This window comes from Arachis hypogaea, chromosome 20 (assembly GCF_003086295.3).
Source record: "Arachis hypogaea cultivar Tifrunner chromosome 20, arahy.Tifrunner.gnm2.J5K5, whole genome shotgun sequence".
Lineage (NCBI taxonomy): Eukaryota > Viridiplantae > Streptophyta > Magnoliopsida > Fabales > Fabaceae > Arachis > Arachis hypogaea.
In genome coordinates, this window is record NC_092055.1 from 39935949 (window position 1) to 40008037 (window position 72089).

At 34.9% G+C, this 72089-nt stretch overlaps 1 protein-coding gene and 1 non-coding gene across 3 annotated transcripts; one reads left to right on the forward strand and one right to left on the reverse strand.

Annotated features, from left to right (window-relative positions):
* Window positions 1-24740: 24740 nt before the first annotated feature.
* LOC112787994 (small nucleolar RNA R71) lies at window positions 24741-24848 on the reverse strand. The gene has a single exon (XR_003195376.1). It is a non-coding gene; the product is annotated as a small nucleolar RNA R71 (small nucleolar RNA).
* Window positions 24849-67513: 42665 nt separating this feature from the next.
* LOC112783852 (WUSCHEL-related homeobox 5-like) lies at window positions 67514-69263 on the forward strand. 2 transcript variants are annotated; one of them, XM_025826924.3, is made up of 2 exons: window positions 67514-67996; window positions 68737-69263. In XM_025826924.3, the coding sequence occupies exons 1-2, from the start codon at window positions 67564-67566 to the stop codon at window positions 68952-68954; spliced, it is 651 nt and encodes a 216-aa protein (XP_025682709.1). In that variant the 5' UTR covers window positions 67514-67563; the 3' UTR covers window positions 68955-69263. The 2 variants fall into 2 exon arrangements, with proteins under 2 accessions (XP_025682709.1, XP_025682710.1); XM_025826925.3 differs by having other exon boundaries at window positions 67518-67996; window positions 68740-69263.
* Window positions 69264-72089: the final 2826 nt, after the last annotated feature.

A 72089-nucleotide genomic window follows, 5' to 3' on the forward strand; every position in this document is an offset into this window, starting at 1 on the left:
TGAATTGAATTTCTTATTTATGCAAATTTAGGTATTTTAGATTTATTGCTTCTTCTATTGTTTGTGAGTTATTGATAATTGAAATTGGTTGTTTGGATTTTATATTCCTTGTTAGTTTTTTATGTTTTTATGTTGTGTCTTCCAAGTGTTTGATAAAATACTTGGAAGGGTTTTAAGTTAGGTTTTTATATTCTTGGCTTTGGTCGAGTAATTGGAGACTCTTGAGTTATTAAACTCCTTTGTTGATTGTTAATTCAAGGTTGCTGGTTGATTTGGATCCCTCTAAAGCTAGTATTTCCTTAGGAGTTGACTAGGACTTGAGGAATCAAATTGGTTAGTCCACTTGACTTTCCTCCATACTACAAAGGAAACGGGAAATAACGGCGGTTCTGGAAGTGATTGGTGGCGGTTTTAAGCCGCCGCGAAATGGAATTCCAGCGGTTTGTTAAGCGTCGCCTATTAGGGGGTGGTTATATAATTTTGCGGCGGTTCTCAGGAACCGCTGGCACAACCGCCGCAAAACCGAGAAGTAGTGTCGCAATGTTTAGCGGCGGTTTGAATTCGCCGCGATATGGACAACAGTGATCCGCGCGAAACGACCGGTGGTTTGAAACCGCCACTATTTAATGGCCACGGTTTTGTTCAAATTTAATTACCGGCGGGTTGAAAACGTTGCTGTTTAACGGCCAATACTTTTGAAAAGTAACTGGCGGCGGTTTAAAACCGCTGCTATCTCCTAACCTGAATTTTCAAATTTCTAACGGCTAGTTCGCAACCGCCACTATTTTCCGGTTGAATGGCCGCAAAAATACTGTATTGTACACTGGCAATCCACTCTGTTTTTTATTTTAATGTATATTTTTTCTTCGTTTTTTTAATCCGTCTTAATATTAGTAAGTTAAATTATTTTATATCCCGAAAAATAAATTGCAAGGTAAACGGCAATAGCAAAACCATTAATTTAATTAACATAATTATCCGAATATCAACAAAGTGTACTCCTTACTAAGAGTTGCATAATCAACAACATAAAAGTGTATATCTGAAAGAAGAAAAGGTTCCATAATCCTAAGATCTACTTTCTATTCTGTCCCTCCAATGTACTCATCCATGCGGCGACATCTGATGGCAGCTTCCTACCTTGCCCTTGAAGTAGACATATCAAAGCACTCTCCATTGCCTGCATCCTGACCTTCCCAGCTGCTACTTCATCCTCCACTGCCTGTCTTTTTGTCTTCTCGGCTGCTATTTCATCCTCTACTGCCTGTCTTTTGGTTTTCTCGGCTGTTACTTCATCCTCCACTGCCTTCCTTTTCAAATTCTTTGCTGCTAACTCTACTTGTAGTTCAAGCAGCACCCTTTGGGTCTCCTCCCTTTCAAAACCATTGCTCAGCTGATGGGAATTAATACTGAAGACTTGACTAGAAGTCGGCCCCAATCCCATGCCACTCACCCTATCCGGGTGCTCCTTTCCGAGAGCTTGAGCAAGTGAATCATTCTGAGACAACAGTTTAGAGGATTCATCACATTGCTCAATAGCCTCAATTATTTCCTACACAAATAGATAAGTAATTATAAGCATTTATTAGCTAGTCGCTAACCGCACAGACTTCCAATAAAATTTTTAAAACTAAAACATAGGAGAAACTACTTCAAATTTCTCAACACATTTCTTACTCCAATAGCCCGAGCTGCATCATGAATATAGGAGCCATTAGTTCTTTTGTGTGTTAAGAGATACAACTCTCCTCTACTAACTCTCCTCCCTTATCGTTCTGACTGTACCAATAATGATGACAAAGTGAATAAGTAGAGGAAGATATAGTTCAAAAACATTCCCAAAATTACATTACCTCTTCTTCTCTGAGCCTTGCCAAGCTTTTTAATCCACCGGTGTGGGTGTAAAGCTGCTTTGATCGATTCTCAACATTTTTTTTGCACTTCTCCTGTCATGCCATCAAATTAAGAGTTAATAGACAGTAGTTCTGACTAACTCAATGTGACATAAATGGAATTTTTCTGTTATGAAACGAAACTATATTACATGTGTCTCTTCGCTATTGCGATAGTCGAGAAACCATCTCCAATGGTCCACAGTAATTCCATCTGGGCGGTTTTCAATATCTTCTTCAAGTGAAAGTTCTGGGTCATAGCAATGATGGTATAATCTGTTCCTCGTTTTCTTCCAAGCCCTTCCTAGTATTTTGAATATTATACGCTTGATAATTCCTCTACTATCTTCTTCAAAATGGAACATTTTCTGCAACATTAAAATTAAGTTGTCAGCAGTGTTTAAATTATGAGTTTGGAATGGTACGAAAAAATAAAAATAACATTTTACCTTTACACATTCATTATAGACCTTGTCCCTGGTGCGAACCTTTTTCCAGTCCTTCTCGCAGATTGGAAATTTGGTGTAATCAAATCCTAGCAGTCCCATAACGCCGTTCCGTAGACCTGCCGCATCCCCAACTGGTTGCAGTACACTGTTAAACCTGAGTACGATCTTTCTCCCATTAGGTGGCTTCATAGCTTCCTTCACACTCAGTTTGACCTGTTTGATTGTGCCATCAGATTCTGTAAAATATATTTATTCTTAGTTAGTTACCATTGGAGCCAAGCTGCGATGAAATCATAGGAAAATAGCTGAATGAAAAATAAAATTAAATAAATTCTCTTATACCAATTGTTTTAACATCCCAAATTCTGCAGTCTTGCGTCCCTTGCGCTTCTGAGCATCCGATGCAGCAAAAAGGTTATCAACATGTTGCTCAAAAGAATCTACCTCATCTGCCTCTAGGTCTAAGTCTTCAGCGTTCGGCTCCGAGTTTTGAACATCATGGGTGCAAGCCTGTGGAGCAGGAAGTGGTTCGCTGTGGGGTAAACGAAAGGGGCGTAAAGACAAGGATGCGGGGACACCACTGCCACTGGACAGCGGAATTGGGCAGTCCGCTCTCTGCGAAGTTAAGGCCGCATCAAATCCTACTTGAGGCTGCTGACATGCTGTGTCTACACGGGCTTTCTTCGTGAAACGACCTACCCTGGGCATCTTTCCTAATTGCATTCGGATCATAACAAAGTGATAATAATTAATATACAGATAATAATATGTATTAACATGCAAAAATGACACTGACATACCCCAGTTACTATTAATTGAACTTGGGTATTTATGGCATATTAATATTAAACAATTTATAAAATGAGTCCAAAGACCACAGTTAAGGGTGATAATAGATAATTTAATATATAATATATACAAAGACATGAAGACACTTCATTTTCAATTCTCTTAGCTTGTCACTCAACAAGAAGTTGATGTCAATCTGTTTCCACTCTAAGCTACAAGCACAAGTGGACAATATATTCTTGCTTTGTAAGATCCCTCTCTCATAAATATATCATAATATATATGTGTGTAAAAATGTTGATGAAATGAATGTTAATAAATTAAAGCATACATTTGATGCACTTTTGTGGAAACTTGTTCATTGGAATGGTCTAGTTACAATTCTAGATCTCATTATATATTTCACAAAAATAACAAGGCCTATATAGACTATAGCATCATCATCATAGCACAAAATACTACAAACCAAAAAGTTAAATAAAAAAATTCATTCTATGAATTATTAATTATGTTTGAGGATATATATATATATATATATATATATATATATATAGCTATAATAAGTAATAAACTTAATATGTACTATTCAAAAATCATTAAAAAGAAAAAAAAATCTTGTCTGTCTCCCTTTACTGTAACAAACAAATTTAGTTTATCATGAGTAACAGTGGTTTTAGGAAATAGGAACATTAGAATAGTTCACCACACCTCAATCAAAGACTTGATTATTCAAAATAATTATAGCATTTTTTAATAAAATATAAAATGGGCAGTTCCTTTCTCAAAATGTCATTCATGTCTACCTTATTTTATTTGCCAATCTGAAATCATACTATTCTAATTATGGCAGCACATAACATATATTAGGAGAGTACATGAGTAAATGGATTGAGAGTACATATATAGGTTAGGAGAGTACATGAGTAAATAGATTGAGAGACTATATTAACAAAGAACTCAAAGTTGGGCCTAAAAAGGTTAACCATTGATGTATTCATAACTACACTATAATGACTCAAGTCTCACACACTATACTTGGATCTTAATTCTCATTTTTCTTTTAATATGAATTATCAACACGATAAATAATCTTTCCTAGTTTTGTCACCTTTTTAAGATACTTCAATTTTCTCCCCAACATCACCTATAACACATGCATCAATCATCAACCTAAATTGTAACCTTATCGTACTAATTTGAGCACTTTTAACCCCACATAGATCCACAAGAAGCTTCTCCAGCTAGTACACACTACATAACACATGGAAGGAACTCACTATGTACACATACTAATAACATTAAACTCATCTGATCTTAAAAATTTGATTCTAACTAAATTAAAGGAGATTACTCGCATAAAATAATTAAAATCATCTTTATATAAAATATTGATCAGTTTAATCAAATATATGAAATTATTTAACAATTTTCAGTTATCATTTCGCATAATCTAATCATAGTCTCCTAAATTCAAATCACCGAAATCCCTATAACTTCATCTTCTCACGCAACGCAACCCCTTTTTTCTTCTCTCTATTTCTTGGCTGCTTCCTGTTTTCACTTTATAGGAATTTTTCCATATTGAACCCATTTGTCTACTCCTTACTCTCCCAAGTCCCAACCTCCACTTTGACCAAGCCTCTGCCCCCTACCAATCTAGATTTTCTTAATTATATTTTTTTAAACTCAAATACACGACACAATCATGAATAATAAGATTTATAAAATTGTAGAACTAGGTAATTTATAAAAAACCCTGTCTGTCTCTCCATTAACAAATTAACTCAGCTAACCACATTAGGATCAACTTGCATGTCAACTTTAAACTCATTATTGGCTTCTTTTTCAAACACTAAACAAGCAAAAAAGCACAGGGTGTCCAGTTGTGCTTACCCGCAGGTGGATGACTGGATTGACGGTGAGAGTAGAACCACCGGGCTTCGGGCAGAGCGAGAAGGGGCTCTCGACACTGGATCATCGCAGAGACAGGCGTGGAGGAGAAGACGCAGGACGAAGAAGGCTTCTGAGTAGTTCGACAATATTAAGCAGGTTTAGTATTAGAGGAAAAATAAGGATTATGGATGTGGCGGTGTCTTCTCTGATTTTAAATTTAAGTTTTTTTTTGTAATTTTTTTATAAGTATTATTAGTTATTAATAGAAAAATTATAAAAAAAATATAAACTCAACGAATAATCACCAAATTAAAAGAAAATTTATTTTGTGAAAATTTAAGAATAATATTGGTTGTTTACAAGGAAAACTTTATAACAAAAATATATACTTAGTATAAAATTACCAACATTTTGCGTATAAGAATATCTTATTTTTATAATCATAGATGCCAAAAACAGAATAAAAAATTCAATCTCTAAAAGTTTATTTTAAAAACATATATTTATTGTTGGGTATTGTCGTTGTATTCTTAATCTACTTGAAAGTAAATGTAAATAAAAACATAAAAAAATTTCTTATTAATATCATAATGTTATTACTAATATATAGAACGTAATAATAATAATAATAATAATAATAATAATAATAATAATAATAATAATAATAATAATAATAATAATAATAATAACTCATTATTATTACGGTGATACTAATATTTTTTATCGCTATATTATAATAATACTATAACTAATTATAAATTAATGAGTGCATTAATTTGGGGTAAAATAAATTGGTAAGTTATTTGGATAAATTAAACTATTTAGACATTTTAGATTATGAATTCAGGGTGTAGTTATAGCTCTTGTTTAATCAAATTATGCCTATTAATTAATTCATGTCATTTTGCCTATGTGATAGTCATGATTATATAATGTATTTCAATAAGCAGTTTCACCACCTAGGTTTGTGCATTTATATTTGTATTACATTTATAAAGATATATGTATGACAAATCGGTAATATAGAAGTCTTGAAGTCGTACGAACCATTAATCCAATAAGTCACAATATAAATTAATTCAAGAATTACATACTAATTTGAGATTAATCTCCTCCAAATTCATAACTACTTCTTCAAATTCAATATCCAAAGAAAAAAACACAAACAGTCACATTGTTTAATTTAGTCCCAATATTTCATAAGATAAGTCAGACTAATAATAAAGCGTTGAGTCAACAGATATCATTCTCTTGTGGAGTTTTATTGAGATCAAAGGTTATGATGGAAGGTTGTTGTCCTTTAGAGACAACCTCATCAGAACTATCTGGCACAACGTCTTCTTCGAGCATTGAATTTTGAACTATCTCACCTGTCTCTTTCAGATTTTCTTGAGTCTTTTTCCGAGCCAAATCTGACGGATACACCATAAGCAACCAAGTTAATAGAATTTACAAATTTTACAAAAACCAAATCACAAAATATCTCCATGTTATAAACTGCTGGTTTGGCTTACGTTCCCAAAGTTTCCTAAGACCTATTTCTATAAGAGTGAATTCCTCCCGAGATGCAATTTCAAGTTCAACCTGCAACCTATTCTGATAGCGTGCCTGCACAAATTCAAAGATGTTTCATCTGAAAAGGTGCAGTAATTGGTAGCTAGAAGTCATCAACAACACTAACCAGAGGCACTTTTAAAATACTTCAGCTAAAATAGACTCCCATTTCTTTGAATATAACCTTCATAGCTAAGTGAGAGTGTAAAACACACTAACTTCTAATAACTACACAAAAACACAACCATCTTTCTAATATAAAATTAAAAGGTATACTAGTCCTACTAGTAAGCAGCTCACGTTAATCAAAATAAGAGCAGTAATTTAAATTGGTTTTAATAGTATTTGTTTTGAATAAAATTAGAACTAATAGAAAAATTCAGACAAAATAGTTACTAATATTCTAAAAAGTCAATGACTTACACATACACACACAACACAATTACACAACATATACCCAAACATGCTTCATTTATAATTTCTTATATTCTACATTGAATAAGGTGACAAAAGGATGAAGCTTGATTCACTTTTCAGCAAAGTTTTTATAGAAAAAAAAGGTTTCAAAGTGAGTGGCCATTTTTGTGAAACATATCAATTCTACTTGCATTGCACTCAAGTAAAAGTAATTAGGTCATTCTGGTTTCATTCTTTTTTTTCTTCCAAATTGGAGACATCAGAGATCAGACATTGACATAGACCTTTCCGTGAAGTAGAAATAAAATATACTTCTTATTAAATTTAGTTATTTAATTAATTAAAATTCATTATTCATATAGGTTAATTCTCATTCTCATTCTCATCATTGCATCGTAGTCCATTGTGTGTGAGAGAGAAAGAAAGGGTCTTCTTATCTCAATCTCAATGTAATTCAATTCTGAAGAGTGAAAAGCATAGCTCCTACTATAGTAAGTTCTATACCAAAACAACTAGAAGAAATTGTCTTCTATGCTTCAAACTCATGAGAACCTTATATTTGAATCGTATTTGACTAGAGAGCTCAAAAGCCCATTCTGCTGTTCAAATTTTTCTTGTTTTCCTTTTTTGTTTTACACTTACCAATCAGACACAATCATTTTCAGAACCAGCCAGATCAAAAAGAAATATAAATCAGGCATAGGTGTTCTATTCTACCTACAAATTACCAGGTTTAGGACAACACCTGGAATCTGAAAGAGGAATATAAGAAAGAAGAAAAGAAAAAGAATACAAGATACAATAAGGAGGAATAAAGTATGAAGCCATCCTGAATCAGGTTGATAAAATAATCTTCAAAATAAATTCTAAGCAAGATATCAAAATCATTCAAGCACACAAAGTACTAAACAGAAGAAAGGTTACAGTGAGTATCTTAGGTACACCAGATCATTTCTAAAACAGGATAAAAAAAAAAGAAAGAGCAAATTACCGTGTTTGCACTTCAATAATTATCTATCGAAGTAAATTTACTACTATAACTTCTACATCAGCAAGTAAATTATAAAATGAAATCTGTATCTTTTCTAAAGCTTGATGCCAAGTGCTAGGTCAGCTATTGTAAAACTTGATGCCCAGTCCTAAATTACATCCATATCCTATTCTTGGTTTTCAACTCTCTTCTTCCAAACAATCTCCTTACTAAGTAAAAAGAAAAAAAAAAGAGCAGATGATGAGCGGATAATTTATACACTTTTTGGCATTATTTTTAGTATGTTTTTAGTATATTTTAGTTAGTTTTTATTATGTTTTTATTAGTTTTTAAATAAAAATCACTCTTCTCGACTTTACTATGAGTTTGTGTGTTTTTTTGTGATTTCATATATTTTCTGGCTGAAATTGAGGGACCTGAGCAAAAATCTGATTCAGAGGCTGAAAAAGGACTGCAGATGCTGTTGGATTCTGACCTCCCTACACTCGAAGTGGATTTTCTGGAGCTACCAAAGCCCAATTGGCAAACTCTCAATTGAGTTGGAAAGTAGACATCCTGAGCTTTCCAGAAATATATAATAGTTCATACTTTGCTTGAGATTTGATGGCCCAAACAGGCAGTCCAAGTCAGCTTAAGAATTTTGGCGTTTAACTCCAGAACTGGCACAAAAGCTGGAGTTAAACGCCCAAACTGGCACAAAAGCTGGAGTTAAACGCCCAAACTGGCACAAAAGCTGGCGTTTAACTCCAAGAAAAGTTTCTACACATAGGAGCTTCAATGCTCAGTCCAAGCACACACCAAGTGGGCCCGGAAGAAGATTTATGCATTAATTACTCATTTCTGTAACCCTAGGCTACTAGTTTTCTATAAATAGGACCTTTTGCTATTGTATTTTCATCTTTGGATTATCTTTTGATCCTTTGATCACGTTTTGGAGGCTAGCCTCTCGGCCATGCCTAGACCTTATTCTTATGTATTTTCAACGGTGGAGTTTCTACACACCATAGATTAAGGTGTGGAGCTCTGCTGTTCTTCATAAATTAATACAAGTACTATTATTTTTCTATTCAACTCAAGTCTATTTATTCTCCAAGATATTCATTCTCACCCAAGAACATGATAAATGTGATGATTATGTGACACTCATCACCATTCTCACCTATAAACGTGTGCCTGACAACCACTTCCATTCTACATGCAAACAAGCTTGAATGTGTATCTCTTGGGTTTCTAATCTAAGATTGGAACCATCTGGTATAGGCTAGAATTATTGGCGACCATTCCTGAGATCCGGAACATCTAAACCTTGTTTGTAGTATTCTGAGTAGGATCTGGGAAGGGATGACTGTGACGAGCTTCAAACTCACGAGTGTTGGGCGTGTGACAGACGCAAAAGGATCAATGGATCCTATTCCAACATGATTGAGAACCAACAGATGATTAGCCGTGCGGTGACAGCGTGCGTAGAACATTTTCACTGAGAGGACGGAAAGTAGCCATTAACAACACTGATGCCCAACATAAAGCTTGCCATGGAAAGGAGTATGAATGATTGGAAGAAGGCAATAGGAAAACAGAGGTTCAAGAGGAACAAAGCATCTTCAAACGCTTATCTGAAATTCCTACCAATGAATTACATAAGTATCTCTATCTTTACTTTATGTTTTATTTATCTTTTAATTATCAATCCTCCATAACCATTTGAATCCGCCTGACTGAGATTTACAAGATGACCATAGCTTGCTTCAAGCCGACAGTCTTCGTGGGATCGACCCTTACTCACGTAAGTTATTACCCAGTGCACTTGCTGGTTAGTTGTGCGGAATTATGACAAAGTGTGATTCACGTTTGAGAGCTCCAAGTCTTTGGCACCATTGTTGATGATCACAATTTCGTGCACCAAGTTTTTGGCGCCGTTACCAAGGATTGTTCGAGTTTGAACAACTGACGGTTCATCTTGTTGCTTAGATTAGGTAATTTTACTTTCGAAAATTTTTTTTTCTATTTTGTTCTTCATAGTTTTTAAGAATGAATTCTAGAGTTTCATGATGATTTGTTGAAGTCTGGCTGGCTGTGAAGCCATGTCTAATCTTTTGGACCGAGGTTTCAACTTATCATCACAACAGCTTGTTAATTTCTATCAATTTTGCTGTTGTGAGCAGTGATCTGCTAAAGCTTGGCTGGCCATTGGCCATGTCTAGTGTTTTGGACCGGAGCTTTCACTGAAAGCTTGGATGGCTAGTAAGCCATGTCTAATTCCTAGACCGGAGTCTTAGACTAACATTGCAATGATTCTTGGAATTCTTATTAAAAATTTTGAATCCCTTTATTTTCTTTTCCACTCAATTTTCGAAAAACCACAAAAAAATTTATAAAATCATAAAAATCAAAAATATTTTATGTTTCTTGTTTGAGTCTAGTGCCAATTTTTAAGTTTGGTGTCAATTGCATGACTTTCTTCTTCTTGCATTTTTTGAATATATGCATATTGTTCTTGATTGATCTTCAAGTTGTTCTTGATGATTTCATTGCTCTGATCTTTAAATTCTCTTGTTTTGTGTGTTTTGTTGTTTCTCATATGCATTCTCAATTTGTTAGTGTCTCTTATATGAAAATTTTTAAGTTTGGCGTCCTGCATGCATTGTTTGTTTGATTTGAGTTTCCTAAGATTAATTGTATTTTGATTGTTTCTCATCATTGAAAAATTCAAAAAAAATTTCAAAACTATGTCTTTTCAAGTAAATAATACAGAGAATTGAAGATTCAGAACATTCAGCAGAGAAATCAAATAGAAAAAGCTGGGCGTTCAAAACGCCCAGTGAAGAAGGAAAACTGGCGTTTAAACGCCAGCCAGGGTACCTGGCTGGGCGTTTAACGCCCAAAAGGGTAGCATTTTGGGTGTTAAACGCCAGAATGGATACCATTCTGGGCGTTTAACGCCAGAAGGACACTAGAGGGAAGATTTTGTTTTTAATTCAAATCTTTTTCAAATTTTCATAATTTTTCAAAATCAAATCTTTTTCAAATCATATCTTTTCAATCATATCTCTTCAAAATCAATTTCTTTCCATTTTTTATTATTTTCAAAAATCCTTGCTACTATTAATGATTTACTTCAAAATTTTCAAGTTGTTACTTGCCTATTAAGAAAAGATCAAATTTTAAATTTTAAGAATCATATCTTTTAATTTCTTGTTAGTCAAGTAATCAACTTTAATTTTAAAACTTTCTTTTTTTTAAAATTGATTTCTAATCATATCTTCTCAATCATATCTTTTCAATCACATCTTTTTCAAAATTAACTCTCAATCATATCTTTTTTATTTCTAATTTCAAAATCTTTTTCAAAAATCACTTAATTTCTTTCCCAATCTTAATTTTCGAAAATCTCAATCAAATTTTCAAATTTCTTTTTATTATTTCAAAATCTTTTTAATTTATTTCCGAAAATTCTTCCCCTCTTCTCACATCCTTCTATTTAAGGGACTAACACTCCTCCTCAAGGTGCAATTCGAACTCTATCCCTCTTGATAAGTTCGAATTCTCTTCTATCTACCTCCTCCTTCTATTCTTCTTTTCCTCTGACACCTCAAGGAATCTTTATACTGTGACATAGAGGATTCCCTAATTTCTTGTTCTCTTCTCTTTCATATGAGTAGGAGCAAAGATAAAGGCATACTTGTTCTAGCTGATCCTGAACCTGAAAGGACCTTGAAGAGAAAGCTAAGAGAAGCTAAAGCACAATTCTCTCTAGAGGGTCTAACAGAGCTTTTCAAAGAAGAAGAAACAATGGCAGCTGAAAACAACAATGCCAACAATGCAAGGAAGGTGCTTGGTGACTTTACTGCACCTACTCCCGACTTCTATGGGAGAAGCATCTCAATCCCTGCCATTGGAGTAAACAACTTTGAGCTTAAGCCTCAATTAGTTTCTCTAATGCAACAAAATTGCAAGTTTCATGGACTTCCATTGGAAGATCCTCATCAGTTCTTAGCTGAATTCTTGCAAATCTGTAACACTGTCAAGACTAATGGAGTTGATCCTGAGGTCTATAGGCTTATGCTTTTCCTTTTTGCTGTGAGAGACAGAGCTAGAACATGGTTGGATTCACAACCTAAGAAAAGCCTGAACTCTTGGGAAAAGCTGGTCAGTGCTTTTCTGGCCAAATTCTTTCCACCTCAAAAGATGAGCAAGCTTAGAGTGGAAATCCAAACCTTCAGACAGAAGGAAGGAGAATCCCTATATGAAGCTTGGAAAAGATACAAGCAATTGATCAGAAGGTGTCCTTCTGACATGCTTTCTGAATGGAGCATCATAGGTATCTTCTATGATGGTCTGTCTGAACTGTCCAAGATGTCATTGGACAGCTCTGCTGGAGGATCTCTTCATCTGAAGAAGACGCCTGCAGAAGCTCAGGAATTTATTAAGATGGTTACAAATAACCAATTCATGTACACTTCTGAAAGGAACCCTGTGAATAATGGGACAAATCAGAAGAAAGGAGTTCTTGAGATTGATACTCTGAATGCCATACTGGCTCAGAACAAAATATTGACTCAACAAGTCAATATAATTTCTCAGAGTCTATCTGGAATGCAAGCAGCAACAGGAAGTACCAAAGAAGCTTCATCTGAAGAAGAAGCTTAAAATACTGAGAACCCAGCAATGGAAGAGGTGAATTACATGGGAGAACCCTATGGAAACACCTATAATCCTTCATGGAGAAATCATCCAAATCTCTCATGGAAGGATCAACAGAGACCTCAACAAGGTTTCAACAATAGTAATGGTGGAAGAAACAGGTTTAGCAATAGCAAGCCTTTTCCATCATCTTTTCAGCAACAGACAGAGGATTCTAAGCAGAGCCACTCTGACTTAGCAACTATAGTCTCTGATCTAATTAAAACCACTCAAAGTTTTATGACTGAAACAGGGTCCTCCATTAGAAATTTGGAGGCACAAGTAGGTCAGCTGAGTAAGAAAATTACTGAACTCCCTCCTAGTACTCTCCTAAGCAATACAGAAGAGAATCTAAAAAGAGAGTGCAAGGCCATAACCGCAACCCACACGGCCGAACCTGGAGAGGAGGAAGAGGCAGTGATCTCCACTAAGAAAGACCTCAATGGACATCCACTGGCCTCCATAGAGTTCCCTGATGAGGAACCATGGGAATCTGAGGCTCACACAGAGACCATAGAGATTCCATTGAATTTACTTCTGCCATTCATGAGCTCTGATGAGTATTCTTCCTCTGAAGAGGATGAAGATGTTACTGAAGAGCAAGTTGCTAAGTACCTTGGAGCAATCATGAAGCTAAATGCCAGGTTGTTTGGTAATGAGACTTGGGAGGATGAACCTCCATTGCTCATCAAAGAACTAGATGACTTGACTAGGCAGAAATTACCTCTAAAGAGACAAGACTCTGGAAAATTCTCAATCCCTTGTACCATAGGCACCATAACCTTTGAGAAGGCTCTGTGTGACCTGGGGTCAAGTATAAACCTTATGCCTCTCTCTGTAATGGAAAAGCTAGGGATCATTGAGGTACAAGCTGCTAGAATCTCACTAGAGATGGCAGACAATTTAAAGAAACAGGCTTATGGACTTGTAGAGGATGTCTTGGTAAAGGTTGAAAGCCACTACATCCCTGTTGACTTCATAATCCTAGAGACTGGGAAGTGTATGGATGAATCCATCATCCTTGGCAGACCCTTCCTAGCCACAGCAAAAGCTGTGATTGATGTTGACAGAGGAGAATTGATCATTCAAGTGAATGAAGACTCCCTTGTATTTAAAGCTCAAGGATATCCCTCTGTAACCATGGAGAGGAAGCATGAAGAGCTTCTCTCAATACAGAGTCAAACAGAGCTCCCACAGTCAAACTCTAAGTTTGGTGTTGGGAGGCCACAACCAAACTTTAAGTTTGGTGTTGAACCCCCACATTCAAACTCTAAGTTTGGTGTTGGGAGGTTCCAACATTGCTCTGAACATCTGTGAGGCTCCATGAGAGCCCACTATTAAGCTATTGACATTAAAGAAGCACTTGTTGGGAGGTAACCCAATCTTTAATTATCTATGTTAAATTTCTATTTTCTTTTGTTATTTTATGTTTTCTGTAGGTTAATGATCAGGTGAAGTCACAAAAACAATTGAAAAAGCAAAAACAGAAGGAAAAATAGTATTAAAAATAGAACACCCTGGAGAAGAAACTTACTGGCGTTTAAACGCCAGTAAGGGTAGCAGAATAGGCGTTAAACGCCCAACCTGGCATCATTCTGGGCGTTTAACGCCAGAAATGGGCACAGAGCTGGCATTTAACGCCAGAAAAGGGCAAGAAGCTGGCGTTAAATGCCAGAAATGGGCAGCAACCTGGCGTTTAATGCCAGGATTGGCAGAAAGGGGCATTTTTGCACGCCACTTGGTGCAGGGATGAGATATCCTTGACACCTCAGGATCTGTGGACCCCACAGGATCCCCACCTACCCCACCTTTCTCTCTCTTCTTCACCCATTCAAAAATCACCTCAATACCTCTTTCCCAAAAATCCCTCACCTATCAAATCCCACCATTCTCTTCACCACTCACATCCATCCATCATAAAACCTCACCTACCTCACCATTCAAATTCAAACTACTTTCCCTCCCAAACCCACCCTATATGGCCGAACCCAAACCCTCTCTCCACCCCTATATAAACCCATCTTCACTCCTTCATTTTCACACAACCTAAACACTACTTCTCCCCCTTGGCCGAAACACAAAGCCCCCTCCATCTCCTCTATTTCTTCTTCTTCTACTCTCTTCTTTCTTCTTTTGCTCGAGGATGAGCAAACCTTCAAAGTTTGGTGTGGTAAGAGCTAAAGCTTTTTGTTTTTCCATAACCATTTATGGCACCAAAGGCCGGAGAAACCTCTAGAAAGAGGAAACGGAAGGCAAAAGCTTCCACCTCTGAGTCATGAGAGATGGAGAGATTCCTCTCAAGGGTGCATCAAGACCACTTCTATGAAGTTGTGGCCAAGAAGAAGGTGATCCCTGAGGTCCCTTTTAAGCTCAAAAAGGGCGAATATCCAGAAATCCGACATGAGATCCGAAGAGGAGGTTGGGAAGTTCTCACCAACCCCATTCAACAAGTCGGGATCTTAATGGTTCAAGAGTTCTATGCCAATGCATGGATCACCAAGAACCATGATCAAAGTGTGAACCTGGACCCTAAGAATTGGCTTACAATGGTTCAGGGGCAATACTTAGATTTTAGTTTGAAAAATGTAAGGTTGGCATTCAACTTGCCCATGATGCAAGGAGATGCACACCCATACACTAAAAGGGTCAACTTTGATCAAAGGTTGGACCAAGTCCTCATAGACATCTGTGAAGAGGGCACTCAATGGAAGAGAGATTCAAGAGGGAAGCCAGTTCAACTAAGAAGGCATGACCTCAAGCCCGTGGCTAGGGGATGGTTGGAGTTCATCCAACGCTCAATCATTCCCACTAGCAACCGGTCTGAAGTTACTATAAACTGGGCTATCATGATTCATAGCATCATGATTAGAGAGGAAGTAGAAGTTCATGAGGTTATATCCCAAGAACTCTACAAGGTGGTAGACAAGTCCTCTACTTTGGCAAGGTTAGCCTTCCCTCATCTCATTTGTCACCTCTGCAATTCAGCTGGAATTGACATAGAGGAAGACATCCTCATTGATGAGGATAAGCCCATCACTAAGAAAAGGATGGAGCAAACAAGAGATCCCACTCATGGACATGAGGAAATTCCTCACCATGAAATCCCTGAGATGCCTCAAGGGATGCATTTTTCTCCACAAAACTATTGGGAGCAAATCAACACCTCCCTAGGAGAATTAAGTTCCAACATGGGACAACTAAGGGTGGAGCACCAAGAGCATTCCATCCTCCTCCATGAAATTAGAGAAAACCAAAGAGTCATGAGAGAGGAGCAACAAAGGCAAGGAAGAGACATTGAGGAGCTCAAGCACTCCATAAGATCTTCAAGAGGAAAAACAAGCCGACATCACTAAGGTGGACCCGTTCTTTAATTTCCTTATCCTTTATTTTCCTGTTTTTCGAATTTTTATGCTTATGTTTATCTATGTTTGTGTCTTTATTACATGATCATTAGTGTCTTAGTGTCTATGCCTTAAAGTTATGAATCCATCACCTTTCTTAAATAAAGAGTGTTTTAATTGAAAAAGAAAAAGAAGTACATGAATTTCATATTTTAAAACAGTTTAATTATTTTGATGTGGTGGCAATACTCTTGTTTTCTGAATGAATGCTTGAACAGTGCATATTTTTGAATTTGATTGTTTATGAATGTTAAAATTATTGGCTCTTGAAAGAATGATAGAAAAAGGAGAAATGTTATTTGATAATCTGAAAAATCATAAAATTGATTCTTGAAGCAAGAAAAAGCAGTGAAAAGCTTGCAAAAAAAAAAAAAGAGAAGCGAAAAAAATAATAATAAAAGAAAGAGAAAGAGAAAGAAAAGCAAGCAGAAAAAGCCAATACCCCTTTAAACCAAAAGGCAAGGGTGATAAAAAGGATCCAAGGTTTTGAGCATCAGTGGATAGGAAGGCCCACAGGAATAAAATCCTGGCCTAAGCGGCTAAACCAAGCTGTCCCTAACCATGTGCTTGTGGCGTGAAGGTGTCATGTGAAAACTTGAGACTGAGCGGTTAAAGTCGTGGTCCAAATCAAAAAGAGTGTGCTTAAGAGCTCTGGACACCTCTAATTAGGGACTCTAGCAAAGCTGAGTCACAATCTGAAAAGGTTCACCCAGTTATGTGTCTGTGGCATTTATGTATCCGGTGGTAATACTGGAAAACAAAATGCTTAGGGTCACGGCCAAGACTCATAAAATAGTTGTATTCAAGAATCAACATACTTAACTGGGAGAATCAATAACACTATCTGGATTCTGAGTTCCTATAGAAGCCAATCATTCTGAACTTCAAAGGATAAAGTGAGATGCCAAAACTGTTCAGAAGCAAAAAGTTAATAGCCTCGCTCATCTAATTAATACTGATCTTTATAGATATTTTTGGAATTCATCGTATATTCTCTTCTTTTTATCCTATTTGATTTTTAGTTGCTTGGGGACAAGCAACAATTTATGTTTGGTGTTGTGATGAGCGGATAATTTATACGCTTTTTGGCATTGTTTTTAGTATGTTTTTAGTATATTTTAGTTAGTTTTTATTATGTTTTTATTAGTTTTTATATAAAAATCACTCTTCTGGACTTTACTATGAGTTTGTTTTTTTTTCAGTGATTTCAGGTATTTTCTGGCTGAAATTGAGGGACCTGAGCAAAAATCTGATTCAGAGGCTGAAAAAGGACTGCAGATGCTGTTGGATTCTGACCTCCCTACACTCAAAGTGGATTTTCTGGAGCTACCAAAGCTCAATTAGTGCGCTCTCAATTGCGTTAAAAATTAGACATCCTGGGCTTTCCAGCAATATATAATAGTCCATACTTTGCCTGAGATTTGATGGCCCAAACAGGCATTCCAAGTCAGCTCAAGAATTCTGGCGTTTAACTCCAGAACTGGCACAAAAGCTGGAGTTAAACGCCCAAACTGGCACAAAAGCTGGCATTTAACTCCAAGAAAAGTCTCTACACATAGGAGCTTCAATGCTCAGCCCAAGCACACACCAAGTGGGCCCGGAAGAAGATTTATGCATTAATTACTCATTTTTGTAACCCTAGGCTACTAGTTTTCTATAAATAGGACCTTTTGCTATTGTATTTTCATCTTTGGATTATCTTTTGATCCTTTGATCACGTTTTGGAGGCTGGCCTCTCAGCCATGCCTAGACCTTGTTCTTATGTATTTTCAACGGTGGAGTTTCTACACACCACTAGATTAAGGTGTGGAGCTCTGCTGTTCTTTATAAATTAATACAAGTACTATTGTTTTTCTATTCAACTCAAGTCTATTTCTTCTCCAAGATATTCATTCACACCTAAGAACATGATGAATGTGATGATTATGTGACACTCATCACCATTCTCACCTATGAACGTGTGCCTGACAACCACTTCCGTTCTACATGCAAACAAGCTTGAATGTGTATCTCTTGGGTTTCTAATCTAAGATTGGAACCTTCGTGGTATAGGCTAGAATTATTGGCGGCCATTCCTGAGATCCGAAACATCTAAACCTTGTCTGTGGTATTCTGAGTAGGATCTAGGAAGGGATGACTGTGACGAGCTTCAAACTCGCGAGTGTTGGGCGTGTGACAGACGCAAAAGGATCAATGGATCCTATTCCAACATGATCGAGAACCGACAGATGATTAGTCGTGCGGTGGCAACGTGCATAGAACCTTTTCACTGAGAGGACGGGAAGTAGCCATTGACAACAGTGATGCCCAACATAAAGCTTGCCATGGAAAGGAGTATGAATGATTGGAAGAAGGCAATAGGAAAGCAGAGGTTCAAGAGGAACAAAGCATCTTCATACGCTTATCTGAAATTCCTACCAATGAATTACATAAGTATCTCTATATTTACTTTATGTTTTATTTATCTTTTAATTATCAATCCTCCATAACCATTTGAATCCGCCTGACTGAGATTTACAAGATGACCATAGCTTGCTTCAAGCCGACAGTCTCTGTGGGATCGACCCTTACTCATGTGAGGTATTACTTGGACGACCCAGTGCACTTGCTGGTTAGTTGTGCAGAATTGTGACAAAGTGTAATTCACGTTTGAGAGCTCCAAGTCTTTGGCGCCATTGTTAATGATCACAATTTCGTGCACCAACAGACTAATCGAGGAACATGCATATACTTATTGACTTTCCCATTCAGTACCTCATTTCAAAAAATAAAGAAAGGCAACCGGCCATATCACCATTGAATTAAACAATTGTACCCAACTAGATGGCTAAACAAATCACAATAAATCCAAACTTTACCTGCACCTCCTCTAGTATTTATTGCGAAAGAAATAGGTTCGTGCTAGTGACGAACCCAAAGCCGAATTTCTTGCGGTACTTTGTTGCGAATTGAAGCAACCCCTGCAATGTCTAGGGTTTCAAATATGTAAGGCCCTTCGAAAGTTACTTTTAATTAAAGACAATAAAACATCTGGATTGACTATGGCAGGTTGAAATAAAGCCAAACAGCCTTTATACGAGCAAAAATATGACAACATACCATCCTAATATCCCCATGCGCAACAGTAATAGCATCACCTATGTGCCTGTGTGCAGAGAATGTATCCATCCATGACTGAATTGGCAATGTGTTAAACCATAGGTCTCTTGCGAATGATGTTGCATGCTCCAGCGAAGAGAACGGGGAGGCCTCAACCATCGCCTTGCAAAATAAGATGCTAGAGGCTACAAGAAATCGGTCCCCCTCTTCCAATTTCCTTGGCAACTCCGATCATGTCAGCCAATATATAAAGTCAATTACAATCTAGTAACATCCTAATAAATTAAATAAATTGAGGACAAAATATGTTAAAAAAAATAACATGTTCCAGGTAAATTAATTGTAAATAAAGAGCAATATACATCAAGTGTTTCCATGTTCTAAAAATCTATTATATGCTAGTTCCTAATTAATAATTATGCAATTTTATATCCCTCAACAGTGCTATACATGGAAAAATAGTGCACATGTCCTAAATTAGTATCTGAAGACATCTATATATAGGCAGCTTCTTCGCAATTATCGATGGCATCAGTGGTTGGTTCCTCTAAATCGTCGTCCCATCTCAATGACAAACCTTCGACATCAAACTCAACCAACCCAGTCAGAATCGGTTGGGGAGAAAGTTCGAACTGACACTGTCCTATGTCTTCAGCCATTTCAAACATGTCCCTTGGGTTCACATGGACTACCACACTCCATTTTTTATCAGCGTCATCCTCCACATAGTATACTAGGTGAGCTTCAGATGCAAGAATGTATGGTTCATCGTCTTCTCGAACACTGGTATGAATTAGATGGGAGAAGTTAACCACTGTGTGTCCCAAAGAGTCTTGTTTTATACCTCTGCCAGAGGTGGTGTTTGCCCAGATACATCTAAACAAGACGACTGTGAACTGACCACTGTAATTTAACTCAATGATGTCCAAGAGTTTTCCATAATACGAGACGCCACCAACAGCAACATTACTGTCGCGCTTGCTTGCATAACTCCTAGTGTCAGAAGTGACATACACCCCCCACTATTTTGGGTTTTCAACCCTTCCTCTCTCGATAGGATTCTGAATTTAAATCCATTTACGTTGTAAGATGTATAGCGGCTAGCTTGAACATTGGGCCCACATGCAAGCCATTGCAATTCGTTCGGGTGCATGGTGCTTCCCAATAGAACCTGGCAGTTGATAAATTACCTGTTTCATGATCTTGGAATACAAAAAATATGACACCATTTGAATATGTAAATGGATAAATGATACCAGGATTCACCTGACGCTTGAACCAATCGGGAAATTTTCTGTGCACAACACTGTCTATGTGAGACTGGGACCTTGTCCTACTTCATAACTTTCTCTTTGTGATCACCCTAAACTCACTGGAAACGTCACAAAAATTTCATGTCAGGTTCTCCAACTATAGAAGTTCATACAAAGTCGATACTTTCAAATGCACTTACTCAATATATTTTTCCACGGCCAGGAAATTGACCAATACATGACGGTGAGCTTGGAATTTTTCAGTTGGTGTGAGGGTGTAAAAAGAAGCAGCCCCGACCGCCTTTCCAACCTCGGGGAATGACGAGCGGATAATTTATACGCTTTTTGGCATTGTTTTTAGTATGTTTTTAGTAGGATCTAGTTACTTTTAGGGATGTTTTCATTAGTTTTTATGTTAAATTCACATTTCTGGACTTTACTATGAGTTTGTGTGTTTTTCTGTGATTTCAGGTATTTTCTGGCTGAAATTGAGGGACTTGAGCAAAAATCAGATTCAGAGGTTGAAGAAGGACTGCTGATGCTGTTGGATTCTGACCTCCCTGCACTCAAAGTGGATTTTCTGGAGCTAAAGAACTCAAAATGGCGCGCTTCCAGTTGCGTTGGAAAGTAGACATCCAGGGATTTCCAGAAATATATAATAGTCCATACTTTGGCCAAGAATAGACGATGCAAACTGGCGTTCAAGGCCAGCTCTCTGCCCAATTCTGGCGTCCAGCGCCAGAAAAGGATCCAAAACCAGAGTTGAACGCCAGAAATGGATCAAAACCTGGCGTTCAACTCCAAAAATGGCCTCTCCACGTGTAGACTTCAAGCTCAACCCAAGAACATACCAAGTGGGCTCCGGAAGTGGATTTATGCATCAATTACTAACTTCTGTAAACCCTAGTGACTAGTTTATTATAAATAGAACTTTTTATCATTGTATTAGTAGTCTTGGTTACTCCGGTTCCCCTCTGGGGCCGAGACCAATGAACTCCATTATCACTTATGTATTTTCAACGGTAGAGTTTCTACACTCCATAGATTAAGGTGTGGAGCTCTGCTGTCCCTCAAGGATTAATGCAAAGTACTACTGTTTTCTATTCAATTCATCTTATTTCGCTTCTAAGATATTCATTCGCACTTCAACCTGAATGTGATGAACGTGACAATCGTCATCATTCCCTATGAACGCGTGCCTGACAACCACTTCCATTCTACCTTCGACTGAATGAGTATCTCTTAGATCTCTTAATCGGAATCTTCGTGGTGTAAGCTAGAATGATGGCGGCATTCAAGAGAATTCGGAAGGTCTAAACCTTGTCTGTGGTATTCCGAGTAGGATTCAATGATTGAATGACTGTGACGAGCTTCAAACTCGCGATTGCCGGGCGTAGTGACAGACGCAAAAGGATAGTAAATCCTATTCCAGTATGATCGAGAACCGACAGATGAATAGCCGTACCATGACAGGGTGTGTTGACCATTTTCACTGAGAGGATACGATGAAACCATTGACAAGGGTGATGCCTCCAGACGATTAGCCGTGCCGTGACAGGGCATTTGGATCATTTTCCCGAGAGAAGACCGAAAGTAGCCATTGACAGTGGTGATGTATCACATAAAGCTAGCCATGGAAAGGAGTAAGACTGATTGGGTGAAGATATCAGGAAAGCAGAGGTTCAGAGGAACGAAAGCATCTCTATTCGCTTATCTGAAATTCTCACCAATGATTTACATAAGTATTTCTATCCCTATCTTATTAATTATTATTCGAAAATACCATTATCAATTTATATCTGCCTGACTGAGATTTACAAGGTGACCATAGCTTGCTTCATACCAACAATCTCCGTGGGATTCGACCCTTACTCACGTAAGGTATTACTTGGACGACCCAGTGCACTTGCTGGTTAGTTGTGCGAAGTTGTGAACCATGGTATTGGCATCATGTTTTTGGCGCCATTACCAGGGAAAAAAAGAGCGATGAATTTTACATAATCAAAGTGTAATCACAACTTCTGCGCACCAAGTTTTTGGCGCCGTTGCCGGGGATTGTTCGAGTTTGGACAACTGACGGTTCATCTTGTTGCTCAGATTAGGTAATTTTCTTTTTGTTTTCTCTTCAAAAAATTTTCAAAAATCTTTCAAAATTTTCTCCTTTGTTTTCGAAAAAAAAATTTTAAAATAAAAATGTTTTCAAAAATTTTATAATTTTATTCAAAATTTTTAAGAATGAATTCTAGTGTTTCATAACGTATGTTGAAGCCTGGTTGGCTGTAAAGCTACGACTGTAGGGCATGTTAGACGTGTCATGTCTGAATTACATACTAAAGCTTGGCTGGTTATTAAGCCATGCCTGACCCTTTGATTGGAGCTTTAGACTAAAGAGCATAAGATTCCTGGAATTCATATTAAAAATTTTAGAATCCTTATTTTTGTTTTTCAAATAATTTTCGAAAAAAAATACAAAAAAATTAGAAAATCATAAAAATCAAAAATATTTTTTGTGTTCTTTTTTTAGTCTTGAGTCATGTTATAAGTTTGGTGTCAATTGCATGTGCATCTTGCATTTTTCGAAAATTCTCATGCATTCATAGTGTTCTTCATGATCTTCAAGTTGTTCTTGGTAAGTCTTCTTGTTTGATCTTTGCATTGCATGTTTTGTGTCTTTTCTTGTTTTTCATATGCATTCTTGGATCCTTAGTGTCTAAGCATTAAAGAATCCTAAGTTTGGTGTCTTGCATGTTTTCTTTGCATTAAAAATTTTTCAAAAACATGTTCTTGGTGTTCATCTTGACATTCAAAGTGTTCTTGGTGTTCATCTTGACATTCATAGCATTCTTGCATGCATTCATTGTTTTGATCTAAAAATTTCATGCATTACATCATTTTACTTATTTTTCTCTCTCATTATTAAAAATTCAAAAATCAAAAAATATCTTTCCCTTTTTCTCTCTTAAAATTTCGAAAATTAGATTTGACTTTTTCAAAAATTTTTAAAATCTAGTTGTTTTCATGAGTCAAATCAAATTTTCAAATTAAAAATCTTATCTTTTTCAAAATCTTTTTCAAAAATCAAATCTTTTTCAAATTTTTTAGTTATTTTTGAAAATTTCAAAAATATTTTCCAAAATTTTTTTCTTAATTTTACATCATAATTTTCGAAAATAACAATAACAATTAATGTTTTGATTCAAAAATTTCAAGTTTGTTACTTACTTGTTAAGAAAGATTTAAACTTTAAGTTCTAGAATCATATCTTGTGATTTCTTGTAAATCAAGTCATTAATTGTGATTTTAAAAATTCAAATCTTTTTCAAAAACTAATTTCTATCATATCTTTTCAAAAATATCTTCTTATCTTATCTTTTTCAAAAAAAAAAAATTTGATTTCAAAATATCTTTTCTAACTTCCTAACCTCTTATCTTTTCAAAATTTGTTTCAACTAACTAACTAACTTTTTGTTTGCTTCTTACCTTTTTCAAAACCACCTAACTAACTCTCTCTCTCTAATTTTCGAAAATATCTTCCCTCTTTTTCAAAATTTCTTTTTAATTAACTAATTATTTTAATCTTTGATTTTAAAAATTTTTTTCCGAAAAATTACTAATTTTTCTCAAAAAACTATTTTCAAAAATCACTAACTCTTTTTCAAAAACAATTTTCCAAAATTCCCTCTCTCTCTTTTCTTCTCCTTTTCTCCCACTCACCTAAAGGGAACCTCTATACTTGGGTAAAAAGGATCCCTATTATTATTATTTTTCTGTGCCCTCTTCTTTGTCATATGAGCAGGAGCAAGGACAAGAATATTCTTGTTGAAGCAGATCCAGAACCTGAAAGGACTCTGAAGAGGAAACTAAGAGAAGCTAAATTACAACATTCCAGAGAGAATCCTTCGGAAATTTTCGAACAGGAAGAGGAGATGGCAGCCGAAAATAATAATAATGCAAGGAGAATGCTTGGTGACTTTACTGCACCAAATTCCAATTTACATGGAAGAAGCATCTCCATTCCCACCATTGGAGCAAACAATTTTGAGCTGAAACCTCAATTAGTTTCTCTGATGCAGCAGAACTGCAAGTTTCATGGACTTCCATCTGAAGATCCTTTTCAGTTCTTAACTGAATTCTTGCAGATCTGTGATACTGTTAAGACTAATGGAGTAGATCCTAAAGTCTACAGGCTCATGCTTTTCCCATTTGCTGTAAGAGACAGAGCTAGAATCTGGTTGGACTCTCAACCCAGAGACAGCCTGAACTCTTGGGATAAGCTGGTCACGGCTTTCTTAGCCAAGTTCTTTCCTCCTCAAAAGCTGAGCAAGCTTAGAGTGGATGTTCAAACCTTCAAACAGAAAGAAGGAGAATCCCTCTATGAAGCTTGGGAAAGATACAAGCAGCTGACCAAAAAGTGTCCTTCTAACATGCTTTCAGAATGGACCATCCTGGATATATTCTATGATGGTTTATCTGAACTATCAATGATGTCATTGGATACTTCTGCAGGTGGATCCATTCACCTAAAGAAAACGCCTGCAGAAGCTCAAGAACTCATTGACATGGTTGCTAATAACCAGTTCATGTACACTTCTGAGAGGAATCCTGTGAGTAATGGGACGCCTATGAAGAATGGAGTTCTTGAAGTTGATACTCTGAATGCCATATTGGCTCAGAATAAAATATTGACTCAGCAAGTCAATATGATTTCCCAGAGTCTGAATGGAATACAAGCTGCACCCAACAGTACTCAAGAGGCATCTTCTGAAGAAGAAGCTTATGATCCTGAGAACCCTGCAATAGCAGAGGTAAAATACATGGGTGAACCTTATGGAAACACATATAATCCATCATGGAGAAATCACCCAAATCTCTCATGGAAGGATCAAAAGCCTCAACAAGGCTTTAATAATGGTGGAAGAAGTAGGTTTAGCAATAGCAAGCCTTTTCCATCATCCACTCAGCAACAGACAGAGAATTTTGAGCAGAATCCATCTAGCTTAGCAAACTTAGTCTCTGATCTATCTAAGGCCACTGTGAGTTTCATGAATGAAACAAGGTCTTCCATTAGAAATTTGGAAGCACAAGTGGGCCAGCTGAGTAAAAGGATCACTGAAATCCCTCCTAGTACTCTCCCAAGCAATACAGAAGAGAATCCAAAAGGAGAGTGCAAGGCCATTGACATAAGCACCATGGCCGAACCTGTAAGGGAAGGAGAGAACGTGAATCCCAAGGAGGAAGACCTCCTGAGACGTCCAGTGATCAATAAGGAGCTTCCCTCTGAGCAACCAAAGGACTCTGAGGCTCATCTAGAGACCATAGAGATTCCATTGAACCTCCTTATGCCATTCATGAGCTCTGATGAGTATTCCTCTTCTGAAGAGAATGGGGATGTTACTGAAGAGCAAGCTGCCAAGTTCCTTGGTGCAATCATGAAGCTGAATGCCAAATTATTTGGCATTGAAACTTGGAAAGATGAACCTCCCCTGTTCACCAATAAACTAAGTGATCTGGATCAACTGACATTGCCTCAGAAGAGACAGGATCCTGGAAAGTTCATAATACCTTGTACCATAGGCACCATGATCTTTAAGGCTCTGTGTGACCTTGGTTCAGGGATAAACCTCATGTCCCTCTCTGTAATAGAGAAACTGAGAATCTATGGGGTGCAAGCTGCTAAAATCTCATTAGAAATGGCAGACAATTCAAGAAAACAGGCTTATGGACAAGTAGAGGATGTGTTAGTAAAGGTTGAAGGCCTTTACATCCCTGCTGATTTCATAGTCTTGGACACTGGAAAGGAAGAGGATGAATCCATCATCCTAGGAAGACCTTTCCTAGCCACAGCAAGAGCTGTGATTGATGTGGACAGAGGAGAATTGATCCTTCAATTGAATGAGGACAACCTTGTGTTTACAACTCAAGGATCTCTCTCTGCATCCATGGAGAGGAAGCATAAAAATCTTCTCTCAAAGCAGAGTCAACCAAAGCCCCCACAATCAAACTCTAAGTTTGGTGTTGGGAGGCCACAACCAAACTCTAATTTTGGTGTCAAACCCCCATATCCAAACTCTAAGTTTGGTGTTGGGAGGTCTCAACAAAGCTCTGCACATCTGTGAGGCTCCATGAGAGCCCACTGTCAAGCTATTGACATTAAAGAAGCGCTTGTTGGGAGGCAACCCAATGTTTATTTATCTAATTTTATTTTTGTTTTTCATGTTTTCTTAGGTTCATGATCATGAGGAGTTACAAAATAAATATAAAAATTGAAAACGGAATCAAAAACAGCAGAAGAAAAATCACACCCTGGAGGAAGCACCTGCCTGGCGTTCAACGCCAGAACAGAGCATGGTTCTGGCGCTGAACGCCCAAAATGGGCAGTGTCTGGGCGCTGAACGCCCAGAACAAGCATGGTTCTAGCGTTCAACGCCAGAAATGGCCAACAAATGGGCGTTGAACACCCAAAATGGGCACCAACCTGGCGCTGAACGCCCAGAGTTGCGTGCAAGGGCATTTTGCATGCCTAATTTGGTGCAAGGGTGTAAATCCTTGACACCTCAGGATCTGTGGACACCACAGGATCATCTCAGGATCTGTGAATTCCACAGGATTCCCACCCACCTCACCCTCTCTCTCTCCATTCATGATCATCCCTTCTGTTCTCCATTCACCACTCACATCCATACACACATCCCTTCATCTCCTCCATATCTTCTTCTTCTTCTATTCTTTCTTCTTTTGCTCGAGGGCGAGCAACATTCTAAGTTTGGTGTGGTAAAAGCATAAGCTTTTTATTTTTCCATTACCATTGATGGCACCTAAACCTCTAAAAGAGGGGAAGGGAAGACAAAGGCTTCTACCTCCGAGTCATGGGAGATAGAAAAATTCATCTCAAGGGTCTATAGCTCAGTGGTAGAACATGTGGCTGCAAATCAAGAGATCCCTGAGATACCTCAGGGGATGCACTTCCCTCCATATAAATATAAGGGAGCAAATCAACACCTCCCTAGGAGAATTTAGTTCCAATATGGGACAACTAAGGGTGGAACATCAAGAGCACTCCATCATCCTTCATGAAATAAGAGAAGATCAAAAAGCAATGAGGGAGGAGCAACAAAGACAAGGAAGAGACATAGAAGAGCTCAAGGACATCATTGGTTCCTCAAGAAGGAAACGCCACCATCACTAAGGTGGATTCATTCCTTGTTCTTATTTCTTCTGTTTTTCGTTTTCTATGTTATGTGCTTATCTATGTTTGTGTCTTCATTACATGATCATTAGTAATTAGTAACTTTGTCTTAAAGTTATGAATGTCCTATGAATCCATCACCTCTCTTAAATGAAAAATGTTTTAATTCAAAAGAACAAGAAGTACATGAGTTTTGAATTTATCCTTGAACTTAGTTTGATTATATTGATGTGGTGACAATGCTTCTTGTTTTCTGAATGTAAGCTTGAATAGTGCATATGTCTTTTGAAGTTGTTGTTTAAGAATGTTAAATATGTTGGCTCTTGAAAGAATGATGACTAGGAGACATGTTATTTGATAATCTGAAAAATCATAAAAATGATTCTTGAAGCAAGAAAAAGCAGCAAAGAGCAAAGCTTGCAGAAAAAAAATAGGCGAAAAAAAATAGAAAGAAAAAGCAAGCAGAAAAAGCCAAAAGCTCTTAAAACCAAGAGGCAAGAGCAAAAAGCCAATAACCCTTAAAACCAAAAGGCAAGGGTAAATAAAAAGGATCCCAAGGCTTTGAGCATCAGTGGATAGGAGGGCCTAAAGGAATAAAATCCTGGTCTAAGCGGCTGAACCAAGCTGTCCCTAACCATGTGCTTGTGGCGTGTAGGTGTCAAGTGAAAACTTGAGACTGAGCGGTTAAAGTCAAGGTCCAAAGCAAAAAAAGAGTGTGCTTAAGAACCCTAGACACCTCTAATTGGGGACTTTAGCAAAGCTGAGTCACAATCTGAAAAGGTTCACCCAATTATGTGTCTGTGGCATTTATGTATCCGGTGGTAATACTGGAAAACAAAGTGCTTAGGGCCACGGCCAAGACTCATAAAATAGCTGTGTTCAAGAATCATCATACTGAACTAGGAGAATCAATAACATTATCTGAACTCTAAGTTCCTATAGATGCCAATCATTCTGAACCTCAATGGATAAAGTGAGATGCCAGAACTATTCAAGAGGCAAAAAACTATAAGTCCCGCTCATTTGATTGAAGCTATGTTTCATTGATAGTTTGGAATTTATAGTATATTCTCTTCTTTTTATCCTATTTGATTTTCAGTTGCTTGGGGACAAGCAACAATTTTAAGTTTGGTGTTGTGATGAGCGGATAATTTATACGCTTTTTGGCATTGTTTTTAGTATATTTTTAGTAGGATCTAGTTACTTTTAGGGATGTTTTCATTAGTTTTTATGTTAAATTCACATTTCTGGACTTTACTATGAGTTTGTGTGTTTTTCTGTGATTTCAGATATTTTCTGGCTGAAATTGAGGGACTTGAGCAAAAATCAGATTCAGAGGTTGAAGAAGGACTGCTGATGCTGTTGGATTCTGACCTCCCTGCACTCAAAGTAGATTTTCTGGAGCTACAGAACTCAAAATGGCGCGCTTCCAATTGCGTTGGAAAGTAGACATCCAGGGCTTTCCCGATATATATAATAGTCCATACTTTGGCCAAGAATAAATGATGCAAACTGGCGTTCAACGCCAGCTCTCTGCCCAATTCTGGCGTCCAGCGCCAGAAAAGGATCCAAAACCAGAGTTGAACGCCAGAAATGGATCAAAACCTGGCGTTCAACTCCACAAATGGCCTCTCCATGTGTAGACTTCAAGCTCAGCCCAAGCACACACCAAGTGGGCCCCAGAAGTGGATTTATGCATCAATTACTTACTTCTGTAAACCCTAGTGACTAGTTTATTATAAATAAAACTTTTTATCATTGTATTAGTAGTCTTGGTTACTCCGGTTCCCCTCTGGGGCCGAGACCAATGAACTCCATTATCACTTATGTATTTTCAATGGTAGAGTTTCTACACTCCATAGATTAAGGTGTGGAGCTCTGCTGTCCCTCAAGGATTAATGCAAAGTACTACTGTTTTCTATTCAATTCATCTTATTTTGCTTCTAAGATATTCATTCGCACTTCAACCTGAATGTGATGAACGTGACAATTGTCATCATTCCCTATGAACGCGTGCCTGACAACCACTTCTGTTCTACCTTCGACTGAATGAGTATCTCTTAGATCTCTTAATCGGAATCTTCGTGGTGTAAGCTAGAATGATGGTGGCATTCAAGAGAATCCGGAAGGTCTAAACCTTGTCTGTGGTATTCCGAGTAGGATTCAATGATTGAATGACTGTGACGAGCTTCAAACTCGCGATTGCCGGGCGTAGTGACAGACGCAAAAGGATAGTAAATCCTATTCCAGCATGATCGAGAACCGACAGATGAATAGCCGTGCCGTGACAGGGTGCGTTGACCATTTTCACTGAGAGGATACGATGAAACCATTGACAAGGGTGATGCCTCCAGACGATTAGCCATGCCGTGACAGGGCATTTGGATCATTTTCCTGAGAGAAGACCGAAAGTAGCCATTGACAGTGGTGATGTATCACATAAAGCCAGCCATGGAAAGGAGTAAGACTGATTGGGTGAAGATAGCAGGAAAGCAGAGGTTCAGAGGAACGAAAGCATCTCTATTCGCTTATCTGAAATTCTCACCAATGATTTACATAAGTATTTCTATCCCTATCTTATTAATTATTATTCGAAAACACCATTATCAATTTATATCTGCCTGACTGAGATTTACAAGGTGACCATAGCTTGCTTCATACCAACAATCTCCGTGGGATTCGACCCTTACTCACGTAAGGTATTACTTGGACGACCCAGTGCACTTGCTAGTTAGTTGTGTGAAGTTGTGAACCATGGTATTGGCATCATGTTTTTGGCGCCATTACCAGGGAAAGAAAGAGAGATGAATTTTACATAATCAAAGTGTAATCACAACTTCTGCGCACCAGGGAACATAGTTGCACTCTCATCAGGCATGAGTTCACGCGGTCGATCGTCAACACGCAATGGTCGATTAATCCTACTCTCGACATTATCTAGGTACCTTGAACAGAATACGAGAATCTCCTCAGATAAGTATCCCTCTGCATTTGAGCCCTCTGGTTGTGATCTATTACGCACGTACTGTTTGAGACGGCATAGGTACCTTTGGGAATATACACGTGTCATAAGCACTGATTAAAAGCAAAATAGATAATTTTATTTGATAGTTACCGTTCAATTGGGTACATCCACCGATAATGCACTGAGCGACCGAGACGTACCTCCTCGACCAGATGCACTGTCAAGTTAACCATCACTCTGAAGAAAGAAGGAGGAAAAATCATCTCCATGCAACACAGAGTATGAACCACGTGATCCTGAAAGAGGGGAAGTTGTTGAGGGTCTATGGATTTGCTGCATAATCGGCGAAAAAAGGATGATAAATCTGCCAGGACAGAAGACACTGGGGCAAGCAATGCATTCCTTAACGTGATTGGAAGTAGATATTCCATTAGAATGTGACAGTCGTGGCTTTTCATGCCCGACAACTTGTGCTATCGTAAGTCCACACAGCGGAAAATGTTGCTAGAGTATCCATTTGGAAAAACGACGTTCTTGATAGTCCTTAGAAAGAGCTCCTTCTGTGGATTGGTTATAGTAAAGATGGCAGATGGGTACTTTCCGTCTTCCCGTGGCCACAAATCATGCTTGATTCCCATCGCCTGGAGGTCTCTTCGAGCTTTAATGTGGTCCTTAGACTTACCTTTCTCATTTATTATGGTGAAAACTATGTTGTCACAGACATTCTACTCTATGTGCATGACATCAAGGTTGTGACGCAATCCATTGTTCTCCTAATATGGCAGCTCAAAGAATATACTCCTCTTCTTCTAAGGAGTCCGTCTTGTACGGCAGTTTGCTGTCCGCGTGTCCTTTTCCCCGTAACCGATTGCACCTTGCCAAGTTGGACATGCACACCCTCTAACTGCCGGACAATATCTCCACCAGAGACTTTGATAGGTGGACCTCTATCCTCTATCTTTCCATCAAAGGAGTACCGATCTTTTCTGTATTTGTGGTCATGATTTAGAAAGCGACAATGACCCATAAAACACCATTTCTGGCTGTGTGTGAGCTGGTTAGTTTCAGCATCCAAATTGCACGCAGGACAGGCTCTCCCACCATACATGTTCCACCCAGATAAGTTGCCCAACCCTAGAAAATCACTGATTGTCCACATCAGCGCAGCATACATCTTGAAGGTTTTTTTCTTGACTGCATCATAAGTTTCAACACCCCTCCATAATTGCTTCAACTCGGTGATCAACGGCTTTAGGTACACATCTATGTCATTTCCAAGCATTTTAGGACCAGCAATAATCATAGAGAGGATAAACGAAGTAGATTTCATGCAAATCCAAGGCGGCATGTTATACGGAATAAGAACCACGGGCCAAATTGAGTACTTCGAGCTCATGTTCCCAAAAAGGTTAAAGCCATCGCTGGCTAATGCTAGGCAAACACTGCGTGGATCACGAGAGAAGTCGGAATATCGTATGTCAAATGACTTCTATGCCTCGGCGTCCCTTGGATGCCTATACATACCATCAGAGTTAGGACCTCTCTTATGCCATAGCATGTCAACGGCTGTCTTACTAGACATATATAACCTCTACAATCGTGGAATAAGGGGGAAGTAACGAAGAATCTTCGCTGCCTGTGGTTTGCCATTCTTCTTAACAACCATCTTGATCCTCACCCTAGAGTTCTTCTTAGTCTTATGCTTCCATCTCCATCTCCCACACTGCTTGCATTTGGTCAGCTCTTGGTCGTTGCCCTGGTATAGCATGCAGTCATTTGGACATGCATCTATCTTCTTGTACGTGAGACCTAGTTTTCTTATGACTTTCTTAGCATCGTGAAAAGTGGATGGAATCCGGGCATGCTCAAAGGCGTCCCCGAGTAACTCCAAAATCATTCCGAAGGCCTTATCGCTCACTCCGCACATGGACTTTATGTGATATAGCCTCACCAAAAAAGACAACTTAGAGAACTTCGAACATCCTGGGTATAACTCCTGCTGCCCGTCTTTGAGTAGGTCGTGAAAGTTGCGGATCTCTCGACTAGGTTCGTTCTATAGTTAAGGCAACTCATCCATAGCACCGCCGTCATGTTCATTCTCTGAGTCTTCTTCATGGCCGGGAAGTCCTGAGAAGTTGAATGCCTCGTGGACCATATCAAGTATCGGGGAATTGAAATTTTGTTCAGAATGATCTTCTTGTCCATCACAAGAGCTCTCGACCCAGGGTCTCTCACCATGATGGATCCAAAATGTGTAACTAGACGAGAAAGGATTTATCACCAAATGATCGAACGCATCCTCTTTATTTTGTAGGAGGCGGAACCCACACTTCGGACATGGACAACGTATCATCCCATCGGACGATGCATTGGCAAATGCAAAATCTAGGAATCTGGTCAAACCATTCCTATATTCTGTACCAACTCGCGACTTTGAAATCCAACTCTTATCAATATCCAATTTAATGAAAAAATAGAACGACGACACATAGTAAAACAAAGTCAGAGCACGAGAAAAAAGTAAATAATTAACACTTGATATAGAATAGGAGAATAACTCTTAAACCGAATAATAAAACACACATTTACTAGCATACAGGATAATACACAGCTAACAGAAAAATAAAAGAAAATTGCTTACTCATTGAATAATTTTGCACTTTCAAAAAAAATTACTGAAAGAAAGAAACTCTGGTCCAATGCCAAATATTTGAAATGAAAAATAAAATTCCTTCCTTAAAAAAGAAAAAGAAAAAGAGGTATATTATATTAATCTGAGAAATAATAAAATGATAAATTAATATAGTATTACAATATATTAGGGGGTGTTCAAGTTCAGTTGACCTTTTTATGTTTAATATTTAATTCTTAAAGAATCAGTTGAAGTTCTTATATATTAAAATTACGGAACTGAAATTATATGAAATCTGACTGACCCATTAATTATATCAAATAAGAACACAAGATATATAATGAAATAAATGAAGACTTCATTTGAGTATGGAATAAATATGATTGACTCATTATTTTGTACATCTTGTGAGGTTGTAATTATCTTCAACTAACTCCTAAGCTATTAACTGTATATTATTCAAGAATTTCATAACCAATAATTGCTTTCTTTCTTTCATTTGTTCAAGCATTTGCTGGTATAGTTCTTAAAAAATTCACATTAAAATTAGTTAGCAAAGCAAAACTATAAGCCATCTTTGTTAACGGGCCAAGATTAACTATTTGGATTCAATGTACCTCCAAAACCAGATATTGAAGTATTTTAAATTCATCACTATTTTAAAGTTCGATAGACTTATAATGTATAAGCATTTCTTAAATAGTTTTAGATGCAGCTTAATGATGAAATATAATATATAAAAAATAATTAAATGTTTCAACTTTTAACCCACCTGAAGAGAACAAGTGTAAGCTGAAGGAAGCTTTGATTCTGGAGTAGGAGCTGTGAAGTTATCGGATAATATAGCTCCAAGGACTGTGATAAGTCTAAGTCAATGTTATCAAACTGAAACAAGCAGAAACATGAAAATATTAATGTGTGAACAGTGATATGATACATATCACAGTCAATGCACTAATCATTTATGCATAATTTTCAACCCCTTTGAATTGTAAGTACCTATGCTAAAGTCATATGGTCATCAAGCAATCCTATAATAACTGCAGTATATATGAGAAGAATAATAAATTTATAGATTAAAAGGGAAGAAGATTGTGTAAGGAGCACATTTTGTAGCATAAGAAAAAGGACTAGAAAAAAATTAAATAATGCATAGGAGGACAATCAATAATATTTAAAAAATAAACTTTAGGGAGAAAAAGAACTTAATTAAGTTTAAAAGTTCCATCAGAATAATATATTATATGGAAAACATTATTTTTTTCGTGAGGAATATGATGCCTTGGTGTAACTGATCAAGACAAAGACTAAAATAATCTTGGAAAAGAATCAAGAGAAAAAGATAAGCTAACAATTCAGTTATACTAAGAGAAGTCAAGTTGTGAGCTTTTTTACCCAATGAACAAGTGTAATAATCTTAGTCTTTGCCTCTTATTTCCAATGGCATAGAAAGATACTGATATACAAAAGTTCTCTGAATATATATCACTTTCTATCGAACTTTAAAATAGTGATGAATTTAAATCCTAGTATAGAACATCTCAATCTCAGAAAAGAGATATTAGAAAGGAATCAAATGCTTTAAACATAAAGAAAATTCAAACACACAACCTAAAAGTCCATTCCTTTTTCAATAATCCTCATAAAAAATCAAACAAACCCGTGCTTGTCCAAGAGAATCAAAATAATTATCTTTAATTTCTTTCCTAATTGTTAATGTGAGTTGACGGTCAATAATAATTAACTCATGCATTATGCACTAAACCACAATCACAACAACAATACTAATACCAATAGTAATAATTTAATTAATCTATAAGGTCCTAAGAGAAGTTTTGTATAATTAATAACAGTAATTGCAATAGTAATGGTACAAACTAAATATGAGATAACGCTAACTTTGGTCTCTGAATTTTTCAACGTTTATCAAAACAGTTTTGCCATTAATTTATAAGTCTTTAGAAAAAAAATGAATACTAAGTAAATTCTCGAAAAGACTTTGTGCAAGACTTATTGGTTCTTGACCATTGATAATACCTGTCACAGTTGCAGGTGCAGGAATACACCCCAGGTAATTTATTTCAGATCTACGAGATATCCGCTTGTCAGAGAACCTGCTTCAAGGCAAACAAATTAAGTTAAGACAAATTCAGAATGTAAGTCCGAGAATTAGAGGAAACATTGAACAATTGTAACCAAGAAATTTCAAAGCTGATGAGAGATCTTGAGATTAAAACCATGATGAAGGTTAATAAAAAGGCTGGTTGAAATTTCAAAGAGTGGTTCAAGTTAATCATTAGGGTGATGCTCATAAGGACTAGCTTGAATCACCAAAAGCACAAAGTTAGATCTCTTTTTTTGTAAATTCAAAAGCTCACTATTTAATTACTTAACTTGAGAGGTCCCTATAGTTGCAGAAAAGTGATTCAACTTAGTTTTTAAAGTGATGGTTAAAAGGCCTAGCTTAAATCAGCTAAGAGCACTAAATCAAATAATCATTTTTCTGCAAATTCGAGAGCTAAAACCATTAATTTACATAATTTTTTAGAGATTAAAATAAAACAAATATACAGTTTACTAAAACCAAAACAAATTTATATTCCAGAATCATAGAAGAGAAAAGATCCACTTAGTATCAAGAAGACAGAAAAGGTTATCTCAATTTCAGTCACAGCATAATCTACATTAACATATCCTCAATTCATTAGAAACACGTCAGATAGCACCAACTAAAGTCAAGCATGTTTGAACAGTTATAAACCGAAGAATCAGAAAGTCAAAAGTTGAAAAGTACTTCACCATAATAAAACATACATGAGTGGTTTATAAATATTTTTTATAGGAAAAAAAAGCATAAGACATGAGTGGTTTATAAATATTTTTTATAGGAAAAAAAAGCATAAGATTTATTTTTAATAATACAATTAAAATATTAAAGTATATATACATCTTTCCTCCGACTTCCCTACTGTTTTAATAATGTGATGCATTAATATATATAGACACAAATTACATCCAGATACATTGGTCTAACGATATTTAGCACAGAACTTTTAAACCACAGTTTAACTAATTTAACTAATCCAATAAAATTTGTTCTAACTCACAAATTGGGAATGAAGCTGCAATGCCCAATGTGTGGCTCTATAATAATACATAGCACTTTCCCTTAGAGTTTGTACACACAAAGAACAATTTAGAAAAAAACATGATGAAGACTATTCAGAGTCTTATTACAAGGACTACTAGTACCAGACAAGAAGAGTTGCATGTCTCTCAACTGAGTTGCTGGGAGCACTTCAAAGTATAAAAATATTTGCCAATACAAATTCTATCCAACTAATTTGGCTGCTAAGGTTATCCAAATAAAAGTAAATGATATACCTCAAGTGCAATGAAGCTACTTCAAGATTTATAGTAGCAAATAATGGAACAGAGCTCCGCCAGAGTGGCTTACTTGGGTAAACATTATATTCATAAAAGTTGTAATCAGAGAGCTACAATTTTTCAGCTTAGTTCGATGAAGCTAAAACCATAAATGTGTTCATGTCAGTTTTTTTATTTATTTATTTACATTATTTCAAATCTTACAACGTAGAGAATTTTCAAGAATCCAGGTCATGAAATTGTCTTAGAAAACTGTAGAGCAGCACATGCTAAATGAGCCGAAGCAATAAACATAAACACATCAAGACTCAGGGTTCAGATATTGGGAAAATATTAAATCTGAGTGTTAAATTGAAGAAAAATTTGGCCAAAATTAATCAAAGAACGTTGTTCAATAATGAAATTTAGAAAGCACAAAGATTAAATTCATGCAAGATTAATTTCTCAACAGCCACGAAACTTAAATTGGGATGAGGGAGAGGAACTTACAACTGAGAGGGGAGTCTATTGCAATCGGCAACACAAAGTAGGGCCAAAGGGGAGAAGGCTGCCAAGGATGACACAGGGACGGATGGCTTGGGACGACGCCGACGACGTCACACACATGCACGGCAGAAGGAGAAGACTCGGACGACCCCTCCTACTTTACCTTCGTGCACGGGAGCTACACGACTGAGGGAGGAGCCTGGTGACCGGAACGAATGATGAAGCGGACGCAGTTGGATCTGACAGAGGGAAGGATAACGAAGGCGGGGAAGGAGACCAATGATTGACTGTGCCTTGGCTCTAACGAAGGGTTCTCGCGCCAAATAATGAAGGTTTATGGCGCAAAATAATTTTGGTTTGGGGATTTTAGTGAAGCAAAATCCCCTCCCCCCCAAAGTTATTTGCTGCGGTGAGGGCCCAATACCGCCTCGGGTCAAATTATTTGGAGCGGGGGTTATTAACGCAGCAGGAATCGCAACAAATCAACCAAATTGGAGCAGTTGGGAACAACGGCCAGCAATTTGAGGCTGCTAAGTCCCGCGCCTCTTGTAGTGATAATTAGAGGTTAACTAAGTGGGAGCAACAGATAATTCTCATCACAATTGATAAGAATAACTAGGATAGGACTTCTAATTTTCATACCTTGCCAAGAGTTTTCTTAATTATTATTTTATTTCTTGCAATTTACTTTTCTTGTTCCTTATTCAAAACTCCAAAAAGATACAATCTCATAACTAATTATAAGTACACTTCCTTGCAATTCCTTGAGAGATGAACCGAGGTTTGAATACTTCGGTTATTAATTTATAGGGGTTTGTTACTTGTGACAACCAAATTTTTGTATGAAAGAATTCTTTGTTGGTTTAGAAACTATACTAACAACGAGAATTTATTGTGAAATTCTTTACTAGCAAAAATCCGTTCGTCAGAAGAAACCTGCCCGGAGGACTTTGGAGCCAAACTTCGAGCTCCCGTGTGTGTTCCGCAAATTCCCTCTTGAGCTTCGGATAATGCTATTTCTACTTCACTTTGGTTGAGGCATTTTAGAAGCGGATGGGAGTATCCTCGTCGATTCAAAGAGCCGTTTATTAAAGTGAAGAAGGATGCTTATCGTCGAAACTGCTTTGTATTGTCGACATTGTCTGGTATATTCTCTGTTTGCAAATAATGTATAAATGGGGTTCGCCAATCTGTTTACTGTGTAACACTCACAACATCGGTTAGAGTAATACTTGGAGATGTGATAGTGGACTGATGTAATATAGATAGGTCGGCTTGTGTCCTACTGAGATTGGAGAGGATGTCAGCCTTGTGATTCTGTTCTCGTGGTATATGATGTATTTCAAATTCAGTGAATTTTGAACGTAAATGTTTTACGAGCATTAGGTATTTAGAAAGGAGAGGATCTTTTACCTGGAAGAGATCGTTTACCTGCTGTACTACCAGGAGTGAATCGCAATATACCTTTATGTTTGAAATCTGGAGATTTAAACAAAGTCGGAGTCCAACGATGAGGGCTTCATATTCTGATTGGTTATTACTGGCTTTGAAGGATAGGTGTATTGAATATTCTAGGACGAAGCCATCACTGCCCTCAAGCCCGATGCCTGCGCCGCACCCTTAAATGTTTGATGAACCATCAACGTACAATGTCCATTGTATTGTATGGTCGTCTTCAGTAGGCATTGTTAATTCTGCTATGAAGTTGGCAAGGAATTGTGATTTGATCAGTCCTCTGGCTTGGTATCTGATATCAAATTCGGACAATTCGACTGACCACTTGACAAGCCTGCCAGTAATTTCTTGTTTGTGTAGCACCTGACGTAATGGGTGGTTGGTTCAAACATTAATGACATGGCTCTGGAAATAAGGTCGGAGCCTTCTTGCTGAAAATAGTAGTGCTAATGCCAGTTTTTCAATCCTCGGATAGTTAATTTCAGTGTGTTGTAGTGTTTTATTGACGAAGTATATTGGATGCTAAACTTTATCCCTTTCTGTAACAAGAGCAGAGCTTATCACGCAGTCAGTAACTGATAAGTATAAGTATAAATCTTCCCCTTGTAAGGGTTTTTGTAAAATTGGCGGTTGTGAGAGAGTTGTTTTTAGATTAAAAGCTCTCTCACAATCGTCATTCCAGTGAAAAGCATTTTTCTTTTTAAATGTTTGGAAAAAGGGAATAGATTTTAAAGCCAAACATGGGACGAATCTAGATAGGGCAGCAAGTCTTCCTATTAGGCGCTGGACTTCTTTTAATGTCTTCGGGCTTGTCATCTCCAGCACTACTCGGCACTTGTCAGGGTTTGCTTCAATACCCCTATTTGTTAGCAAAAAACCTAGGAACTTACCACCTTGAACGGTGAAGGCGCATTTTTCGGGATTCAAACGCATGTTGTAGGAGCGTATCTGGCCGAAGATCTCGGTTAAGTCGTCGATATGGTTCTTTCCGACCTTGGTCTTGGCGACCATGTCATCGACGTAAACCTCTATATTTCGGCCGATCTGTTTGGCGAAGACTTTATCCATAAGACGTTGATAGGTTACCCCTGTATTCTTTAGTCCAAAAGGCATAACTTTATAACAATAGTTACTGAATTCAGTGATAAATGCCATTTTATTTTGGACAGAAGGGTGCATAAGGATTTGATTATAGCCCGAATAGGCGTCCATGAAACTTAAGGTGGCATAACCAGAGGCGTTGTCCACCAAAGAGTCAATGGATGGTAAAGGATAAGAATCTTTCGGGCATGCCTTGTTTAAGTCAGTAAATTCGACGCACATGCGCCACTTACCATTTTGTTTCCTTACCATTACGACATTGGCGAGTGACGTTATGATTTTTGCTAGTAAAGAATTTTAATAAAATAGTCGCGTTGTAGATATAGATTCTAAACCAACAGAAATCCCTTCGTGCAAACGTTTTGGTTGTCACAAGTAACAAACCCCTAAATAAATTGTTAACCGAAGTATTCAAACCTCGGGTTGTCTTCTCAAGGAATTGCAGGGAGGCATATTCTTATTATTAGTTATGAGTTTTGTAAATTGGGGGTTTTGGAGCTTAGGCAATGAGCACAGATATATTTAAATGACAAATAAAATAAATAAATAACTGTAAGATAAACTTTTGGCAAGGTATGAGAAATTAGAAGTCCAGACTTAGTTATCCTTATCAATAATAATGAAAGTTGAATCTTAATTCCACTTAGTTAACCTTTACTAAAGCAAAGGAAAGTCAAGAGACTAATTAGTTTGATCTTCGAATCCTATTTATTTCCTAAGAAAAGATTGGGATTATTGAAGTTCAGTTCAATTATCAAAGATAACAATTATCAATTATGTTGAGCTAAGATAACTCCTGAGTTACTGCTTTCTTAACCAAGACCAAAAGGGGAAAAAATAAATTTACTGGAATAAAATTATCTTCAGAGGGGAATAACAATAATGTAAATAAAAGAAAGCAATATTAAACTGAAATACCTCAAGTAATATTGATCAAGAAAATCCTAACATGAAAGTCATAAGCCAATTGAGATGTAAATAACAAATGGAGTAATAAAATAAAATAAATAAAAGTAGGAAATAATTTAAGAAAACATTGAACCTATGGTTGAAAAGATCATAGCTTAAACATAATAAAAATCCTAAATCCTAATCCTAATCCTAAGAGAGAGGAGAGAGCCTTTCTCAAAACTAAATCTAAATCATGAGAAGTGAATTATGAGAGCCTGATTATGAATGGATGCATTCCCCCACTTTATAGCCTCTAATATGTATTTTCTAGGCTGCAAACTGGGTCAAAAACAGCCCAGAAATTGCCCCCAGCGTATTCTAGTACGTACAGGTCGCGAAAAAGTGACGCGGAGGCGTCGTCCACGCGTTCGCGCGGGTTGCGTTCCTGCCAGGTCACGCGTCCGCGTGACTCACGCGTTCGCGTCGACTGGCGTTGAGGCAACTATGGCAAATTATATATCAAATCAAAGCCCCGGACGTTAGCTTTTCAACGCAACTAGAACCGCGTCGTTTGGACCTTTGTAGCTAAAGTTATAGCCATTTGAGTGCGAAGAGGTCAGGTTGGACAGCTTAGCAGTTTCTCCAACTTCTTGTATTCCTTTCACTTTTGCATGCTTCCTTTCCATCCTCTGAGCCATTCCTACCCTGTAATCTCTGAAATCACTTAACACACATATCAAGGCATCTAATGGTGATAAGAGAGGATTAATATTAGCAATTATAAGTCCAAAGAAGCATGTTTTCAATCAAAGCACATAATTAGGAAGGCAAATGTAAAACCATGCAAATAGTATGAATAAGTGGGTAAAGAGTTAATAAAAACCACTCAATTGAGCACAAGATAAACCATAAAATAGTGGTTTATCAACCTCCCCACACTTAAACATTAGCATGTTCTCATGCTAAGCTCAAGAGAAGCTATAAAGATGAAGAGGAATGTAAGAAAGTATGAGATGCAACCTATCTATATGAATGCAACTACATGCAAAATGATTCTACCTACTTGGTTAAAAATAAATAAGTTCTCCAAGACAAACATAAATCAGATTTCACTAATTCAAATCATACAATAAAAAGCAAGTAAACTTGTAAGAAGATAGCTCATGAAAGCAGGGAACATAGAATCAAGCATTGAACCCTTACTGGTAGTGTATATCACTCTAACTCTCAAGTGTCTAGGGTCAATCACTCTACTCTTCTCTAGTCATGCTTTCTAAAACTTTGTTCTTCCTCTAACCAATCAACAAATATGTAATGTACCAATGCAAACATCATGAGGTCTTTTCAGGGTTGTAATGGGGCTGAGGTAAAGGTAAAGGATATATGTATGGCCAAGTGAGCTATAATATGAATCTTTAATTATCCTAAGCTCTCACCTAATATATATATACTCTATATACTTTTAAATTCATGACTAGCTACCCAAAATTCCCACTTTTTCATCACATACTCATGTATCAACTTTTCTTTAATTTTATCACATATGCATTGTTTTTTTTATTAACTTAACATTGGGGTAATTTTGTCCCTTATTTACTTACTTATTTATTGAATATTTTTTTTCTTTTTCTTTTTCTTTTCTTTTTCTCTTTTTTTTTTTGTTCTTCTTTTTTTTATTTTTATTTATTTTTTTTAAATAGAAAAATAAACATAACTTATCAATGCACATGGATTTTTTATTTTTCTAGTCTCACATGAGTAGGTACCCAAATTCCAAATATTTTATCAAATTAAAAATATAACGCATTCCCTTATTAACCCATGTTCCCATAGTTTTCCCACACTTAATTAACACACTATCTTAAGCTAACCAAAGATTCAATTGGGATAATTTATTTGTTTTCCGCTTAAGGTTAGTGATGTGGTAAAATATAGAACAAATGGGGATTAAAAAGCTCAAGGTGGCTAACAAGGGTGATGTAAAGGGTAGGCTTATTTGGGATAAGTGAGCTAAAATCAAATAATGGCCTCAATCATATGCAAACATGTAAGTACACTAAATATTGGACATATAGACTGAAACAAAGTAAAGATCACAATTATAGAGAAGTAAACACACAAGAATAAAATATTTATGGTTAAATAATGTAACCATATAAATAAGCTCAAAATCTCATAAGTTGTGTGTTCTTTGGCTCAAAAACCATGTTTCAATTACAACTTCAAACAAATTTAACACAAAAAAATTTTTAAATTAGTGAAATGCTATAAAAATTTCTTAAAAAAGAAAATATTACTTCAACCAAGTAGTAACTAAATGCATAAAATCAAATAAACATGAAATTAAACATACAAATACAACAATGAACTAACAATTAAAGTAAAATATTGGTGTTTGAGAGAGAATAACTAACCCATGGAGATTGGTATCGACCTCCTCACACTTAAAGATTGCACCGTCCTCGGTGCATGCTGAGATGTGCAGGTGGACGGGTTGTTCTAACTGATACTTTTTTTTTCTTCAAGGATTGTGCAGATGGACTTGTCTTGTTTTCCCATGTAACGTCTTCCGATTCCCTTCCGGGTGGCCATCCTGAAAGAAAAAGGGAAGAAAAGTAACCCAAAGCAAAGATAGAAAACAAATAAAATATGGGTTGGTTAATGCCAAAAATGAGGGTCTCAATTACATGGTAGTTACAACATGTAGGTGAGAAAATAGTAGAAGTACATGGCAGATCAAGAGTGCAAAAATTTACAACAATAGGGAAGCGAGTGTGGGTAAGGAGAGATAATATAAATTTTTGTCAATGTAAAATTAATACAAATATTATAAAAGATTAGTATTGACTTAAATAATATTATCCAATAGTGTAGAACAAGTCACTGAGCACCAAAATAAAACCAGAAAAGACATAATAGTTGAATATGAACAAGTGACACCAATGGAAAAAATAAAAATTTTAGAAAAGAAAAGAAAAATATGCACAAAATTAAAATGCAATGAATGAATTAAATAAATTAAATAAAATAAAATAAAAGTGAAAAAGAATGAGAAGTGAAAGAGATAAAGTAAGAAAGAAAGAAGAAAGAAGAAAAGATAGAAAATAAATCAGGATTAGGAAAGAAAAGATAAGATAATTGGCGCTGATTTGGATAAGTTGTGCGGCGCAGGCGACGCGGATGCGTGGGTGACGCAGTCGCGTGGTGCGCGAAAAGGTCAGGTGACGCGGACGCGTGGATCATGCGATCACGTGACCTGATTTGTGCGAATGGCACGAGTGCAGCCTCGCCTTCGCGCAACTCTCTGTTTAAATGCCTATTGCCAAAAATCTGGGTGACGCGGTCGCGTGGGGCATGCGATCGCGTGAGTGACCTTATTTCCAATATGACGTGGACGCGTGGGGCACGCGTTCGCGTAGGAAGGCTTGGGCTTCCAGCACGAGTCCAGCCCAACTCCAGCTCAACTTACTGCCATACATCCTTTTTACGTCGAATTACATGGCACGCGGCCGCGTGGGTGACGCGGTCGCGTGGGAGGCCAATGTTCCCACCTGACGCGGATGCATCAGCGACGCGGTCGCGTGGGGTCAAATTATGCTAAAGGTGCGCCTCCAGCCACGCTTTCGCATGACTCTCTGTTCAATCTTTTTCTTCCTATTGCACTGGTCAGAAGGGTGCATAAGGATTTGATTATAGCCCGAATAGGCGTCCATGAAACTTAAGGTGGCATAACCAGAGGCGTTGTCCACCAAAGAGTCAATGGATGGTAAAGGATAAGAATCTTTCGGGCATGCCTTGTTTAAGTCAGTAAATTCAACGCACATGCGCCACTTACCATTTTGTTTCCTTACCATTACGACATTGGCGAGTGACGTTATGATTTTTGCTAGTAAAGAATTTTAATAAAATAGTCGCGTTGTAGATATAGATTCTAAACCAACAGAAATCCCTTTGTGCAAACGTTTTGGTTGTCACAAGTAACAAACCCCTAAATAAATTGTTAACCGAAGTATTCAAACCTCGGGTCGTCTTCTCAAGGAATTGCAGGGAGGTATATTCTTATTATTGGTTATGATTTTTGTAAATTGGGGGTTTTGGAGCTTAGGCAATGAGCACAGATATATTTAAATGACAAATAAAATAAATAAATAACTGTAAGATAAACTTTTGGCAAGGTATGAGAAATAGAAGTCCAGACTTAGTTATCCTTATCAATAATAATGAAAGTTGAATCTTAATTCCACTTAGTTAACCTTTACTAAAGCAAAGAAAAGTCAAGGGACTAATTAGTTTGATCTTCGAATCCTATTTATTTCCTAAGAAAAGATTGGGATTATTGAAGTTCAGTTCAATTATCAAAGATAACAGTTATCAATTATGTTGAGCTAAGATAACTCCTGAGTTACTGCTTTCTTAACCAAGACCAAAAGGGGAAAAAGTAAATTTACTGGAATAAAAATATCTTCAGATGGGAATAACAATAATGTAAATAAAAGAAAGCAATATTAAACTGAAATACCTCAAGTAATATTGATCAAGAAAATCCTAACATGAAAGTCATAAGCCAATTGAGATGTAAATAACAAATGGAGTAATAAAATAAAATAAATAAAAGTAGAAAATAATTTAAGGGAACATTGAACCTGTGGTTGAAAAGATCATAGCTTAAACATAATAAAAATCCTAAATCCTAATCCTAATCCTAAGAGAGAGGAGAGAGCATCTCTCAAAACTAAATCTAATTCATGAGAAGTGAATTATGAGAGCCTGATTATTAATGGATGTATTCCTCCACTTTATAGCCTCTAATCTGTGTTTTCTGGGCTGCAAACTGGATCAAAAACAGCCCAAAAATCGCCCCCAGCGTATTCTGGTACGTACAGGTCGCGGAAAAGTGACGCGGAGGCGTCGTCCACGCGTCCGCGCGGGTTGCGTTCCTGCCAGGTCACGCGTCCACGTGACTCACGCGTTCGCGTCGTCTGGCGTCGGGGAAACTATGGTAAATTATATATCAAATTGAAGCCCCGGATGTTACCTTTCCAACGCAACTGGAACCGCGTCGTTTGGATTTCTGTAGCTAAAGTTATAGCTGTTTGAGTGCGAAGAGGTCAGGCTGGACAGCTTAGCAGTTTCTCCAACTTCTTGTATTCCTTCCACTTTTGCATGCTTTCTTTCCATCCTCTGAGCCATTCCTGCCCTGTAATCTCTGAAATCACTTAACACACATATCAAGACATCTAATGGTGATAAGAGAAGATTAATATTAGCAATTATAAGTCCAAAGAAGCATGTTTTCAATCAAAGCACATAATTAGGAAGGCAAATGTAAAACCATGCAAATAGTATGAATAAGTGGATAAAGAGCTGATAAAAACCACTCAATTGAGCACAAGATAAACCATAAAATAGTGGTTTATCAGCGAGCCAAGTAGTAAATCTGATTTCTCTGATGAAGTCGGCATTAATTAGCTTTTGAGTTTCTTCTAATGATGCTCTTTTCTTTTCATCTCCGAGGTTTCTCATTTTATGTTGTACAGGTCTAACAGAAGGGTTGATTGCTAGGTTGTGGCTGATGATCTTTGGGTCGATGCCGGGCATGTCAGAAGGCGCCCAGGCAAATAGATCGGCTTGCTCTTGTAGGAAGGTTTTTGTTGCAGTCAGTTCTTCTGTGTTTATTTCTGTACCTACAAAGGTAAATTTATTAGGATCCTCATTGAAGTATACCTTTTGTAGCTCACCTGTTGGCGTAGGTCGTTCAAGAAAGTCATCCCTAGGATCTAGGTCGGCGAACGCCGAGCTGTTAGTTGTGAGGTGGACATTGTTGATTTGAGGCTGTTTTGGTCAGTTTTGAAGCTTTCTTCCGATGTTGTAGCACTGTTGTGCTTCTTTATGATCTCCATGGATGGTTACAATGTGTTTGTCCTGCATAGGAAACTTGACACAAAGGTGAACTGTAGATATAATTGCGCCGAACTTGTTTAAGAAAGGTCGGCCAAGTATAAGGTTATATGGGCTGAAGCAATCTACTACTAAATACTGAATATCACATGTTTTGCATAGAGTATGCTCACCCAGCACCCAGTGTAGTTTTCAACCACACTGATCCCAGTATTGGGACTCGTTCACCTGAAAAACCGACAAGGTCTCCCCCCGTTGGTTAGATGGTGTTGTCGCTGAGCTTTGTTTTTTGAAATGTTGAGTAAAACAGGACGTCGGCACTACTTCCTGGATCTAGGAGTACCTTTTTTACTAATAGGTCTCCCAATTGAATAGTGATGACCATGAGGTCGTCTAAGTTTTGAATATTGGAGTCGAAATCCACATGTGTAAACGTCATGCGTGGAAATTGAGGTGTTATTTGGTGCTCGTGTTGTGTTCCTTCCACCGAGTATATTGCTCGGAAAGATCTTTTCCTAGCCGAGTTTGATGAGCCACCACTGGCACCTCCTCCTGAAATACAATTAATTATACCTCGAGGTTGTTCAGATTGGGTCGAAGATGGCTTCTCCTTTCCTCGGTTTTGTTGTTCAGATGAAGCATTGCCTGCGGAGGATGGGGTACGTCTCTGGATATGACCTCCAATGTATTTGTCAAGGTGACCTTGCCGAGCTAGCCGCTCCAGGAGGTCTTTTGCCACCACACATTCATCAGTTGTATGGCCGTGCTTCTGGTGGAAGGCGCAGTATTTAGATTTGTCGACATTTTTTGTATCTTAATATGTGCCTGCCTTTCTTGGTGGTTTAATTAATTTTGAGTTCAGGATCTCTTTGATTATGTCTTCTCGCTTGGCATTAAACTGCGTGTAAGAATCAAACCGAGGGGTTAGTTTAAAATTTTTCTTACTGCTAGGCACTTTTTCTTCGTCTCTGTAGTTTATTTTGTCGGACTTCCGAGCTTGTCTAAGCTCTTCAACATCAATCTGGCCCTTGGCCTTCTCGTAAAATTCGGCAAGGGTTTTTGGTTTGGATACTACGATTGTCTCTTGGAACTTCCCAGGTCAGAGTCCGCTTTTAATGGCATGTAGGTGGACTTCAGGGTGGAGGTCTAGTATGCTTATGGCGACTTTCGTGAAACGAGTCATATAGTCCTTCAGGCTCTCATTTTGTCCCTGCTTGATTGTATTCAGATAATCTGAGTCATGCAGATAAATTGCAGATCCAGCAAAATGGTCCTCAAATAGTTTGGCCAGCTATTGAAATCGCAAAATTGAACCTGCAGGCAAAGCACAAAGCCAATCAAGTGCAGGACCGTCTAAATAATTTGGAAAACAATAGCATAACACAGTGTCAGATGCACCGTTGACAATCATTATTGATCGGAACTTCTTGATGAACTTTTTTGGGTCTCCGAGTCTGTCATAAGGTGTGAGGATCAATCGTAAGGTGAATCTTCGTGGAAATTTGAAGTTCATCACTTCTGGTGTGAAAGGTCCCACGAGCTCATCGGGTTCCTCATTCTCATCTTCAAGCTGGGCTCCCTCGACTCAAATGGTCTCAGACACATGAGAAGGGTCAGGATGATGTTCAGCATCCTCTGGTTGAGGCTGATGAGCGTTGTTATTTTCGATCCGATCATTGTTCAATTCGGTGATTTGGGCAGCCATTCTCTGATTTTCTTCTTCCATACGTTGGTTGGCCTATTGTAGCTCGGTCACCATCCGGAGAAGCTCGGACAGGGAAGGAGGTAGCACGTCAGCCATGGATATAGGCGAAGGTATCGAGACCAAAAGAGGAAAAAATTTATCTCTTCGGCCCCACGGTGGGTGCCAATTGTTCTTGCCTGTAGAATAGGTCAGTTCCTTATGATGAGTATGTGCCGAACTATCTCTTCGAGAGGCTGAACTGCTGACTCGTTGAGTCCGAGCTCTTTCCTTTGGCGAGGCGTGAAAGTGTGTATGACGAAAAGAGAGAGGGGGAGTGTACCTGCAAAGGCACTCCAATGCTAAAGTCAGTACAATGTATAATTCGGAAGTTTCTGGAAAAGATACTTTACCTCGCTTTTATATGGTCAGCTCTTCGTCAGTTACGGTTTTCCGCCTTAACGTCGGTTTTGGAGAGGATTGATAACATATCTGGCTATTCTACCATTTTAGTTGGCGGTTTTGATTCAAAACATCAGTCTGCCGAGTTATAGCTCATAAAAGCCGTGTTTGTAACGTGCAATGCCGAGTTATGGCCGAGGTGTAACGTGTGATGCTAGGTTATAGCCGAGCTGTAACGTGCGATACTGAGTTATAGGTCATATTTGTAACTGCCATATCATAAACAATATCACTAATGCAAATTAATATATTATAGAAATTCAGACTCTCAAAATAGAATATATATATATATATATATAGAAATCCAACTCTCAAAGTAAAGCTAGATACTCCTATTTGATATGAACCTTTGAATTAGGAAAAAGAACAAACACTTGGTGTACAAAAATTGAAAAGGAAAAAAATGAAAGATTAAAAGTCAAATTAGATAAAACATAAACTGAATAGAACTCTAAAACAGAACAAACAGTAGAATTACATCACCAAGTCATAGTTATCTTTCTCTTTTTTATTATGAATAAAAAAATAAAAAAATCAAATAGAGTAGAGCAAATTATCGAATATATAGAACAGATTTACACAAATTACCAAATCAGATATGAAGAACAAATTCAAGAGCAATTAGGTATGATAAAAAAAATAAAAAACTACGAATTATAGAACAGATCAATAAGAAGCCAAATCAGAAAATATAAATTAAGGAATAGATCTAAGAATGTGAATACTTACCTTAATACGTAAAGTAATAAGAAGCTTGAATATAACAATTTTGAATTCTGAAACATCAAAACAAAAATTAAATCAGATTTATGAAAGAATAAAAAATCTTGAGAGAGAAAAAAATACCTAACAAGACGAAGTTGATTTTGGAGCTGAAGAATGAAACGAGATCTTAAAACTGAAGTTATAGCAATTTATGTACGTTAACATGCATGTCTATACTTTCTCATTATACTGGAGCTAAAGAATGACTGAGAGCAATGTGATATTTTTGATGGAACTAAGAGAAAGGAGCAATATGATGCTTTCTTATTTTTTAGTGGAATAAGTTGAGGACCGTCAAAATTAAAGAATAATTTTTTACGGTCAAACTATTCATAAAAAAAAAAGAAAATTTGACATTTATAATATTTATCAAAAATATATTAATTTTTATATTTAATTATGACTGTTAAAAAAAATGTTGAAATAGTTTTTTTATAGTGACTTAATTATAAAATTAAAAATAGTGTAAAAATTTTATTAAAAATAATATAAGAATCTAATTATAAATTTAATAATATTATAAAACTAATAGAATATTAAATCTAATATTTAATATGTAATCTATATAAAATTTATTTGACTTAACTATTTACTAACGTCAAAAGTTTTACACATACAATAATGATCTTAATGAATAAGTAACAATGTACAACTTAACTATTTATTAAACAACTATACAAAATGTTACGTGCACATGTCAAATGGGACAAACGAACTGTGTTAACTTATACTTTATTCATCACTATTAAATAGAATATCTTACGTAAAATTGATTTACATTTCTACTTTATTGATAAAATTGAATATAAATCAATTTAATTTTGTATACTTAACATGTGCATGTACATATAACATATGTTGTTAAGCAAATAGTATAACGTTACCTTCTTAATTGGTGTGAGGAAAGGGCTCCTTAGCTGCTCGATAAGGCATGTTTATTATTTATGTTTATGGTTAGGGAATTGAATAGGTGCATATGCCGAAGTGTAATTGTAATACAATAACTGAGTTGGGGTTAACAGCTTAAGTCCAAAAACACACACCTAGAAGTTAGAGCAGGGAAACCCAATAGTGCCAAGTTGCCAAATGCCAATTATGAACCGACAAAGTGACACTCGTGAATAGTTATTACTACAACAACATCCTCGGGAATTGTAGCAACTGAATGCACAAAGTGTCCTATTTGTCCTTTAATTCCTTCACTAGCAAACCATTATTAACCTGTATTAATATATGGATTATGTAGTACTCACCACTAAGGAATTAGGGTCATGTATGATGGATACCGTTTCTTCTTCTTATTATCATTGATCTACGTATTTGTATATATCTCATTATCGTATATTTGGGCATGTTTTTCGGCTATGTCTATGCAAATGATCTAGATCCAGAGTTCATGAATAATCACTTTATTTAAGAGCCTTTTTTTATAGTATAAACTAAAATTTGGTTTGGTAAAAATTTTTAAAAAGATGTTTGTTTTTTTTTTAAGTATAAACATTTTATTTTGTATTTAGTAAATAAAAAATTTATGTGCTTATGCTTGTCATTTTTAAAAGCTAAGGTGTTTATTTTTAAAAGTACTTAAGAAAAAAAAATTTAAAATTGGCTTGTAATTATTAAAATTAAAATATTTAATATAACTTCGTACATTAATTAATATTCAAATTTAATTTTTATATTAATATCTAGTATAATTGATGTGGCCATTATAAATCGGTTATCAAAAGTTCAATTTGTACGTTATAAATTGGCAATTAAAACCATGACGATAGATCAAATCAGAACGTTATAATTCGGTAACTGATAAATCTCGAAATTCGGACTTACCGCTATAAAACCAGAAGAAGAACTCGTCAAGAGGTAAGCAAAAAGTTCTAAAGAGATAAGATATACACTTTTTACTTTCAAAATATTTTCACTTTTTACTTTCAAAATATTTTCTTAAAATTTTTTAAAGAGGATTTATACAACTTAAAAATACCCATACTAGGAGAACTATTTAAGTTTATCCAAACTCCCTTCTATACCCTTTTGACTTGAAATAGGGAGAAAAATAAGTTTAACGTAGGTTTAATTTCAAGATATTCCATTAAGATTTTAAAGCATCTCAAAAATACCCAACCATTAGAATGAAGTTGTAAAGGAGCTAGTTTAACTGCTACAAAACACAACACTCAAAGTCTGTAAATGACAGATTCACACGTAATTCCTATAAAACACAACTATGCATATAGAAAAATTCAAAATCTTTGCTTTGATGAAAAATTCTTTCAGCCCTTGAACATGACAGCAACACAACATTAACACTAGAGCCCCTTCTAATTATCTTCATTCCGTTTGTCAATCTCACTCACACTTTTTTCATCAACGAACAAGGAACCACGGATTTTAACATCTTTCTATACTCACTTATATGACCCATCATCTTCTGTTTGCATGTTAGTAAGTTTCTCTACGCCCATTACCCTCAGAGATGAAGAAAAATTCAAATTGAAAGAAATGAACTAACATCTTTTACTCATATTTTAAAAAAGCCCTTTAAAACTGTTGAGTTCAAGCATTCTGTTTTTACAAAAACACTTGTGATTCCCAAATGAAAATTAATTGACACAATTTATCAACTGGTTGAGATCCCCCCATTTAATCCCAACCCTCACTACAAGGGAGGTGCAGAATACTGGTGATTTTTTTCTTGATTAGCGGCGGTTTTAAACTACCGCAAAATCAAAGGCCGGTGGCTAACCGGACCGCCATGGATATGGGCGCCGGGATTGGGTTTGGTAGCAGTTTCCAGCAACCGCTGGTATAACCACCGCTAAATCAGTATTTTGTGGTAACTAATTTAGCGGCGGTTTAAAACCGTCGCAATATACAAATATTAGGATTTAGTCCATTTCTTACCGACGGTTACGAACCGCCGCAATGTTATTACGTTTTCTAATTTAGGATTCTTTGCGACGGTTATGAAACCGCCGCTAATTTTAATACAAATTTAAAAAAAAAAATATATATATATATATATATATATATATATATATATATATATATATATATATTTCCTTCTAAAAAATGCTGATTTTTTTATTTAATTTTAAAGATAAATTTTTTGGCCCTTTTTGAATTTTTTTAATACTATAAATGTTAATATTTTTCATTTATTGAATCTAAACTTGTGGCAAAAACAACAAAATTAATAGAAATACAAAATAATATATTTATAAAAATATTAACATAGTAAATCTCTTGCTAAGAATTACATAGTCAAATTCAAAAAAAAATGTTTGCTTCAAATCAAAATAAGTCCAATCTTAGAATTCTATTTTTTACTCTGTCCTTCTACGGAATTCATTCATGCGATACTATTGAGTCAACAATCTGCATAAGGATAATAAATAACAATGTTTTAGTCTAATCAAACAAAATACTATATGACTTTTGATACTTAGTTATAAAATACTACCAAGTTTGTGTTATTATTTTTCTATACTAACCTTGCTATTGTCAATATTCGATGGTGGTAAATTGATTAGTTTAAGTGACAGCAAGAATTGCCAAATAGAAAAAATAGTTAATCAATTCTTCAATCCATGTATGCAAATTTTATGAAATGTTATCAGTTTGAATGCAATAAACTATCATCCAATTCAATGACTTAGATATGCCACTACGATGGATCATCATGTCTTACCTATTTACTATTGCTCCTACTAGATACTTCAGATATGACTCCTAAAAGATGTAACAAAGAAACAACTATGCTCACATTTAAAAAGCATAACTCTTACCAACCTAACATCTGAAACAACTTCTTTTGACTAAGCAAGACTACACTAGCAAATGGAACCTGACTGACTCTAGAATATGTTAATAAGTAATAACAAATACATTATATCTAGTTGTCTACAGTCATTGTCAAAGTTAACATATGAAACCCTTTTCTTATATACAATTATTGTCAAATAGCAACCAAAATATAGATGCAAATAATAGTACAAATGTTAATAGATACGAGATAGTCATTCTCATTCATACATATCCTAAGGTGTATATTTTTTGTACTCCCATGTCAGAAACATAACACTTAATGAACAACCAAATTCCAAAACCATAAAGATTGATTACATACTAAGTAAACAGTAACAAAATTTATACTTAATTGAGTTTGTTCTTACTTATGAGACAAAATCAAATGGCCATAAGAGTGTTGTACCTCAAAGTGTTCCATAAAAGGTAGAGACTTAATTGCAATTGATAATATATGATTACCATGATGAATCTAAAGGTCTGTAAGAAACTAATTCATTCTAGGAATAGCAAAAAGCCAAAACCACCACAAAAATTATCCTAGTTTTGGAAACTTAAATATGGCTTTGAATGTTAGCAACTAATCCAGTAACAGAAATTGTGGTAGGCATCAGTAGCATTTCTAATTTCTAGCAACTTCCTCTAGAACTTTAAACCATTGTTTGATGCCCAATACTAAGGATAAAGAAACTATAAGGGCTAACCTTGGACCATCTTTTGAAGAGCTTTGATGGCGAGTGTATCAGAAGTGACAAATATAGGAGTGCGTGTCATAACTTTGGAGACCGGCATTTGCTAGCAAAATAATTGTGATTTGAAAAGAATACAACAAGAAAAAAATAATTAACATATTAATCTTCTCACTACAAGAAAATCACCTATTCAACTATACTTGAAAAGTCAAATTACAACTTCAAAAATAACAAAACAAGCAAAGTGAATTTACACATGAATTAATAGCTTGCCACAATCATAATATGAAAAGAGTAATGGAAAGTGTGTATTGTACCTTGACATGACACTATTATTTTTATTTTGACAAAGTCTTCTTGGAAGCTTCAACCAAAAATTTCAACCTGTTCGTTGCCAGGTAAAATTTCAAGAGATTAAACCATATGCAAATATAAGAGATATAACATATTATACATATACCTAATATATTATACATATAAAAAATGGGACAAAAGAAATCCTAATATATTATTATTTAATTTTATATGATTTTTTAAAAATCAGCTACTGATTTAGTACACTTCATAAAAAGAGCAAGCAGTAACCAATTTAAAAAAATCATATAAAATCTATATTTGGTTAGATTCTCCTAAATTTTGGTATGGTTGAACTAGACTTATCCATCTTTTACCCAGTTTAATTCCCATAGCATTTTCACTTCTCTAAAAAAAGTTATGCCTCTCAAAATATGATTTTGTTTTAAGAAAACGGTGTCGTCACAGCAGTGAACAGCCCTACTTCTAGAAGGCACAACTTTCTCTAAAAAACTCGAATTGTCCTAAAATTTGGACATAAAATATTAGACATCCTAATATTTCATTTCTCTTTAGTTTCACCTCCAAAGAGTTTCAGAGTATTGAGATATGTGGTTTTGAAGTTGCTGTTCCAGAATTCGGACAGCATTGTTTCTGCAGAAAATGACCATTTTCTAAAAATCATATCTCCCAAACCACACATTGGAAAACTCCGAAATTTTAGGAAAACAATCTAGACATCTCAAGGTTTCATAAAAAAATAATTTTACTCATTTTGAGTGCTAGATTACTCCCAATTTTATTCACAAAGTGCTGCCCGAAACTGCATAATTCTGCAACATGTAACCTCGGATTTTGAGAGGTCAAAAATTGATTCCTAGCTTTTCAGTCACTTTAACCTTGCATTCTAACTTTCTTTTACCTATTGTGACTTATTAGAAAGATTAAATCAACCCCACGCGCTCAGGATTAATAAATCACCATTTTTGGTCACTTTTCACATTTAAGCATACTCGTATGAAATCAACAATTTCTGCATTACTCAACATAGTAATCCACCCAAAAATCACTCAAACAATTCACATATATTATCAGCAATTTACTGCATTATATATAACAAATAGTCCAGCATCATCTCAAGTAATCATTAGCATGTAACATCAATTAATTCAATCATGAAACTTAGCTTTTAGCCTTTCAACAAATTCTGCACTCTAACAAACAGAATTTTCGGCATCATCATCATCTAATAAATCAAACACAACATCATTCAATTAGTTACAACATCAATTTTAACATCCTAATTCTTACTTCTTTTTGTCAATTTTCAACAAAATTATGACAACACTTTAATCAAATTTACATGATCCACCATTGCAACAGAGACTTTGTTAATAATAACAAAGAACAACATCTAGAAGATTATAACATGTCAATAGAAATTTAGATCAAGCAAATGGATCAATATTCAAATCAATCTTAGACTTTAACATCATTAAAATTTTCCAGGTATTTTGAATGCATATCACTTACTTATAAAGGCAGTGATGAAGACTGGGCGAGCAGAGAGCAGAGCACCATTGGCGGTTACCATTCATGGAATGCATCATCATATGCAACTGGATCTTAATGCTCAATCTGCAGCAAATCAATAATTCATCATCATAATAAATAACTTCAAACAAATTCACTACCAAATCGAGAATCAAATAAACATGCTAATTGTGTACATTCCAAAAATAATGTAGAAGCCATGTCACACCCCTAATTATTGCTTGCATTCATATTACATTACATATATTATTTTTGCAACTCAATCAAACTCAGTTCATTAATAGAGAACTATGATTGGAATCTTAAATTGGAATGAACAAAATAAAAAATAGACATATCAAAGCTGCATCCTCTGGCAATTATTAGAACCAATTGACCAACATTAACTATGCCAACAACGGCCTCAACCATTAAAATTTGAAGGACTTTAAGCAGTGAATAGCTTTGATTGTAGCTCTCTTCATTTTCCTTCAAATAAAATATCATTCAATTGAGTAAGTCATTTTCTAGAAATGCTAATTGCTAGTCTTCATTGTCTCTATAAACTTAAACTAGAACTCCAGCCTTGTACACAAACATCCCAAATATGACCGGCACAGGTTGAAATGAACGATATATATTAATGCAAATGAGAATGTGTTTTGTCTAGTAATGTGCACTTCAAATATTTTATAGAATAAGTTTCAAATTTTACCTGAAAATCAAAGAAATTATTGGTAAAATACTGATGGGACAGAACCAAAATAACATAGATTGCTGCTGGAATCATAAGCCTTGGAAATGAGAGGGACATGCTACAACCCTTTATCAACAACTCCAATGAATCTTGTAGGTCCTCACTTCTTATACCAATCCTTTTTCATGAGAACTTGTTCATCAAAATAAGGGATGATCAAAATAGGCCCCTTAGTAATTATGAAATTGTAAACAAGTTTGAGTTTTACTTCTTGGGCTTCTTTTTTCAGAATATCTGAGCAACAGATTCAGTAGAGAGGTTATCTACATGTTGATACAATAGTCAAAGGTACAAAGTTGTATTGCAGATTATATCAGTTTAATTAAATACCATAACAATCATTGAAAAAACAAGCTACTATTTTTTTCTTATCCACATAGAGAAGCACCTACTTGAAAAGAAATTACATTTGCTACAGAAAATTAAATAAATACAAATCAAACCTGAAAATGACTCCAATCTCATAACTTACAGTAGCCTCCACATCATAAAGCAACAATAAAAATGATTGAGAGATTCAAAGTTACAATAAATCATGCCACAAAGTATACTAGTAAAAAAGTTTCCTTTTAGTCACAATTACCCTTCCCAATTCCCAAAGACGCCCTTCCTATAAGAAATACACTAGCAAATTCAAATTTAAAAAGTTACTCAATAATCCCTTAAGACAACTCTAAAATTGGAACCAAAACTCCAACTCTGTTTGGCACTAAGGAATCAACTTGCTTTACTTGTAATCAAGCATTTCTTATAGCTGTCTTGTGCAAAAAAGTTAAATTAAAATAAGGTAGGTACATAGCTTAAACCAGTAGCTTCAATACAACTAAAAGAAAGAGTAATGCTAAACCTCGAACAGGGCTGTTGGATTCAGATTTGATGGCAACCACCAGTGATTCCACGAAGTACTCGAACAGTTGGGTACGAGTTCACCTGCGCCACAGACGGTGACAACCGGCCCCCAAATTAAAAACCCTAAGTCCTAACACATGAATTTTACAGAGAATCTACTTAAATTTTACAACCATATCTGAATATCAAGAAAACAAATGCACCTCTCAATAGTTTACTAAAAATATCTCCCAAGATTAAACTACATAGAAAAAAAAAACAAAGATGTAATAAATGATAAATCAATTAAATAGAAAAATAAAAGAAATTTAAACTTCCCTGAGATTATGCACTACTAGAAATAGGATTTTTTCGGACAAATTTTGAGACGAAATTGAAATAAATTTCGAACAAATTACAGACAAAATTTTTCTTTCAAACAAAATTGGAACGAAATTTTTTTGTCCCAAAAAGCCTTGTTGCTAATTTACATTTTGTCTGAAATTTCGTCCAAAATTTTTTTCAGACGATTTTGTGACGGATTTCGAATAGGAATTTATCTGCTAGATTTTTAACTATTATGATGTATTTTAGACGAATTTTAGACAGATTAACCAACATAAAGAGAATGTATTTCAGACAAATTTCAAACAAAAAAATATATTTTATTTCAGACAAATTTCTAATGAATTTAGTCAAATATAACAAATTTTTTTCGAACAAATTTTAGACAAATCAAATATTTCTTTTCAATTAAATTTCAGACAAATTTAATTTAAAAGAATTTACGTATTTGAAACAAATTTCATACAAAACAAAAAATTATTTTCGCACAAATTTTCTACAAATTTAATATAATATTTCAAATAATTTTCATAAAAAATAAATTGTATTCGATCTGCTTTCTATATTAAGACCATCATAATCATTTTTCTCATATTACATCATCGAAATTATAAACACATAATAAAGTTATGAAAAGGTAATTACTATAAAAGAGTTAAAAAAATATTTATTATTAAAATACATATGTGCATAAATGTAATCAAACTAAAATAAGGAAAAAAAATACTTAAACTAAAACAAAGAAAGCCTTTAAAAAGGTCAAATATCATTAATAAAATAAAATATACTAACTAATTCACCTAAAAATTCCTTAATCTAAATCGAAAAAACATATACTCCTGACATCAATCACTTATGTTATCATCCTCATCATCACTAGAGCCTGTCCCAAGCTCATCTTCTGCAGGATCAGACAAGGTTGAAGGAAGTTGGAGATTCAACTTTTTATACAAAGAATGAATTGTCTTTTTAGTAGAACCAATTCTTTTATGTTGAACCTTTAATTGACGTCCTTGATCTTTTAACTTATGCTCAGCATCATTCAACTTAACCTTTTGCTCTGACCACCAGAGAATACATAAATCAAAATAAAATATTAAATTCAAAGACATTGGCAAATGATAAAAAAAGAAAAGTGTTAATAGAGTTGAAGGAAAATCACTAACAGTGTTAATAGGATTAAGAGTTTGTATTGAATCAACAACCATAGCACGAGGGAAAAGAAGCTGAGCTTTCTTCAATATGTCCTAAAAACTAAATTAAATAAAAAAGCATACAAGTATCTAGACTTCACCATACAGTTCTCGCAAGTTAAGGCTAAATAATCACTTAATAGGACCCAGATAATAACTTCAATAAAAATCCATGTATAAAACAGAAAATAATATAGCAAGAAGAATGCTAACAGCAAAACTAATCAGAAGAAATCCAGATTTCTACCTCAATATCAGTACTTGAATATAAATATATATCTGATTTAATCCTAAGGCGTTCTGCTCTGTTACGAATTTGCTCAAGAGTCTGTCACATGATACAAAACAAAATAAATGCAACCAAATTAGAGAAGGTTAACTGACTCTAAACCCAAAGCACAGTCACAAATCAAATGTTAAACTTCAGTGCCCACATCAGGGAAATCAAATATTATCCCAAACTACAATACCAGGATGCAGGAAAGAAACCCAATAAAAGCTAACCTCTTCACCAAACACATATAAAAAGGGACATTTGACGTCACATAGAAGTTGATTTGTAAGAACAAGGAAATTTAAACAATAATAATAATAATAATAATAATAATAATAATAATAATAATAATAATAATAATAATAATAATAATAATAATAATAATAATAATAATGTAATGCCATACACTATAATCGAAAAAAGTTAAATGAATAAAATCATGCTGACTTACTCTTATTTCAATATTACCACCTTTATGTAAAGGGGGCTCTTCATCTTTACCAGCTTCGAGTAAACAGGGTTCAACATCTTCATCAGATTCTGATAAAGGGGGATCACAAGGCTTTTGTCTTTGACTTCAAAAAATAATTGATTTTCAAGAAAAGGAATATTAAAAAAAAAGGAAATCAATATATCAAATAGCGCTCGCCAACTACACGACCATGACATCTTAAATTGTATGGTATTGCTGCTACTTGTTTCATGCTGCTGTTGAATTTCACTTCTTCTAGAGGTTCTGGAAAGAATAAGCAGAATGGATCATTTGTATATAATAAGGCTTGTCAATTGGTGAGAAAAAAATCCACAATGTAAGGAGTGGTTTGATCATTGGGGTTAGCATAAAAAATATTAACACTCATTTTGCTCAATTGAAAGATTAATTTACTAAAACAACCAACATTGAAGAGGAACTAATAAATCAATTCTAGATGATCGAGGAATCTAGAATGCTGTCAGAGTTCACTTATTAAAGTTTAAACCTAAATATTTCATGAATCTCGCCAGCATGATTTACTTCTACCTGCAAATAAAATTTATATAAAACTCGTAAGACAAACTATAAAGTTGTTAACCAAGGATTACCCAAGAGTCCTTTTTAGATTGATACAACAAACAATACAAAGAATTACACTACATGTAATTAGTCTGTGTATAAAAATCCAATGTAAGATAAACTTAGCCACATTAAAGAAAGGCTGGCAGATTAAATGATACAATACCTCAATTGGGTGGGATTCCGCAAGCCCATCCAACCTGAGACCCTCAGTAGATTCATTTAAGAATTGAGACCATATTTTTCAGTCAGGAAACAAGCTATCAGTTGCTAAATAACTAACCTGGTCATAGCCAAGGGAGGGAGAGAAAGAGAGAGAGATTAGTTAACTAATTAAAGAAAAAAAATGAAAACAAAGAAAATTGATAAGCAAACTCTGCAATGTCAACAATATATGGGGTAGTTTATTCTAAATGAATAGATTTCTATTTCTTCCTTCCAAGAATTCTGCACCAATCCTTGGAGCAATTCTGAATGAAAATATTCATGCTTATGATACTCAAGCCAAAATAAGATTCTTTGTCCCACAATGAACTGAAAACTCAATAACAACTCAAAAAGAAATATGAACAAATGATGCACATATATGAATAGACCACCCACTAACTTAAGAACCCTACCAAATGCAATTAAACTCAAAGAAAATTACCTTTGAAAACTCTGCTGGTGGGACCTTATCTCCATTTTCAAGCCAACCATCCTGCAGCTTCTTGTATGCCTCATTGATCTTACCTTGCTTCTCACACAAGATCTGCCTTGCTGCACCAAATAAAAAGTATTTAATGTCAATACACCAACAATGATAGAAAAATCCAATGAAGTGGCAAATCTTATGCTACCTTTGACATAAGTGCAGGTACCAAGGCCATCTGCACTTTTGGCGCCTTTTCCTTTGCCCTTAGAAGCATTCTCATCACTTCCACTTGCTTCTTGTTTCCCCTTTTCCTTTCCTGACTCCTTTGGCTTTGAGTCTTTTCCCATTCTTCTTAAGGAAAACAGAAAGGGGACAAATGGAAAAAGGAATCCTAAACCAGAGTAACAAATGGGACAAATTAGCTGGAAAATAAAAAATCGCCTGAAAGCAGTATTTTGCACAATCCGAAACTTACCGAACCATGTTGCAAACCCCTCATTCAGCCATAGATCCGTCCACCACTCCATTGAAACAAGATTACCGAACCACTGATGAGCCAGTTCATGGCCAACAATAGTCGCAACCTTAATGGCAACCAACAAGATAAGGCGAAACGACGACGCTAGCACGTAATAGAGACAATGATGCAGAGGAGAGGCTAATGGCGTAAACGACGAGGAGACGGTAAGAGGCTAATGATGCTGACGGTAAGGGAGCCTAACTGTGCGAGGGCGGTGCCGGTGACGGCGGGGATCTGAATTCTTCCAGGGTTGCCATTGATGAGAGTCACTGTAAGAGTTAAGACTTGAGAGTGAGAGAGTCCGATCGAAGCTTTTGAGGGTTATTGGGTTGGGGGGCGGGTTATTAGGGGTTTTTTTAAAAAAGCTTCCGACCACGCTTTTATTTTTATTTATTATTTGTATTATTTTTTAAAAGATTTGATATAATTTATTTTTAAGTTTTTATATATGTGATTCTTTTAGATGCACTTTGTCTTAAATTTTGAATTATTATAACGTAAATAATTAAAAGAATAAATTAAAAAATATTAGACTAATTTAAAATATAAACAATATTTTGTTACTAAATGTTAGAATTTTTCAATAAACATTTGAAATTCGTTTGAAAACTGATGCACTTTCAAACAGAATTAACAAATGATGTTATCTTCATCCCAAATTTGCGAGAAAAAATTTTAGCTACTTCGAAGGGTAGTTATAGTAAAAGCATTTAAGACTAATTATAGACAAATTTGAGATAAAATTAACATTTTTCAAAATGCGTCCCAAATCCGTCTGAAATTATTGCGCATATTCAGATGGAATACAGACGAATTATAGTTTTTGTCTAAAATATGTTGCTAATCTGTATGAAAATTTTGGCGCCATCCAAAAAAAATTTGGCGCCAAAATTTGGGACAAAATCTAGACAAATTTAGGACAGAATATATGATTCCAATATCTCCACTAAAAGTTGTTCAACATTTATCTCAAATTTGTCCGAAATGAACGTTTGAAATTTTCGTCCGAAAAAGCTTTATTTCTAGTAGTAGTGTCGGCGTCGTTGGAGAGGAATAGCGAATCTCAACGAGGAGGCGGAGTAGTTGAGAACGGATGTCGAATAAAGAGAGAGAACACAAATCGAGTGGAGATATCTGGTGCATCTGCAATGCGAAGCTTGATGGGGTGGGTGGCTCTTGCGAAGATGGGGCGGGTGGCTCTCGCGAAGACGGGTAAGTACTAGTTATCTCTCGACTGAGATAGAGAAGAAGAAGAATGGGAATTTTTCCTAGATGTAACCAGGAAAATGAAAACGAAGATTGGTTTTTTTTTTCTCTTTATCTAATATAATAGATAATAGAATATAATAGATGGTAATTTCTGCAGTTTGTTCCAATCTGCCATAAATCGAACAATATAGTGGCTGGAGAATTAAACCGTTACAGCAACTGCCCTAAAATTATCAGATAGTGGCATTTTTTTAAATTGCCCCAAATTTGTCGCCGCTAACTCCCGCTTCTGTTGTAGTGCCTTCATTTAAATAAATGGCATGCATGACATTGGAAACTAAATCGGTGTCTAATCAATGAACAGTCCTTCATTTATGTCAACTTCATTTCTTGTATTTCTTCTTTAAATTTTTTATTTTTCAAATTCTAAACAAATACTTTATCCACGAAGTTTTAACAAAGAAGATTGAGCTGGGACTGTACAACTATAACGTATAAGTCGAGCTATACAAATCGTCGTTTAAATAAGCTCAATTTACTTTATTAAAATTTTACCAACCTCAACTTAGAGGCTATAATATGGCCTTTATAAATAGATTATCAAAAATTCGGCATGTACATTATAAATCGGCAATTGAAACCATGACGATCAAATCAGAACGTTATAATTTTCAAACGTTACCTCTACGGTAACTGATAAATCTCGAAATTCGGATTTATCGCTATAAAACCAGAAGAAAAACTCGTCAAGAGGTAGGCAAAAAATTCTAAAGAGGTAAGATATGTACTGAACTGACTTAAGTATTGCAGTGCCTTTTGCAAGTACTTCTCTCTTTTTTTTCGTTGTTCGTTTTCACACCGAGGTGCATCTTTGCTGGAGATAAAAGCTCAAGAACAAAGACCTAGGAGCTCGATACAAAGGATCAAGACAGGTGAGCTATACCTAGGTCAGTCAGGTCAGAATAATAATATTTTTAAATTTTAAAAGTTATTTTATCAAATATATTTGTTGTTGTTTATACTTATTAAAAATTATTTTTAATTTAATTTATCAAACATAGATACTACAACTTTTAAAAAATTAACTTTTATAAACTAGTTTTGAAAAATAAAAATTTTATCAAGCCAAAGATATAATGTTTTTCTTTTGAAAAAGAACATCCTCGAAGATAAAAAAAAATTAGGAATCAGATTTTAAAAAATATTAGAAATAAACATATACTACATGTATACAAAAAAAAATCAATAATTCATTTTGAATACATATATATTACAATACAAAATATATATAATATGAATTAAATAGCACATATATTTATATACAAATATATAATAAATAATTTAATAACTGATTTTCTATATACATATAATAGTATTAATAAGTAAAACAGATTTTTTTTAAATATAAATTGACGTATAATAATATTATCGGTCGTTAGTAAATATTTATTTTTTAAGAATTTAATTATAAACAATATTTGTATCTATACATAATATAGATATTATTTTTATAAAATACTATGTCTCACAAAATTTTAGTCATCAAATGAGTCATTATGTATTTGTATATAAATACATATATTTTTTAATTTATTTTTAATGTATAATTTATATTTCAAAATGTATTTTATAAGGGTGGTTAATTTTTTTGTGTATATATATAATATTTTTTTATCAATTATGCTAAATGTATACTAAATCAGCCACTAAAATAAATTATTAGTATAAAATATATATTAAGATATAAAAATATATTAAAAATAAATTAGAATAAATTAAATTGTACATATATTTAAATATATATATATATATATATATATTTAAATATATATATATAAGAGTTGCTTTTAATATACAAATAACATTTTTATTTTACACATATATTCTTTCAGGATTATAGTTTTATATATACATCCTCGAAGACTCAATTCAAATCTCAGGACATTTCAATCTTCACCATCCCTCATCCCGAGCACAATTGATCTGAAACATTACTATATACCATAGCCAATTAGCGTAATAACATAAACAAAATTAAAAAAAAAAAAAAGAAAAAAGAAAAAATGGGTGGAATTTAATTAGAGGTCCTATTTAAGGACAAGTACCAAAGACAGGAGAGAATGGCATAAGAAAAGGCGAGTTATTGCTCCCCATTTTAATTTGTTGTTGGTCTTGATCATGAGTTGTCCTTCCAAAATCTCTCAATTGGGTTTGGCCTTCTTGTCTCTTAGTTTATGTTCCCACATCTTAAAAAGAAGATAATAATAATATTTTCAATGTAAACCTAGTAGTCAACCAACCTAACTCAGTATCTTTGTCAGTCTCTATTGTGATCACAACAATCCAAAAAAGACCAAACAATGTGACACCTTTGACTTTCATTTCTCCTATACCACTCCCTGCATATACTTAAATTAAAAAATTAACAACTTTCATACATTCTTTATGGATTTTAACAGACAGCCCCTTCTTTTAAAAAAAAACTAAATTTGGCTTGACTCACATGTATTGATGGGAATGGATTTATTTGATTAAGTATATATGTTGATGAAACATAAAACATAGGAAATTGAAAACAGGTATTGAAAGAATTTTGAAATGTAAGCAATTTAACATAATATATATAGCAGTTGTTGATTTTATGACTTGAACATACGAATTGGTTACTAGAAATGGATCCTAATAAGTTGGGTTAGCTCCTGCAGATATGAGGAGCATAATTAATACTTGCAAGAGATACTGATGATTAAGTCAGTAAAAGTGTAAAAGGTAAAAATTAGAATGACATTTTATGCATAAGTCAAATTTCATACAAAAAATTTATAGAGAATCCAAGTGAATCTATACTGAATTTATTATCAATGATGCTAAGTAGTGGACACTCAAATTAATTATCAATATAAAATATATATTAAAAATAAATTAAATTATATATATTTATACATAAATACATAATAATTAATTTAATGTTTGATTTTGTATATATGCATGCATAGTATTTTTAGTTTACTATTTAGTCTAAATTTGGCTGAAATTTCACTTTATAAACGAACAAGCCCTTGGAAGAGAAGTACTTAGGTCACCTACTATTCTTAGGTCTAACTAAGAAAGAAAATTGTTTAATTGGCACTCACTTTTAAATAAAATAACTATACAAAAAAGAAAAGGCCGTTTTATTATAATAGTAATAATAATGTACTATAATACTGTTCATTTTAGGAGCAAGCGCACACTTTACTGAAAAACACATCGTATTGTATCTAAGGCTTGCATATGCACTCGAGGAAATAAAATATTAATCATATTACGCATGAAATAGTGAAATCTATAGTACATATACATAGTTTAAGTGTTAAACAACTATTAGTGAAACTTACGTGTTATCTGGTCCAAGACCAAAACGTTGATTAGTGGCTGCTTTTACGCATGTCTTTATCTTTTCTATTTCTTTATTATTAGCACAAAAAACCAGGCTCAATAACCACATTCAATTTCTCATTCCCTAATAAATTCAAAGACGACAGAAAGTGATTATAATTATATTTATAAATATATATTATTATTAGGTTGATATTTAGGATTTAGCTAATATATATTTTAACAACACAAATTAAGATTAGTATTACTAAAAGTTTTAAATATTTTATTTTAATAGAATAAGGTATTATTTTTGTTCAAATCTTTGTAGTAACTATTAATGTAATCTCTAAGGTATTTATGTCGTTTCAAATGTTTTACTCAATGTTATTTTACTATTAACTCAAAAGTTAACAGTTAAATTAGTCTCTAAAAAATAAGATATTTTTTAAATTTTTTTTAAAAGATGAAATATTCTTTAAATTCGTCCCTAAAATTTTTTTTCAATTAAATTAGTCTTTTAAATATTACGAATTAATCATATTTGTCTTTCAGTGACTCTATTAATAATTTTTGTCAATGATTGATGACGTAAAATATTAACTGATAGCATACATGATATCTAATATATTTAATTGTATGCTGACCAAATATACTTATAAAACTCTATCAATTTAGTTATTAAGTCATATTGGGAATATAGTTTATATAATTGAAAAAAATAGACTAAACCAATAGATTTTGATGAATATATTTAGTTAACATCCAATTAGACATGTCAAGTATTATGTATGCTATCAATTAACGTTTTATATCATTAATTGTTGACGAAAATTATTAATGGAGTCACTTAATAAGAATAAATATGATTAATTCGTAATTTTTGAAAGACTAATTTAATTGAAAAAATCTTTTAAAAATAAATTTAAAAAATGTCCGATCTTTCAAGATTAATTTGACTATTAACCCATTAACTCAATAAAAAAATTACTAATAAAAGGGGTAATCATATGAAGTAAATGTTGCACGTGACAAACTTCTATAATATTAATAATATGAATGAATTTAAAAAAAATAAATTAATAAGTTATAAAAAATTTCAGATATTATATCTTATTTCTCACTTGATATCAATATTAATTTCTTATATCTATGCACTATCAGATCATGTTTTCCTTTAGTAAATTACAGAAAAAAAAAAAGAAAATTGAGAAATTCGAGAATATATATATGTATCATTTATTAGTATTTTTAAGGAAGTTAAAAGTGACGATAATTTTAAATCGGATTGGTATTACTCACCAACTCAATGTTAATATATACAAGGCGAAAACTTCTTTTTTTTATATAGAATAAATATAAAAAATTAATTTTTAATTAATTAACATTAATTTTTTTTAACTTCTAGACTTGAATTTAAAGTTTAGAATTTAGAATTTAAAATTTAGTATTTAAAGTTTAGGGTTTATAATTTAAAAAAAAATAAATACTTTATAAACATTGATTGACACTGAAAAAAAAAAAGATTAATTTTTGAGTTGTGCTCTTTTAAATAAATAATTGTTTATAAAAAATTCTAATTATTTCATAAAATAATGTTGAAACGAGTTACTTTTTATGCTCAAAACTCAAAAGAGCAAAAATTAGTATTGAGAAATAAAAATAATTAGAAAGAAAAAAGAATAGGAAAAAGACAAAGGCAGTAGTAATAATCTGATTTGCAGAATAGATTATAAATAATGCAGACGGTCCGAGATCTGTCTATCTGCTTCAGAAGACAAATTGAGAATCATCATCATTTGAGAGTAATGGAAGAAAGCATGTCAGGCTTTTGCATAAGCGACGGAAGAGGAAGTGTTGCTAATAACAATAATAGTGGCGGAAGTGGAACAAAGTGTGGGCGTTGGAACCCAACAACCGAACAAGTGAAGGTTCTGACAGAACTTTTCAGCTCTGGACTCAGAACTCCAAGCACCGATCAGATTCAGAGGATCTCTAATCAGCTCAGTTTCTATGGCAAGATTGAAAGCAAGAATGTCTTCTATTGGTTTCAGAATCATAAGGCTAGGGAGAGACAGAAAAGAAGGCGGCTTTCTTTTGATCATGATCATGGAGGTGGTGGAGTTGGAGATAATCATAGCACCATCAATATTAATCATTCTTCGACACAAAGTAAGTATCATACATATGTCCTCTTTGATTTAATTTGTGTTTTTGTATTTTTTATTTTTAAAAATTCTTGAAAAAAATTAAAACAAGAAAATAAAAGTTAAATGTTTTTGTTGTATTTTTATGGTTTTTATTTTTATTTTTTTGAAAAATACTAAAAAAATCAACACTTTTAGTTTAAAAATTAAAAAATTATTAATATTAATTCAAATGAAAAAGGATAAATGCAAGATAAAAATACTCGTCATATATCATTTTTCCAATATAATTTTGAAAATGAAAATACTGAATATACAAGCAGAATAGATATTTTATTTGATTTTTTCTTTTATCACATTTTTTCCAATTTTTTTTTGGGACCAAAAATGATGGATAGGATGAAGTCTTCTTTTTTACTATTTGAAAAAATAATAGTGACATATTATTCATCATTTTTTTATACAAAAGCTTTAGAATTATTTGGAGATGATGAATAGTATATATATTTGGTTCTTTTGTTTTTTTTATTTAGGATTTATGTTGTAAGATTTAATAAGTTTAGGAATAAAAATAAATGTTTATGCTACAACTACGAACTGTAAGAAATGTTATTTGTATATCAAATTTGGTCTCTTATTTTTTAGGCATCTAATTTATAAGTATTAATTTGATTTTTAATTTGGATTTTTAAAGGGTTGGCCTAATATATATGCATATCTTTGATGGACAGTCCACTTTCTTTTCATTCAATTTGTTTCTTTAAGCAGGTTTTGCACAGCTGTATTCAGAATCAGAGAAGGTGATTGAGACTCTTCAACTATTCCCATTGAACTCCTTTGGTGAATCAGAATCATCAGAGAAGCTGAGTAGTAGGGTGCATGCAAATGATCAATGCCGGGATAATAATAATTTGATGTTCTCTTACACCATGGGGGAACAAATTGATCACCCTCCATTAGACCTTCGCTTAAGTTTCATGTAATAAATTAATTAAATATTGGGAATCTCCTTTTTGCTGGTGATTCATGATGATGGGTGTTAGGGGGGAAAAACTGTTCTTTTAAATAAATTGAAATTATTGTATTATTATTACTTGATGTTATAGGTTTTAGCATAATTTTTTCTTTTTTTTTTTTTTAAAAAAGGAATGGGATGGGGGTATGATGGCAGATTTCAAAAAATATGTATCTTAGTCTTCAAACTATTGTTTTTAATATATTTACCTAGCGATCAGTGATAAGTCTTATTAGTTGCTTCTAAATTAAATTAACATATTAGAAATTCTTGGACATTCTCCTCTCTGCATGCATGATATTACCTAGTTCAACCTTTTTATTTTATTTTAATTTTGTTGCTTCTCCGAGTATATATACTCTGTTGATTTATACTTGGATGTTATGAAATGCTTGGGGATTCTAATTCGCATCCTCTCATGAGAGATGTCACCTTGGAATGCCAAAAGGATATGTAACAAATTAATGAGTCATGCCTCGGGTCTTCCTCATATCTTTGAATATAATCAACCATATACCCATATACATATGTGTATAGTTAAATAGGGAAAAGATCCTCTAAACGGAAGAGAATTGTAACGTAGTAAAGTAATGAATTAGTTATTAATAAATTTGTAATTTTTATTATACGTAAATTTTATTACTTTAAGGAAGTCCTCACTTTAATTTAAGGATAATTAAATTATTTTTTTATTTTATTAATTTTTTCGCTTTAAAAAAAAATTAATGCATTAAATAAGTATGGTAAGGTATCTAATTATTCAAGATTTTGCTAATATGATATTTAAGTTATTATTAATAGAAATATTAAAATTTTCATTTCTTTTAAATTTTGTTAGTAATATTAATATGTGTGTTGTTGGAAGTTTATTATAATTTAAACTTCTATTGTGGCTTAATTGTAATTATTTATAAATTATTAATAACTTAATCTCATTCGTTAATGCTAATGTTTGATGGACGCAGTAGATTTAAAGGTAATAACACATATAAAGATGGTCCTCTTTCTGCCTCTATATACGACGTCTTTTACAGTTTTCACTCATCGAGAAACTGCCATCTTGATGAACGTTTGCAAGAAAGGAAATAAAGGGAGAGAAACCAGTCTTAAAGCTCAACTCTACTATAACTAAAATTTATTATGGCAACCAATCTAGGTATGAAAATCACAACTTTTAAGACCCTAATTAATGCTTCCGCTAAATTAAGTTTACATGTGGTGTCAGAGTATGTGTTTTGAAAGTATGTGATTTTTTCTGATTTAATTATTGTAACACCCTACCATACAGAGTCTCATGCTTAAGTCATAATTCCGAGATGGCAAGGTATTACGACCTCTAGAATTAAAATTTAGTACGTATAGTAGTATGAATGATTGATTATAACTAGGAGCCTTTGTAGAAAAAAGGGTAAACAAAAACCGTAACTCGAAAGCGCAACACTCCGATTGATAACGTAACGAACAGGGATAAGTTAACGCGAGATTATATATATACAAAAGAGTGTCAAAAACAGGAATATCAAAACTTAAATCCGGATGCGAAAATAACCGGTTCGAGCATGGCAATATATACATATAATAAAATAAGGAAACCCCAAAGAAAACCCAAAGGGACACAAAAATAGAGAACCTAGTCTCCAAAATCTCCTATAAGAGGAGTCATCACAGTTTGTATTATTCAATGGAGATAAAAGTATCTAAGCAAAATATATAAACCAAAACAGAGTCCCGAGAACAAAGGATCTTCGCTAATCCAGAAGTCTCCAGCATGCTTCAACGAGAAACCTCACGTCCTGCATCTGAAAACCACAAAATCCGCATGGGTGAGAACCAGAGGTCCCCAACATAGTAACAGTTTCCCATATATAACATGTAATAATAGAGGTCCTCACGGTTAAATCCATAACCAGCCAATTCATTAACAATTACGGCCCTTCGGCCCATGGCATAACAAGCACTTCCACCGCCATCCTCTGCATTTCACATAATCATCTTTGATCCTCATTAATCACTCATTTTTCCCTTGCTTCACTCGCAAGTTACCACATTCACTAGCTCTTTGTCTCATTGCTAGGCATATCATAATGATTTAAGACATAAGTGGTGAGATCGGAGGCTTAGAAGTATAAAATTTGGCTTTTAAAACTCAAAAATCAACTCTGGGATGAAAACAGGGCCACGCGTACGCGCACTCCACGCGCACACGTGGATGGCTACAAAACTCTTCGACGCGCAAGCGTCATACGCACGGACGCGCGGATTGAAAAATAGCCAAACGACGCGTAAGCGTCAGCCACGCGTACGCGTGGGTGCTCTTGCGCCCCAGGCACAAAACTGGCACAACTCTGGCACAACTCTCGGGAAAATAGCTGGGCATTTGGTGCAGCGCATCGACGCGCCCGCACACACCACGCGCACACGTGGATGGTGCTTTCTTGAAAGCGCCAAGTGCGCCTACGCGCGGAGGGTCATTCTGCTAAAAATTTTCTAAGTTAAAAGCTGCAAAATTCACAGATTCAACCCCCAATCTTCCGACGGACATAACTTTCTCATTTTAAATCGTTTTCCGCCCGTTCTTCCAGCGGCGTGGACATCCCGGATCCAATTTTATTTCTAAACAAGTTTGGTACAAAACGGGGATCCGTAGTCCAAGTTATGTCCCGTCAAAACATGCCTGAAAATCATGTTTTCATACAAAACCACAAGGTGCCATTTTCAAAACAAACCATTTTCAACTCTTTTCAAAATCAACCAAAACATGCCAATTTTGCCTTTTCAAAATCAATCAAAATGTACCAAAATCAACATCAAGTCATCCTCAACTCACACATTGACACTTTACCAAAATTCCCAAAATCACCGTCCAACCATTTTAACACTTCTCAATCAAATGGCTACAGGGCAAACACAATATCATATCACACATCCTTCCTCATCCCAATTTCCGATAATACCATTTCCAAATCAAACATCATTATACATAATCATCATCATACTCATCATCAACATGGTACCACCCACCAATTCAACCTCAATCATTCATCAAGCATATATCACAACATGCAGTTTCTCATGTATCACACAATCAAGGCATCAATATTCA

Bases quoted from the DNA above. Each gene is read 5' to 3' on its own strand.
- LOC112783852 (XM_025826924.3), top strand. From the start codon at position 67,564: ATGCAGACGGTCCGAGATCTGTCTATCTGCTTCAGAAGACAAATTGAG. The intron at 67,997-68,736 runs GTAAGTATCATA...TGTTTCTTTAAG, and splicing joins TAATCATTCTTCGACACAAA to CAGGTTTTGCACAGCTGTAT.